Source organism: Tachypleus tridentatus, chromosome 9, assembly GCF_004210375.1.
Source record: "Tachypleus tridentatus isolate NWPU-2018 chromosome 9, ASM421037v1, whole genome shotgun sequence".
NCBI lineage: Eukaryota > Metazoa > Arthropoda > Merostomata > Xiphosura > Limulidae > Tachypleus > Tachypleus tridentatus.
The window spans coordinates 43,194,119-43,246,640 of record NC_134833.1 but is presented as its reverse complement, the minus strand read 5'-3'; the positions used below and the strand labels follow the sequence as shown (position 1 = coordinate 43,246,640).

The window sequence follows — 52,522 nt, the reverse complement described above, 5'->3', positions numbered from 1 at the left end:
TTTTAAAGCTTTATAACTTGATTTGTTGCGCTAAAATTCAGTTTTAAAGGACTTGATTAAATAACTGTGTTTACCCGTTGCTATTGTAGAAAGTTATATCCTTACCTTTCTGTAGGTAATGTTATTTTAAACATCAAATTAACTACTTCTTTATTAGATCATTAACATTTAGTGCAAAAGAAAGGTCAACACATACAATCACCAAATTGTGTAAACACTTCATGCTATACCTGTGTAAACATGTAAGGAAATATCAACGTTATCCACCTTACAAGTTATGTTTTGTTCTTCAAATTTATTCAAAAGGCTAATTCCACTGACAGCTCAATACCCTTATATTTTTAGAAATAATATAAACCGAAACATACATGAATTATAAGTTACTGGTATGTCAAAATTAAATTAACTTTCACTGGGTCAGTTATACCCTCCTACTGACCTGTGTTAATTAGTCATAAAAATGTCAGTGATCTCCACTTCAGAATCAACCTGTTGTATTGTAATGCAGTGTTTAAATATAATAAAAACAAAAACTAATATACTTCGTTTGATATATATAACAACACAGATTACTGACTGTAATCGTAAAAATTAGATTATTCTCGCGTATTTACCGTGAAAATCTGTCAGAGAATGTGTTGCATACAAGAAAAGTCATATTTATCTTTTTACATGTAAGCATTTCATGAAGTGTGTTGATATAAGTTTACGTGAAAACAGTACTGATAACTTGATGTTATTTCAGACTATGCTAACATTCTCCTATAGAACTTTAAGAACACTGCCTATTGAAACACCGTCCATTATTATAAAACATTTGCAATATATAAGCAATAACTATAAAGTTGATAAGATTAAAATAAGATTTAATGTTTTACTTATAATGTGAAACTCTAATTGTTATAATTGTAAAAATCAATCTGTATAAATTAGATTAGATGATTAATTTTGAGATTTTGATTGTTAATATAAAGTTGATGTCAGGTTGGTCTAAATCACCCCATGATGGTTCACTAGCAAATAGTTCAAACTATCTGCACACTTATTCTACCATTGCACCTTTGAACCCTCCGGTGGGTCATTCTCGTTCTAAGATGTCACACACCATAGCAACAAGCCCCTGGCAACACATCCTCTGGTGTGTAGCACTCAAACTGCAGGTCTTTTGCATATTGCGTAAGAAGTATATAAATTCTAGCTGTATATGCATTATGTAATATTCATGTAATCCTCAGATGTAGGCATAATTTGTTAATCATGTAACAGTTATGTAACACTTAGGTGACATGTCTTTATTTCTGTTCACACGGTGGCCCCTAATAAGGCACATCCTTTGGACAGTGGACAATCTTCTAACTACTGACTGTGATTAAAAGATATCTGGTAAAGTAATTTCAGTTAGGTGTTGGCCTCGTTTAATGTTTGTATTTTCTTATAGCAAAGCAACATTGGGATATCTGCTGAGTCTACTGAGGGGAATCAAACCCATGATTTTAGCGTTGTAAATCCGTAGACTTATCTCTGTACCAGGGGGGAACGCTTCTTTTTTAGGGGTGGGAAATTTGTTGTTTTTTTGTGGGGAGGCTGAGATTAAGCGGAATGGAGCTAATTCCCTGTGATATGATCTTCAGAACAGAACTTTCGGACTCTGTCAAACATACTCACAATGATTCCTTGTATAACAGTATGCAAACAGTTCAACCTGTCATGCAGATACCCCTCTGTTTGCGTGGCTTTCCTATATAGTTCATTAATAAGGTGCTCATCTAATCCAGGAAAAAGTAGTCCATAACAGAAGAGTTTTATTTTCTTCTGTTTTCATGACGAATTTTGTGTTCGGGCCAATGGAATTAGGTTTTGAAGGAAGAAGTCTTGAACGCTTTTTATCCATTTAACCAAATTACAAAAAATTATTTTGAGTAGCACTTCCATATCTCATATATCAAGAATGTGGTTTCAAAAAATTCCTCACAAATGTGACTGGTGAGTGTGGTAGGCCACTTCGTTATTAAAATTATCTGTTTTGGAAAATAAAAGTATATAGACTTGATGCAATAGGTAAGAAGAAAGGTGAGTGAAATCGCTTATTATTGGGCCGAATGAAACAACGACTTTGTGTATTTTAGATACTCCCTGTGGCTGTAAAGCTATTTTGTTTTGTTAACTAATGTTTGTTAATTCTTGGTATTATATCTCTTGATAATGTTGCTAATTACTCGTTCTATATATATGTAAAAACGGCTCGTTTGGGTTGAGAAAATTTTTACGAGAAAAAGTTTTCACTCATTTACGTAAAAAAAAATTCTCAACCAAAACGAGCCGTTTTTACATTTATATTTTTTTATACCAGTGTATTTTCTCGACATCACTGATAACTGCTCGTTCCGTTTGGCTTGATGGGCCATTATTTAGTTCCTTGTAATATCCTGTCTTTATTGCAATTTATACTTTTAATACACCCTCTTCTCTTTACTATCACTGTGTAGTTTCATTTGTCTGCTGGTACAATATATACTGGGATGTCTTTTCAAAAGGTCTGAATGGTAGCTAGCTCTTGTTCGCAGAGATTCTCTGTTGTCTGACAGTCGAAAAAAAAAATCAGGAATATGAGAGCATGAACTTCTGTTACTGGATATTATTAAACTGCCTTTTCCATCAAACCATTATGTCGATTATCTGGGTATTACTAAGGAGTAGGGACAAAAATAAGACCGAGTGGTTATATTCATGTCTTCAACGATCGTTGAAGTATATGAGAAATTAAGTCTGTTTGACATTTGGTTTGTGTAACACTGAGAAACATTGATAGAAAGTGTACTGAGTATGGTGTAGTAGTAGATGTGACCAATTTATGTCAATTATGCTTTAACGTTTGATACTAACAGTCAGTACACAATGTTAAATGATCAAAGAGTGATTCTGTTATTTTGGAAACTTTCCAAGTATGCAATAATGTAGACAACGTTGACTTTTAGAATCATGTGAACAGAGAAATCTCTGATCCTGTAAGTATTTAGCCAATATCCTCTACAAAATGTAAGAAATTTCTCCGTTTCTATCATTACAGCTGATTTTCAAACTAAAAAATTAAAATATTAGATTATTATGTTGTTTGTTATTGATTCTGAAAAACAGTGGAGCACTGAGTTTTATAAACTGTTTATAAAACAAATTATCCTAGAATAAAGAACAAGAGCATTCTAACCAAACCTTTTACAATAGAAAATGAAATTAGTTTCCAAGTAAATAATACAATTATATAGAAACTTAATATATAGACGTATATAAAACCATACGAGACTGTTTCCATAGTTTCTCATATCAAAGAATGGATAGATAGTTTATTTAATTTGTTTTATACCGTAATGTGGTCTAGTATTGAGCATTTTAATAGTAAGAGCAGAGCAGCTTTTAATTTGATATAATTATTTTTAAACTGAAAGATGTGAATTTCATCCCGAGAGTATACCTTTGTATCATTTTGAGAGATGAGTAGCTGTAGTTAATTTGTCATAAATGCATCAATGTTCATTGTATGTTCACAACTGTTAATAATGAGCATATTTTCTTCTCTATCTTAGCTCACCCAGTGGCACAGCTATACGTCTGCAAACTCACAGCGCTAGAAATCGGGTTTCGATAACCGTGGTTAGCAGAGTAGAGATAGTCTAATTCAAGTCCTTGAATTTTCTTCTGTTTTACTGTTATCTCTTTAAAAATACGTTCAGAGTTATTTTATACAAAATACTGATAGCAATATATATTTACCATTTTCTTTTCCGTAATGAACTTAACCCTACTAGGTTTGGATCGAGAGGTAATTTTAAAATTCAAGAATTTTACATTCATTAGAACCAGCATGATATATATCTATGTATTATATCCCAATTTAGTATTGTATAAAGCTAAATGATAAACATATATTTATAATACAATTAAATACTCTTCAGGGCTTGTGCAATAAATATTTGAGTAAAAAAGGAAATAAAAATAATATTGGTGCATTTTAAAATCTTAGTGTGTCAAACAAATACTAAAAAATCAATTAATTTTATCACATAGTCGTAAAAACAACACAAACAAAAGTTTTATACTACAAAAAATTGACCATTTTAATAAGTGAATGTCTATTTAAGACATTTGATATTTAATATCAAAAACATTTGAAGAAATATTGCAGTGTTATAACAAAATATCAATCCTTACGTAATTTTCGAACAATCCATGCTATAGATCCAGTACTTGAGAAAAGTACAATAAATACAAATTAAGCACTCTACCTGGATTTAAATACTAGCGTCAATAAAGTAGCATTTTCATTCAAGGCTTACAATAAAACAGAGAATTTTGATTTTTAAGATATAAATTTCACATTCCAAAGACATTATACTATAAAGTTTACCTATCACAACTCGTTGTATTTGCTAGAATTTGCTGTAATTTGGAATATTTCATAGAAAGGACTATAATACTAGCATACAAACCTATTAATAGAAGTTTTTTCTTTCAACACATTACAGAAAATATTATTTATATTTTGTGGCAAGTACAATGTATTGTAACTAAAATATATAATATTAACAACTTTGGTACTTTATATACAATCTTTTATAACAATGTTATGAAAATTGGGTTTATAAACTACTATAATAGCTACAACTTCCCTTTTCCTTGCCTTACATAATCTAACACAAACCTTAAGCATTCCACCTTTCAAAGTTATTATTTTCTTCAAATTTAGTATAAGTTATGCTGAGTTCAATTGTTTCCCACGTTGTGCCGTTGGTTCATTATAAGTCACATAATTAATAAGGTCAATATAAAATATAAATAACCTTTATCATCCAAGATAGGTTAACCTGAAGATGATCTAAGAAGGTCGAAACGTTGTTCTCTGCTTTATTAGTATTAATACCCATACTAGTCGTCCTGAGATACATTATTCACTATGTATTTTAGTTATCTATAGTACTAGCTAGATTAATTTATAACATTAAATTTATTCAATAGTATTAACTATATTGTACGGATGTGAGAGACATGGCACAAGCAGTTAAAAATGTGGCAATTCTACTTCGGTGTTAAGGTCACGCAGACTCATTCTCTTATCTTGTTCCTGGGTGAAAAGCTGATAACGCCGTTTCGTTTACAGCAAGATAACCCAAGTGATCTTCAATTGTAAAGTAGCCATAGAAGTTTTTTTTATTTTGTTGTTTGCCTGTTACTTATAATTAAGACTTTTTATTACTAATTGTAATTATTACTGTATAAATATTCTAATGGAGGTAATTGTATATTTCTAGAATTATAAGATCTAAAACCCAAGTGAATTTTCAACTAAGAAAATAACTCAAACGTATAGAAGAAACTAACACACAGTACTTCAACATTAAACAATACATAGATATCGGTTACCATCATCCTTTTTGTGCATATTTCTCACCAAGAAGTACGCGCAGGTTGTACTATTTAATTGGTAAGTTCAAATATCGAGTTGAATAAGCAGAAGCATCTAGCATGCCTAAAATTTAATTCTATGGACACTGAAATAGATAAAACCTGACAATGAACGATGATTATGGACAAATTCCAAATTCAGCATTTTTACCGAAAGAGGTATAGAAAACATTATTCGGCAGTAAAATTTATTCGCTCAAAATTATCCCTAGATAACAATACCAGTCGTTTATTTTTACATTTGTCAATTTTGAAATGTAGCTTTGATTAATACACTTGTTATAGAAAATTTTAGAATCATATAGTCTCATTGGCCAGCAAAAATAAGCATCGAAGATTGTATAAAGGTTAAATGCCTTTATGTAATTCATTTGCGATATTATAGTTGTGTTATCTCGTGGAGTTAAAGTGAAGTTAATTCATATTGTGCATGTTTTTAATTATATCAGCTTTTGTCAAGTTGAAATTTCTGGAAATTACATTTTGTAAAATAATATTTCTATTCTCTGCTGGACAATGCAAGAAAAATATACATTCTATCCATTATTTGTAAGTTAAATTGATATAAATGGACAGTTAAATTAATAAGTACTGGTAACCTTAAAACATAGCTGAAAAAACACTGTGATTATTTTTCTACGGAGACAGTAAATGATAGTAAAGGTATAAAAATGTCTGCTTGTATACTCAGATCGACCAAGGTTTATAATTTATTTTTATTCGTTTTTCAATGTGCTTCTCCTTCTGTTTTAATTTTAAAATTTGCTATATAGACTAACTTCTTATCTAATGAAGAATGTATTTGAATGTACACTCAGCTAGAAATCGTGTACACGTTTATGTTATAAATTACCTCGACATCGCTTCACCATATTGTAGAGTAGAAGCAATTTTCGAGGCTCGGCATGGCCAGATGGTTAAGGCACTCGACTCGGAATCTCAAAATCGTAGGTTCGAATCCCGTCAACCCAAACATATTCCCCTTTTAGCTGTGGGAGCGTTATAAAGTTACAGTCAATCTCATTATTCGTTGGTAAAACAGTAGCCCAAGAGTTGGCGGTGGGTAGTGATGACTAGTTGCCTTCCCTCTATCCTTACACTGCAAAATTAGGGGCGGCTAGCGAAGGCCATAGTGTAACTTTGCAAAAAATTCAAAATCAAACAAGCAATTGTCGTGTGACGTTTTGTAATGGCCTTCTACAGTTAGGAATTTATAATAAGCTTGCTGCTGCCATCTGTAGTCAATTTGCATAGTTTAATTTTTCTCACTGTGAAAGATTTAGCCTTGTACAGTGGAGCGTCGTCAAGCCGCGGTATTTGGGGGGTCAACCTACTTAACCGCGGCTTAAGTGGTTCACGGCTAAAACCTTTGTGATTGAAAACCCGAATTCGCCAACAGCTCCGCCGAGGAGCCTCATCCGGGCCATTGCGTGATCATTATATCGGATTATCGAATTAAAAATAATACTTTAATTATTTATCACGTTTTTCACGGATTTACCGCGGATTAACTTTAATGTATGGAGAGGTGTGATTCGGTAACAATGGCGATCTCCATAAAGCTGACATAGAGAGCGGATAAGGTAGATTAACGGTCGATTTCTATTGTAATATATTTATTTTTTCCCAAATTAAAGCAAATCCTTTTTAAATATCCCCTTGAAGTTATAAAGCCAGGATTAACTTCGTAAGCCGCGTTTTTACACGTTCTTAAATTAGCAGTGAGCCGCGATAATCCTCGTTCACATCGCTCACAAGACTTGCTACAGCGGCTTAAGCGATTTCGCGGTTTATTGGTCTGCAACTTAATGGCGCTCCACTGCATTTTTTATTTAACTAATGTGTGAATACAGTTGTCATTGCGAGCACAATATTTATACTAATAGTTTGTAGTCAATATGCCAGATTTCGAAGTATAAGTAATAGTAATTATGTTCTTTAAGGGTGGCTTCTGTTGTTGAACTTTATCATGTTATTTTTGTAAATTACTAATTTGCGTTGCTCAGAATTCATTTCCATGAAACTTTTGTGGAAGATAGGAATTTGTAACTATCAAATTTTTTAAGAATTTTTTTTTATCTTTGTTCCCACGATGAATAATGCAATTCGATTACGATGCTTGTGACAACTAAAAACTTTCCTCCTTTAGCACATTAATTCCAGATTTCAAGGTTAATGCTTAAATGTCAATAAAAGTAATTTCTTTTTTCTCTGGCGGTACTGAAGATATCACTACTCCATTCAGATAGCCTTAGCCTAATTTTAAAAAACAAAGTAAATATATCTTTATCGTCACACACCAATTTTCAATCTCCCAGAATACCTGAAGCTATTGTTTTTGAAGTATAACAAAAAAAAGGTTAGGTCTAACTTCCAAACTCGAAATTTCTAGAGGATATTACATCAGTATTTCCTGATACAGGTGTTTGATGTCACGCCTTTTTTTTTTTTAATTTCTTCAGAAATGTCCCACAGTTTCATGTCTTTTCTTGCCTAGATTTTGTATTACCTGATATATCCGTTTCTAAATTATAATATGCGAAAGATTTGTTTCTTTAGAAGATTGAATTTCTTTACACAGTTTGTTAGAAGAACCTGCCATTTCCTCATACACCCGATTTTGAGATACCTTGAATTTCTACTCACAATATATCAGAAATACCTTACATTTTCAGCAATTCGGGATCTGTTGGGTACCTGAAGGATGACACTTCAGCTAATTGTAGATCAAAGAATGCCGCCTGAGGGCTACATAGCTGTTATATAATATGTAAATTATGCCGACATATGAAAGTAACTGTTATATAATAGACATCAAAGAGAGCGACTGTCTTAAGCAAGGATGGCGTCATAGTTCCATTTCGTGAAACTAAAGAGCTCGTCGCTATGTCTCCATGACACTTTATGAAGGAACTTGTCTGCTGCCAGAAAGTGTGTTTCTAAGATATGACAAACGATATCGTAATTCAAGTGTTACTCAACAGAAAACATGTTGCTAGAAGTCACAGTTCCACAAATTTCTACCAAAGAACGCGGCTGTCCAAGTTGAGAGAGTGATATCATGTTTTAATACCAATAGGCCTTTTACTAAAGATGAGTGGTATTGCAAAGTTTCTATACGTGGAAGGTGTTATTAAGGTTCTATAGGTGGATGATATTATTAGCCACATTGTCTAAGGACATGAAGATGGGCATTGTTACTACAGAATAATAGCCTTAATAAATGTAATGTTAAGGCGTGCGACTTATAATCTGAGGGTCGCGGGTTCGCATCCCGGTCGCGCCAAACATGCTCGCCCTCCCAGCCGTGGGGGCGTTATAATGTGACGGTCAATCCCACTATTAGTTGGTAAAAGAGTAGCCCAAGAGTTGGCGGTGGGTGATGATGACTATCTGCCTTCCCTCTAGTCTTACACTGCTAAATTAGGGACGGCTAGCACAGATAGCCCTCGAGTAGCTTTGTGCGAAATTCCAAAAAACAAACAAACAAACAAATGTAATGTTTGTAGTTTTCAGGTTGAAATGGCCCAACATAGCCAGGTGGTTAGGGCAGTCGACTCGCAATCTAAGGGTAGCGTGTTTGAATCTCCATCTCGCCAAACATGTTCGCCCTTCCAGCTGTGTAGGTGTTATAAACTTATGGTCTATCCAATTACTAGGTGGTAAAAGGGTAGCCCTAGAGTTGGTGGTGGGTGGTGATGTCTAGTTGCCTTCTCTCTAGTCTTTTACTGTTCAGTTGAAGATAGCTAGCGCAGGTAGCTCTCGTGTAGTTTTGCGTAAAATTAGAAACAAACCAAACTAAAGGTACATGCTGTTACTAAGGTTCTATAAGCAGATGATTTTACCAGGTGAATTGTGTGTGTTTTACAAACACGCATGTCATTTCTAGATGTTGACAGTGTTACTATACTGCCATAGGACTTTATACAAGTTTCACTTTGTTTCAGTTTAAGTTCACAGTTTTCATATATATATTTAATTGCATAAGTCTTACAAAGGCAGATGCTGTTCTAGGCGGATTGTGTTATTAAGGTTTTATAGCTGGATGACAAATTTTTGTACTGAAGTTAGTGCTGCTGGGAAAATGGTCTTATTATTTGTATCGTGTATATCTTACATGGACAGATCGTGTTTGTCTAGGCAAACAGTGTTACTACAGTTCCACAGGACTGCAGACCCAGCATGGCCAGGTGGTTAAGGTAATCGACTCGTAATTCGGAGGTGTCCCGGGTTCGAATCCCCATTACATCACACATGCTCGCTCTTTCAGTCGTGAGGGCGTTATAATGTTTGGTCAATCCCCCTATTCGTTGGTAAAAGAGTAGCCCAAGAGTTGGCGGTGGGTGGTGATGACTAGCTCCCTTTCCTCTAGTCTTACACTGCTAAATTAGGGACGGCTAGCGCAGATAGCTTTCGAGTAGCTTTGCACGAAATTAAAAACAAAGCAATCCACAGAACTGCACGCAGATTTCAATTTGCCTTAGCTTATGATTCTAGCTTTCGTTTATGTATTTAATTGTATTACATATGTGTTAAAAAAAAGGTGGATGATGTTAGAAAGGTTCTATAGATGGTTGGTGTTTCTATAAAAGGAAAGTGCATATTGTAATGGATTTACTATTGTGTATAAAATTTACTATCTATGTTTGTTTCAGTTTAATATGTGTATATATACATTCAGAAATGCATGTAACTTACATTGTTAAATGTGGATTGCGAAAGTTCCGCCTGTCCTCTAAATTTGTAGAAGATTCTCGAGCGTAAGAATCAACAATATATATGTGTGCGTAAATGTCAATATTGTTGGGCAAACTGAACTTTCGAGAATCTCGTCTAATGAGTATAAAAGGTAGCCATTTTTATACGTGGGGAGACAGTACAATATTGTTGGTTCACTAGAGTCAGCGTACTATAAATCTTGGAATCTGTAATTGTGATAAATGCTTATTAACCTAAAAATTACAGATAATTGACCAGGGACGTTTATAGATTTTGAACATTACAAACCGTTTATCTCCAAATAATTAGTTTCAGACATTAGTATTTCTACGAGGATATTAGATATTTTCGTCGAAGAAAAGTCAGCTTGTAAAAGCTAGACAATGGGCTAGCTGTGCACTGCCCGCTACTGGTATCGAAACCCGATTTCTAGAGTTGTAAATCCGCAGACATACCACTGTGCCCCAATAAAAGGAAAGTGAAGTTAAGTAATCCATCTGTACTTAGGAGAAACATGCAGTTACAAAACACATAGAATAATGTATAGACAACTTTCATAAATAATTCTTATTAATGACTGATGTATGTAGAAAAGAGCCTCCGGCTGAAACAGCGGTAAGTCTTCAGATTTCCAACGCTAAAATCAGGAACTCGATTCCCCTCGCTGGACACATAGCCTGATGTGGCTTTGCTATAAGTAAAATACGCACACACATATAGAAAAGATAAAAATAGAATATACTCAAACTAGAATGCTCTTGTCCAAAATCGTAGTAATATATATACATATATATATCATCACCAGTAAATGTTTACTGATTTTATTGAACACTTGGAATTTATTCACTCATTGAAAAAGTTAGTTTATTTTATTTGGGTGTCTGTATGATATAATTTCGAATGACCAACGTTTTATTAAATCAGATTATTTTAGCCATTCAAATTTCGAAATAAACACCCTCTCTCCATAAAAAGAATGGTTGTACCAATATTCCATGTTCTTTATTATAAAAACACGTAAGTGAAAGTAAAGGAGAACAAGTCAACCATCTTATACCCGTCATACTCAGAGACGAAAGCCTTTCCCCTAATATCAGGAGTGTCATCAAATTTTCATTATTAAAAACTGTTATGATGTGAGATAAATTAAATGCATGAGTTGTAATTATTGTAAAACTTTATATTATTTCAAAATAATTTGATGGAAAAAATGAATACCATGATATTATTTATTTTTCTAACTTTAAAACCGGCTGTTTATTTGCAAATAATAATTATTATTATTTTATAATTATCTTTTCTCTCACTCACAACAACTGACGAAACGGCAAGGTAGCCATCTTATTCCTGTAGCGAGTCAAAAGACTTTGGCGGGTACTGGAGAAAACTTCATTAGTAATTCTAAGAATCCAAGTGTTTTCTGGAACATAATAGATGTTAAACAGTTAGGGCAGTTCCAGCACTTATTGTTATTGCAGCAGTTCACGCATTAAAAATATGCATATATATGATTTTACGAAGAAGGAAGAAGAAATAAAAATTACTTCATTATTTATTATTATTATTACAACAAAAAATTAAAAACAATATTTTATTAGCAAATAAACTATATTAAAATCAAAACCAGTCTTGGACTTCCAAAGATCTTCAACAAAGATATTTTATTTCATTTGATATCTAATTATAACAAATGTTGCTATTTACCGTCATTATATAGAATGAGGAGTTGTCTATTGTTCAAATAAAAGATATATTTCCATTACTGCTGAAATCTCAATATTAATGCTATTCGTTTGCAAAGTTTGGAATCAACTGAATAGCAACTTGTAAGAGAATTAATTCATTCACAGAAACTAAATTCAGCTGGTTTATTGAATCATGATTTGTTTTTAATTTATTTTAGACAAAATATTGTCCCGTTGTTTACGACACAATGCATAGGTAAATTAGAATGTAGAATTATACACGTACTTTCCCTAAAAGTATTTTAATGTAGAGAAACGTTCGTGCAAATTCTATATAAATATGATCTTATCGGTATTTTTTAAGATTTAAAATTTAAGGTCAATAGCTAATGTTAAAATATAACATGTTTATGGCAATATTACTTCACTATTTAAAATAGTTATCTTTCCCAGCACATCAGATGGCATACCAGGAAGAGAATACTAAAAAGACTAGTATACTGAAATGTAAATAAAGTGTTTTTACTTTTTATATTTGTAAAGGGATGCACATATATCGGCAAAGTGGTTAAACTCTATACAAGAATACAGATTCTGCAAATGTACTGCAGAGAATATCTTCAAATATATGGACATCAAAGTTAAGAAGTAAAACAGTATATTTCTGTATAAGTCTTAACTCACTGATTGGCTCCTTTTACATGATAATTATAATAGATTTAAGGAAAGAAAAACTTGAGATATAATGTTCCTCCAAATCAACGGGTCCAACTGTGATATCCCATAATTCTTAAAATTCCAAAAATAGCATATATAAAGGGAGAAAGAGCCATCTCATACCAATTTGTACAAGTAAATGTGTCACCCCTTGAAATGGGATTACTTCCATCAGAAAATGGACACAGACGCAGAATAAATGTGACAAAAGTTTCTAATTGTTGCGGTTGTATTCGTTATTTAAGTATAAAGATTAGCACTTGTTTACGTTAATTTTACTTCAGATACGTCGAAACTGAATAACAATTAAAAATAGCAAATAGCGGTATATTCTAACTAGTTCTAGAAGGGTGTAATCAACAGGTAGTTTAGAAAGATGTATTCGTAAACCTATTGCTTTCATGCAAAATGTTGCACAATTACAGTTAAAATATTCTACATAAAAGGATACCTGTGTAATTTCAAGAAGAGTGATAGTCTTTGTACTAAATTCCTGCTGGAAGCTGTTAAGTTCTGGATTTGTAAATCACTTATTAATATTATTTTAATTGGAACTTAATACTGCTCTCTTAAATGAAAAATTAAAATAAAATAAAACAGATGGTAGTCAAGAGAATTTTGTGAGTTTTAGTTTTGTGTTTATTGTTAGTACAAAGCTACAAAATGGGCTCTGTCCTCCATGAGTAGTAGTACACAAATTTTAGCGTTATAAGTCCTCAAGTTTACTATGGAATTGACTTTTGAGAAAATGTAAATGTTTTAGAATTCTCTTTCGAAGCGAATAATTGTGTGTCTCAGGTTTTCATCAATTGAGATAAATGTGATGAAAGTGAAAAAGGTTCAAAAATGTGCTCTATTTTATTATAAATTTAACTTTTAGCTAAAACAAGAACTAAGCATACATTTTTTTAGATATTAAAAACAAATGCGCTTACTAGATTGCTAAGCCATTTCCCAAATAAGGTTGAAGAAAAATAACCCCTGGCCCGGCATGGCCAGATGGGTTAAGGCGTTCGACTCGTAATCTGAGGGTCTAGGGTTCGAATCCCGTTCGAACCAAACATGCTCGCCTTTCAGCCGTGAGAGCGTTATAATGTTACGGTCAATCTCACTATTCTTTGGTAAAAGAGTAGCCCAAGAGTTGGCAGTGGGTAGTGATGACTAGCTGCCTTACATCTAATCTTACACTAATGAATTAAGGACGACTAGCGCAGATAGCTCTCGAATAGCTTTGCGCAAAAATAAAAAACCAAAAAAACAAAGAACCCCTATCTAACAGATAACAACTTAATTTAAAATATTTATTAATTTTACCAACTGAATTTAAATCATAACTAAATTACTTTGAGTGTGAATTGAAAAAAATTATACGCCTTATACAAAATACGTATTCTGTACAACAATAGTACAAAATAACGTAGGTAATAAAACAGGTCATTAACATACATCGTGACAAGAGCCTATGGCAGTAATATCCATTAGTGATATGGAACAAAAAAGTCTCACGGGATGGGGAGCGTCTCATTATAAGCCAATCATTATAAAGTAGTCCTGCATTATAAAAAAAAAAAGTAGCTCTGAACTGTTTCTTTAATGAGCGTATTTGACAGTATAATTTTTCAGTGTTTGAAATCAACAAAGTGAAATTCCTTGAAATATCTATTTTGGAAATATAAAAATCAAAGTGCTTATTTTATGTTGAATAGCTTCATATAATGTACTATAGATGGCAGCACAATGCAACTGATGACATGCACTGGAAGCCATTTTTTTCAGTGTCGAATGGACAAACTTAGTTTAGAACCTTGAAATTAACGACATACATTACATAAACCTTGGTGTCATTGTTTATTTGATTACCCAAATAAATATAGTCCTAATGAAGGTGGTATTGACTTTAGGATAATATAACAACTTAACCTTCCTTCCTTCCTTACGTCGCGGGTTCGAATTCCCGTCATACCAAACATGCTCGCCCTTTCAGCCGTGGGGGCGTTATAATGTTAACCCCATTATTCGTTCTTAAAAGAGTAGCCAAAGAGTTGGCGGTGGGTTGTGATGATTAGCTGTCTTTCCTCTAGTCGTGCTAAATTAGGGACGGCTAGCGCAGATAGCCCTCGTAAAGCTTTGCGTGAAATTCAAAACAAACCAAACCAAACCAATCCTTCCTTAAAGGTGCATAGTTTAACCTCTTTTTTAGGAGGGATTATTCGAAGGAGTTTATTATTTGCATACATCACATGTAAATTTCATCTATATTTTCAGCATAGTAAACACTAATGTGTTTGAAGAGCAATGGATCTATTTTGGAAATGAATAAAGAGAAATATAACAATTTTCTTAATTATTATGATCTAGTCGTTCTCACCTAACTTATGATAAATTATCAAAGTAGAATTTTACTTAATAGCCTAACACATAAGGGCCACTGATCCCTTTGGTCTTACAGATAAAACTTCTACTTTACCTGTCAATTAATTTCATTTAATTTCAGCCATATCAGTTAAGTGATTAGTGTTATTGTTAAAACAATTCTTACCAGGCAAGCTCGATTTTTAGTAATTAACACTTCTAACACATCATTAACATACGGGGGCTGTTCAAAAAATACGCGGACTGTTTGAATTGCGCGGCTCCAGTTGGTTCCAGGGGAATCCGCTTGGTGTCGCTAGGTTAGCACAGATCAGCTGATTACGACGCCGTTTCTCGATTGCAGATATTTTCATTTGTGTATTAGCTACGCGGTTTTAAGTGAAGTGCGATTTTTTCGTTTGGCGGATTTCAGAATGAATGACCTGAAGGAGCAACGACTTGCTGTGAAATTTTGTGTTAAACTTAGAAAATCTGCGACTGAAACTTTTGCTATGCTTAACACGGCTTACGGTGATGTTGCTATGAAGCATACGGCATGTTTCAAATGGCATGAACGTTTTAAGGATGGTCGACAGTCCATTGAAGATGATGAGCGTCCTGGACGTCCTTCCACGTCAACTGACGACCCACACGTCGACAAAATCGACGTCTGACTGTCAGGGGGCTTGCTGAAGAGTGTGGAATATCAGTTGGATCTTGTTACGATATTTTGACCGAAAAATTGAAGATGCACCGCGTTGCTGCGAAATTCGGCTTTCAGAACTCGTGAGTTTTTGGCCAAACACTCGATCACTGTTCTTTCCCACCTCCCCTACTCACCTGACCTTGCTCCTTGCGATTTTTTCTTGTTCCCCAAACTTAAAAGACCCTTGAAAGGAAGAAGATTTGAGACGATTCCCGAGATTAAGGCAAATGCGACGAAGGAGCTGGAGGACATTAGAAAACAAGCGTACCAGGACTGTTTCAACAAGTGGAAACACCGTTGGGATAAGTGTGTGCGTTGGGGAGGAGAGTACTTTGAAGGGGTCCCAGACCTGTAACTTCTAAATAAAGTACATTTTGTTTTATGACGTCAGTCCGCGTATTTTTTGAACAGACCTCGTAAGTATTCTTTTCTCCTTCGCGTGTCTCATGAACACATAATGTTGAAGTCTTATGAATTAAGTTATCAAAGCACGAAAATGGGTTCAATCCACATGGATTTGTAATGTTGACCTACCACCCATACACCTAGTTTCGCCAATCAAATTTTCATTATTTCATAATCTTCTCATACAACTACTTTTCAAGTTTGGTGATTAGCATACTTTTGTATATCAGTTAATGATGATTACAACATCTCCAAATGCTAAAGTAGGTACTCCGCAATATTTACAGGTGTAAACTGTCTACACATCGAATCCACAGGAAATATAACTACTCTTCTAAACTTTAATATAAGTGGTCGGCTGCTGCTTCACTATTGCATGATCTATCATCATTATATGACAAGTCTGAATTTACAGACTCAAAAAGCTTACACTTTGCTGTTTAAGTTTCAATTAACCAAACTGTAAAATGAGAATGATAAGAATGAGTTTAACTACATCTTTACTCAAAACAATCTAGCAAACAGTGGACTCTTAAAGTTTGTTCCTTTATAAATATATATTTATTTTTGTAGACTAAACGGTGATAAGTACTTTCCGGCTAAATTATCACTGAATGTCTGAGATAATGTAAGAACATTTGATAGGTTTTTTGACCTTCTAAAACTCTATATCCTCGGCTTCAATTAATTGCACGAGACGTTCAATAGCCTCTACATCAATGAATTATAAAGAAAACGTACGATTGATACCCAGTTATCAGTAAAAGATGAACAAGTTGATAATGAGAACAGATGTCTTATAATATCATCTCAGTTGATGATACAAAGTTCATATTCAGCTGCTTGTAATAAAACAAATAAGAAATAACCAGTAGAGAAAAAGTCTATTTGTTCTAATTATTAGACCTGATGCTAACTTCCCAGTTATTATGGCTGAAAATAACTGCATTACCAGTAACTAGGACAGTCAGTTTACTGCAAATCCAATTACCAAAAATAGGTAATGTTCTATACACCTTGTGCTCCTACTACATTGTACTATATGTGAATGTTAGTTGTAGTTTAAAGCTTATTAAAGCAAATGTGTATTTGATAAGTGATTACAGATAATCAGAAAGTAATGTCTGTTTACTTTATCCACGATTTCTTTTATTTTACTTTTATATTTCAACTTGGAACGATCTGTCTCTCTGGTTAGGACCTGAGACATCTCTTCTGTTTAATGCACGTGGAAAGCATGATTGACATTTACTTGTTTGCTTGAAATGAAATAGTACCCATTGCTTTTGAGTGGTTTTGATTTAATCAAATGAATTATTATCTAACTTTAAATGTTTCGTTTTAATGCCTGGCATGGCCAAGCGCGTAAGGCGTGTGACTCATAATCCGAGTGTCGCGGGTTCGCGCCCGCGTCGCGCTAAACATGCTCGCCCTCCCAGCCGTGGGGGTGTATAATGTGACGGTCAATCCCACTATTCGTTGGTAAAAGAGTAGCTCAAGAGTTGGCGGTGGGTGGTGATGACTAGTTGCCTTTCCCTCTAGTCTTACACTGCTAAATTAGGGACGGCTAGCACAGATAGCCCTCGTGTACCTTTGTGCGAAATTCCAAAACAAACAAACAATTCGTTTCAATATTCTTTCTGAACAACGTAATCATAACATACAAATATAATGTTAATTACATTTTGTTTTGATGTTATGACACAACTTTTGTATTGACTATAGATTTAATTGGGAAATCAAATGCGATTTTAAACATTCATTTAACTTTTTTCAGTGAAGATTGTTTATGAAACCTTCAAAATTAAAAGCTTTGATCGCTACTTGTAAATTAATCGGCTTAGTATCACTTTGAATGTACAATATATCCTGTTCTACGCCTCCATCCCCCCAGCATAATCAGACTCTGTTTCTATAACAACAAGATAATTCCAGTAGAACTCAAGTGTACACGTGCCAGTTGTACTTTCTGGTCAATAAGACTATTTATCAAAACCAGTGTGGTAAAGGATCTCACTAGATAGCTGTATTTGTGTTCTTCTATAAGAAACTGTTGCACACTATTGCTTGTATCCATCAGATCAATACAATATAGTGGTTAGTAAAAACTATATGATCAGACTGTTGCATTACATCCATCTATACATTTTCCCAAAGTCAGGTCATTGCTTGAATAGTCGTAATATTTAACCATACAGTGCTTACAGGGCTTGTGCCCTATGGCTCGAAGTTTCACTCCTGACTTTCTAATGGAGCCATACATCTTGTGGATTTTCTTGACAGATTATTGTACTCATGATAGAAAAATCGAAAGCATTTTAATTGACCTTAATACAAGCCTAATTATAATGAGCTGTAGGTGCGTCGTCAATGGCTTAGCATTCAAAGAAGCCCACCATAGCAGTAGAAGTTTTGATTTTTATTATTGTGTACAAATCTACACAATGGACTGTCTGTGTTATTCCTATCTCAAGTACGAAACAAGACTTTAGTTACAAGCCCACAGCGGTGGAGAGAGGAGGGTGTAAGGTAAAACGGCTCAATTTTAAAGGAATTCTGTAAGCATAACAACTTTATAAAGAAGATGGCTCTTGAAAATCTAATGGCAACAGTCAAATGTACAGCTAAATGTTGCATACATTGTAAACAATTTTCAATTTTTTGTGAACTGAGTTTTCATTATGATCATTTTGTAATTTCAATTATTTTTTCTTTTGAATTTTCATGTGTAATTTGTTAAAATATATTTTATATCTATTTAGTTTCGCTTGTGGATTGTTTGTTTGTTTTTTTAACTTCGTGCAAAGCTGCACGAGAGCTATCTACGCTAGCTGTCCCTAATTTAGTAGTGTAAGACTAGAGGGAAGGCAGCTAGTCATCACTACCCACCGCAAACTCTTGGGCTACTCTTTTACCAACGAGTAGTGGGATTGACCATCACATTATAACGTCCCCACGGGGATTCAAACCTGGGAACTTCGGATTACGAGTCGAGTGTCATAACCACTGAGCGATACTGGGCCTCGCTTGTGGAGTTTCAAGCCAATGTCATAACTTTATTGCATAATTATATAAATATATTTGTGTGATAATTTTGAATTATCAGTAAATTTATACAGTGATCTAACTTTACTAATTTAGATTATTTTATTGTAACCTGTTCTTTCCAGTTGTTGTTTTCCTATAGGTGTCATGACATCGTGTATATGATCTGAGGAGGAAGGATTACTGTACCTGAGAACTTGTTAACTTGATTTTAATGCTCAGGTTTGATAGACCCTGAGTTAATGAAGGGTGGCCACAATAATATAAGTATACCAATTGTACAACTCATATATGTTCAAATAGTTTTTCTAAATTTCCACACATGTTTCACATGTAAATAGTGTCTTCTTCCCAAATCAGAAGCACAAAGGATACAAACATGTAGTAATTCTCTAGATTATATGAACATTACATAATACAACAGGTGTATCCCATTGACACTAGACCTCGTGTCTCCGTAATCTTTCTAGGATGAATTGCAATAAAGTAAAGGGTGATACAAAAGGTTGTAACATTAATATGAATTGGGGTTCATTCCAAGGTTATATATTTATTTCAAAGAGTCCTTGTCATGCGTAATATAATGACAGTGGAATGTCAGACTACAGTCATGGTCTGCCTTTAAAGTTTGCTCTTTCTCTTTTTTTATCATTTTCCTGTCCAGATACTTCAGGAGCATCCCACACAACTTTATAGGCCAGATACAGTCTTATTGTGAACAGAAAGCTGGTCATGTAGATAAGTAGTGAGTATGAATAAAAGAATGTATCATTTGTATCAAATGAATTGTTTTACGTCTTTGTTTGAAACATTACTATGGATGCTATTTCCTGAACCTGTACTTTTAGGTACCTCTTAGACGTCAGTGTGTCTAAATATCAGAACAGTGGTATGGAGTATGAATACGAAGACAGAATCGATAGTTGCATCATTAAACATTCTTAGTAAGAAAAACAAATGAATATTTTCGTCTTGGTGTTATTATCAGGCTCTTGCCCAAAAATGTCGTTTGCTATTTCACAGAGCAACTACTGCATAATCATAATATTTGTTTGTTTAGAATTTCGCGCAAAGCTATACGAGGTCTATCAGCCCTAGCCGGACCTAATTTAGCAAGTTAAGACTAGAAGAAAGGCAGTTAGTCATCACCACCCACCGCCAAATCTTGAACTACTCTTTTACCAACGAATAGTGGGAATGGCCAAAACATTATAACGCCCAAAGACTGAAAGGACGAGCATGCTTGGTGTGACGGGGATTCAAACCCGCGACCCTCGGATTACGAGTCAAGTGCCCTCAACCCCCTGGCCATGCTGGGCCTAATTATAATGAAAACAGATTTAAAACTTTCTTTAAAAACAATTTTAAACAAAATAATAAATATTACATCAATATTTCACGAAGATCTTTACAATTTCTAGAAATATGTTTAAAAAATTAGATACATTTTATATAGCAGTCTTGGCATAGTTATATTTTGAAATTATTAACAGTAATATGTAAATATTCCTTGCTCGAAATATGTTTATCATTTGGCATATTCGTATAATTTAAAATTGATTAACTAAAATTCATATGTGAATATTGACAATATACTTGGCGTATCATGTAGTATCAGATGATAAAAACAAAGGAATGATAATTTTGTGTAATATAATATAGTAGTTTAATCTGATATCATACTTTGTAATCCACTAAGTCATTCTTGACAAGACTTTTGAAATTAGTGGAACGGACTTCCACGACAAACATACACCACTAATTAGAGATAATAGTCAAGCATTTCATCTCTACCCAGTCAGATTATAATACTGAAGGTATCTCTGTGATAAGGGAAAACAAACTTTCAGACAACTGAATGACCTAATAGAAAGGAAAAAAAATCATAAATGTTATCTAACACATATATGGTTAGAAACCTTTATATACTGGTTTGTGAGAAACATCTTTAGTCAGATTTAATGTTTCATTACCCCTCCAGTTTGCAATACTGCTCTTAAACATTGGCGCTTAGCATCCTGCTGTGAGTTTATCAAAATAACATGATATTTCATCATGAACTAACTTTCATTAAATAATATTATCAGAAACTTGTCATCTTTTAAAGCAATACAATAACCTCAAGTGAGTTTATACGATTTACATCATGAAGAAAGAGTGCTCCCCTTCTATCTTTCTGATATCGACCAGTTTGAGATCTGAAACAGTTAATAAAATACCAACACACGTGTCATTTTATTTGTTTATTGAATATCCAGAATTAAGCATAGATCTGGGAGACATTTTTTATTAATAAGCATGGCAGAGAAAAGTTAAATCAGAAAAACAGAAATAAAGAAAATTTCAAATAAATACTACGAGTAAAACATAAGAAGGCATTATTAAAAAACACATTGATATTAGAAGGCATTATTAAAACACATTGATATTAGAAGGCATTATTAAAAAACACATTGATATTAGAAGGCATTATTAAAAAACACATTGATATTAGAAGGCATTATTAAAATACATTGATATTAGAAGGCATTATTAAAACACATTGATATTAGAAGGCATTATTAAAAACACATTGATATTAGAAGGCATTATTAAAACACATTGATATTAGAAGGCATTATTAAAAACACATTGATATTAGAAGGCATTATTAAAACACATTGATATTACTGTGAATTTCTGAACGAGAACTTTATTCCAAAATTCCCATTTCAATCCTTCCATCACAGAATAACCAATACATTCTTTCCTTATTTTCAAGATTCGTTATTTGCATGCTTGTAAGGCACACTGATATAGAAGTTTCTCCTCGTAACTGTACCTAATAAACGTCACTATAGCTGTAATCTATTTATAAAGTAACAAATATTAGGAACACACTTTCTTCGTATATGGATTCTATTGCAAAACTCTTCAGTTCATTTAACTGTAGACAATCAAATGTTGCATGTTTACTTGTAAAAGAATAATTGATGTATTTCAACATCAAAAATAATTACCTCGATCAATATTAACAAATAAAATAATATTTCGCGACTGATCAAAACTGTATATAAATCCACCATTAATTGGCTTAATTAAGTAGTTTGTGTTTATGTGAAAGTTCCGAAATGAAAAAGAAAAAAGAAAAGATCCACAATTTTCCCTGCTTTTTGTCCATTTTTAATCAAATGGTTGTTCTTCCATGAGTGTGGTCGCCCTTTCACTTGTGTTTGTGATATACATTTTTCCTACTGAGCACCAGTGATATACTTGAATAAAAAGCCTTCAGTAGCGAAATAAAAAAAAGACATAATGGCATACAATTACTCTTGAGCAGTGTATAGATTATATCCATAATGGAACACATAACAATATAAACATAGAAATAAATGAGAGTTAAAGCATGGCAGCAAATGGCTACGAGTAAGTGGGACGTTGTTTATAGGTAAAGTTTCAATTTAGTTAATGTAAGCACACGACTGATGCTGAGGTAAGAATAAAGCGCGTTTAACCCTATTTAAACAGGAAGCCTCGCGAAACATTCGAACAAGCATAGCTTTAACTAACAAAAAATGTAAATATTGAATATGATATTGCTTGATTTCTTACATGTTGTGATGACTTCTTTCTATGATCAGATTGATAAGTAAAAGGATAATGAATCATTTTACAGATGAGTAACACCGCATAGTAATGGGTGGTGTCTTTCTCTTGTGATGTGTGACTTTGTTTCTTCCCGTGAACAATTACCATTCGTGTCATAGACAGGGAGACCGCACTCCATTTTCAACTATAGTTATATATGTTGACTCTAATTATTATCTCTATAATACCTTAGTAAGTGATCTCAAGTGTTATTGGCTTTATGTTAAAGGCTGTTAAGTTTGCTTTGTTAACCCTATGCACAAGTAAGTCATTGCTTTCTTGTTTGTGTTTAATATTAAAACTTTTTCATTGGTTGGCTACTGTAATATGATAATTATTTTGTTAGCTTTCATATAGTGCATATGGAAATATTAAAGTCCTCACCGCAACGAAAGTGTTCAGTATATATGGACATATTCTGATGCATATTGTTAAAGCTTTGTGCCCTAGTGACAGACTTGTTCTTTTTTTGAATATCAGTGTTAATAGACTCTGATGTTCGATGCATTTAAACAGGTCACTAAAAACTGTTCTTGATAATGATGCTCTTCTAAGTAATCACTCAGTATCATTTACAATTTTAAAGTTCTAAAACGTTTTGCTTTTCTTCGTTGCAAATGGCCAGTCGATGCAGTAACGCAAATACAAACATTGCTAATCTATATAGTAGTAGTAATAATCATTTTCTGTCTTATAAAACTATAGATATTTGTGTCTGTGAAAGACGTTCACTAGAGTTGACACTCTTGGTGTGACTGAATAAACCAATTCGAGAAAAGCATGTTCTCTGGCGTCTGTTACATGTATAACTTGAGTATTCTGAAGTTTATCGCTTAGCTTTTGAATTTTTCCGAAATGTTCTCTCCCCTTCTGTCTCTTCATTCATTCATTCCTCTTTCTTTCAGAGGCTCAGCTTTACTGAATGCTACCAATTACTCCTGTTCTCAGCAGTTTTTCTTACATGTCTGTATCAATGTTCATAAACTTTATGTCTGTCTTGCAGGCATTTTTGAAACAAAGGTTGAGGAGTTCTTTTGATCTTTTTCATGTAGTCAGCTCACAATATAAAATATCTTTGGAAATACGTACATCGTTTATTATTCGTAAGTAGCCAAGTCTCTTGGGTCTGTGCTGACTGAGAAGCAGATACATGCCGCACATGATGTTCAACATATGAAAGAAGAAGCTCAAATGAAAAATACTTAATCATCTTTTTTGAGAAGAGTACACTGTCCATGTTTTACTTCCATGGTTTACAGTGATGAACGCATAAGATTGATATACCATGATCATCATACTTGTTATCAGTTTCTTTTATAAATGCTATCTCCCATGCTGTTTCTACATTGCAAAAAGCTTGGTCACTTGTTAAGGAGGTTCTGGGTTGCCCATACGTAAAGAGTTTCCTCTCGACCTGGCTGATTTACTCCAAAGGAAAGGAAAAATCCAACACTTTTAGAGCCAAGCAAGTTGCAGGAATTAGTGGACCAACTTGGGGAAATTCGCTTGTATGCCTAATAAGGATCTGCTCCTTAATCAATGTTAAAGAGCTTGGTTTTCCCTGTCATGCCGTAGTACATTAGTACGTGTACCTAAACAACATTTCCTATACTGATGGTAATAGCCAACCGATGTATTAATGGAAACATAAACATGGCCAGTCAGTATGGTAGTGGAACTAAAAACACGGGCAGTTAGTTTGGTAATAGAACTTGTTACGTATTATAATTTATTCCGGGCAAGTCTCCGATTTATTATGTTATGTGCCTTACCTATTATGATTTCCAATAACAGAAATTCTGATTTGAAGTTAGAAGTTAATTGAATGTCGATATGTATCAAATTTATTATATTTGTTAACACGATTGATACACACAATTTTCTTTCTTAACACAAATGTACTTTAATATATAAACAACAATACAATTTATAATAACGTTTATTACAAATAATGGTTTATATACAAAAGTTTTACAATCATACAAACAATACTGAGTCGTCTATTTGTTCTAGAACTGAATATTTTACTGGCGGTTAACGAGGAGCGAATTATTGTTCATATTGTTACACTTCAATTAATGGCTAGCCTCATGCTGTTTACAAGCTGACTTTTCTCCGAAGACGATATCTAATGTCATCGTAAAATACTAACATCCGATATTAATTCACTGAGGTTAAACGGATCGTAATAATAGAAATCTATAAACTTTCCCGGGTAGTTATCTGTAGTTTTCCAATTAAAAAGCGTTTGTAACAATCTGTCCCTCTGTGTGTAGCGATGGTTACCTTTTCTACTCATTAGGCGATGTTCTCAAAAGTTCAGTTGGCCCAACAATACTTGCATTTGCGTACATATATAGACGTTGTTGATTCGTATACTTGAGAATCTTCTACAAATTGAGAGAACAGGCGAGTTTTTCGCAAGACACATTTAAGAATATACATTACATGTATTTCTAAATATATATTAGACTGACATAAACACATATATTAAGATAAATGTTTAATAGTAAATACATTACAAACTACAAACATGTTCATTCCGTTTGGTAATAGAACGACAAACATATATGGTCAAATGGATAATAGAACTACAAGCACGGCCAGTCAACTTTGTAATAGAACAACAAACATGGACAGTCAGTGTGGTAATGGAACTGCAAATATAGTCAGTCAGCTTGGTAACTGAAATACAAATGCGGCCTATTAGTGTGATAGTGGAACTACAAAAGTTTGAAATACCTAAATGACCTTAAGAAATGCTTTTAAAACAATGCTTTATACCAACGCTACAATATTCTCTACTAAATGTGACAAAATGTGTTTACATTTCCCTTCTGCAAAGGAGCGTATATAAGAATTATTTGCACTGTGTGATTGTGCGTATGTAAGGATAGAAAAGCAATAAATAGGTAGCATATATATATATGTATATATAATAAAACACTGGAAAATCAAACTGTTACGTTTCTCTCCTCGTGACGTCAAAGGTCACTTTCAGAATGTAATTTTCATGAGAATCTATAATTATAAAAAAATTCATAGAACGCTTTCCAACTACATATAAATAACCTAAATTAAATGCATATGCTTTCGAAATGTACAACTATGTAATACACTCCATGTATGAATTAAATATATTAACAATGCTCAAAAGTGAATAAAATTAAAGTTTATCCAGTATGTTATCCTTATTATAATAGAAATTCTCTTAATATTACAGAAATGTAATCTGTTATCCTATAATTTTTACCTCCTTAAATCTTTATCATAATTCTTACTAGCTTTGCATAACCAATTGCTTCTGACCTCTTACTTTTATTTATTTAAAGTATACGGTATAAATACATGTACTATTGAAGAAAGTAGGACTTATCTTGACTTTCTGGGAATTTCATTTGCTAGTCGTCAAACTCTTATATTTGGCACAATAATAATTCGCAATATAAAACAAAAAGTATTTACTGGTAGTTAAGCACAAAGCTACACAATGACTATCTGTTCGCTGCCCACCATGGGTATCGAAATCCAGTTTCAAGAGTCGTAAATCCGCAGAGATACCGCTGTGCTCTAGAGGAATGAACATAGTAGTATGAATAGATGTGTAAAAACTACGTCAAAAGATCTTCCACGTAACAACGCCGTACCGCTACAACACAAATCATCAATCATATTGGACTGGCATTACTCAAAATAACAGCTCTTTACTGACCCAAAGATCTTATTACCCTGTGTAAACTACCATGATTTCGTGTTCCAAGTATATTGATTCAATAAATTTCCCTTAAGACTACTTCTTGAAGTTGTCTTCCAGCAGCTTTACTTCTGTTATTGTGAGATACGTACAACAAATCTATTTTACATGTTTCTATACATAATCTACTCCATGTTTCAACAGTTCCTTTTTTTATATGAAATGTCTTCTCTCACGTGGTTAACGTCAGACTTCGCCCTAATATTCCCACTTGTAAAATGAATTTATAAATACTCTTCCTGCCAAATTGGGATGATGTGTTTAAAACAAGACATTGAGTGTCTTGATGTATCTGATCATAAAAATATCACGCAAGAATTTATAGAAAACTAGTAATAAAATTTCAATATAATATTATTTCAACTTTCTTGTGTCCTTCAATCGTGCAGGTATAATTTAAGTTAGTCAACAAATCCACTTCCCTCGTCGAAGGTTACAGAAATCGCCATTTGGAATTAGAATAATATGGATATTTCGTCAGACGTTATTGACTCCATCTAACATAAATGCAGTGATGCGTCACAAGTAGTATACTGAACCACCAAAATTAGCAAAGAACTCACGTTGGACGATAGCTTAAATCATTGGATCAGATTAAATCTTTAATTGTACAAAAAGTGAACAGTGATTGTAAATGTTTCGTTTGAAGAGGGGCTGGAGTGATATTGTCACATTGAAGGATACAAAGTTTGAGTAACGTATTAATACCTTTCTAGTTCCCCATGAACGCACAGGGATAAGCGTAAGCATTAGTGAGCACTGTACACTATTGAGTTTAAAACACGCATATCAGCACAAGGCAATGGTGCAAAGTTTGGAAAATCTGAAGCTTTCTTCATGTACCACTAACTCCGTCTGGTAACGTGTAAAATGGTACAAAAAATTAAATGTGTATCTTGACTGATAACCCACTCTGTTCAAGTACCACGACATTCATGTTCTACATATTTCGTTCCCACAAAAGAACTTGCAATGAGATTGAATAATTCCGGTATTTAGAATATGAGAGGAAACTAGAGAATGTTGACATTGTAGTGACAAGAGCTATGCAAGTGTTTTGTTTTTTTTAAACGAATATCATTTGCTAATGAAAACAATGTATGTAACTAAAAGAATAAGATGTTTTAGCAAACAGTTAAAGAGTATAAGTTGTATTAACCACAAATATTTGATTTGTACCCACAACTTTGGAGCTGTAGCGCCATTACGGCATAAATGAAAGGTGTGCTCCAATTTAAACCTGAAATAACTCAAACATGTAAAAATATGCGAGTGTGTTTCAAGAATGTGTTAATGATATGCAACAGGAAATTACAAAAAGAAAGAATTGATGTTGTACCCGAACACAGTAACTGACAAATATCATTAAGATTTATAGATTTATTTGTATAACATTTGCATTTAAGACATTAGTACTCTTTTCATAAACAGCATCATGAAGTGCAAAGTCGAAGTAAGATTACCCTCGAAGCTTTTACAGCACAGTCCGTCATGGACTACTAGTATAAAATAAAATTACTCTCAAACTATTTCCAAGCTCAGTCTATAATGGAAGGTTAAATCATAATCCAGCATATGATGGTAGGTTCTCTAGATAACACAGAGCCCAGAGCAGCAAGAGGAAGAAGCTACAAATGATAAGGAACGCAAGAAGTATGAAGTTCTGAAAGAATGGTCCCTGCAAACTGTAATAAAAGAGACAATTTGTAAAGATACGTATAGGTGTGAAATTTGGTATTATTTTAATTTATATGTTATTTTAAATGTTATTCAATTGTTACATGAAGTAAATTTTAAAATGTTTACAAATTTAGAAGATCTACATGACTTATAATAATAATTTTTGTTTTCTTGCTCACTCTTTTATCATGAAACGTGTTCCGTCATTGTTTGTAAACTTATCCCAAAAATAAAGAACACACTGCTGGTAGACGAGAACAATTACACTTAGGGATAAGAAAATAAAACAGGCTAGCGTTATGAAGGCTTTATTTACTTGTTTGTTTTCAGTGCATAATGGGCTACCTGCGCTATTCTACCTTGTCCTGAATTCTACCTCTATAAGCCTGTAAATCTTCTGTTGACGCACTAGTGGGCGATTAGGAAGAAAAATATGTATTTGCTCAGGGATGAATCATAGGTGACGTAGTGTAAAAAAATCAGCAAATATATATCAGCAAAGAACACAAATATCAGGAATAGAAGTGTATTTTCATAGAGCAGCTAATATAGATCTGGAAGAAAGAAAAATAACAGAATATTTAAACAGGTAAAGACAAGGATAATGAGTATAAACATATGGGAAGCAGGGAAATGTAAGTGGATAAAAGAACGTAGAAAATACACATGAGAGAAGTAGGAAGAAAGAAAATAACAGAATATTTAAACAGGTAAAGACAAGGATAATGAGTATAAACATATGGGAAGCAGGGAAATATAAGTGGATAAAAGAACGTAGAAAATACACATGAGAGAAGTAGGAAGAAAGAAAAATAACAGAATATTTAAACAGGTAAAGACAAGGATAATGAGTATAAACATATGGGAAGCAGGGAAATGTAAGTGGATAAAAGAACGTAGAAAATACACATGAGAAAAGTAGGAAGAAAGAAAAATAACAGAATATTTAAACAGGTAAAGACAAGGATAATGAGTATAAACATATGGGAAGCAGGGAAATATAAGTGGATAAAAGAACGTAGAAAATACACATGAGAGAAGTAGGAAGAAAGGACACATATATATGATGTAAAGACCTGGGAAGCTAAACGCATTTATAAACATGAATATGGTAGAAACGTTTAAGTAAAAATTAAGACGTAAGAAATATGTACATAACATTAAGTTAAGTTATGCTACAAGTGTAATAAAAGTATTGACTAAAACTCTTTAAATTACAGAAAACAGAAACTCTAATAACATATTAAGCAAAATATACCTTGAAATAGGAACTTCTTTACATAATCTCAGCCAAACCATGATAATAAACACACCACATAGTTCTCTAGAAAGAGAAAACAACTTCACCATCAGGACGGATTATTCTGTGTGAAAATATATGCATGTATGCAGTGTATTTTTACATATTATATAGCATTAAGTGTTCAAATATCTTTTGTTTTTGAAAGGAAGCGATGATAAATAAGTTCTGTAAAATGTTTATTCTGAAGTGTGTTTTTTTAGAATTCAGTTAAAATTTATATGTGTATTCAAATATTATAATAAAAACACATTACTTTATACTCATAAGTTTACTTGTTTACATTTTGAGATATTATTACAGTCATTTTTCATTTTATTTCCACATACAAGTAATGCAGTAGTCTTATATAATAAAAACGTACTGTTTGAAGGGATAAACGTTCTACAGAATATTTGTTAAAATTCTTATACATCTAAACTTAAATGAAAAGCATGAACTGTACCAGCCACCTGATAGGTCATCAATTTCTTTCTTTCTACGAGTGAAATTAAAATTTTAGATAATAAAACATTAAGTAGTTATCATAGCCATAAAGTTGTGATCTGTCGTTCATATTAAAATCGTATAAACAGTTTTACTAATTCTACGTATTAGTAAATTTTGTTAGGCTCAACAAAGAGAGACGGGAATGTTTAAGTATGAAAAATGTATTAAATAAGTAACATAAAACAGTTACATTTTGTAATGTACAAAACTTTATACTGAGTAAATTATTTTTCCCATAGAAAGTGTACTGCTCTATTGAACTAGGGTTTTAAAGTTAAAGATCTCAGAGACGACTGTTTGATGGAAATGCCATCCCCAATACTTATACCATGTTTTCTCCATATTGTCTTCATGAATTTATCATTTAATACTTTTTATTACGAAAGTTTTCTCAACGGTTACTCAAACTGGAAAATTTAATGTTTTTTAAACGACTCATTTACCGCAGCTACTCCATAATAGCTTTATCGAACAAAATCTGTAGTAAATTAAAAGAAACTTTAACTCAAAGTATTCATATTTTCCATAAAGTAAATTATTTTTTTAATTTTACTTTCGTTAATAACACAATGTAACACAAATTTTGTTCCTGGATAGTATGTGTTATTTCTTAATTGCTTATATTGTAAAAGTACAGAAACTGGCCATTATTCCCTTCAAACTTTGCTTTTGTGATCTGGATAATGAAATTTAGAAATTAACCTATTTTCTATGTAAAAACTAGCAAATTTGCACATTTTCATTTACATAAGGTCTGAATAAAACAACATATGAATCAAGGTTTACATGTATTTATGCTAAAGTTATACAAAAATGAACAAAAAAGTTTAGAAGTGAGTAGTTTTTTTTTTAGATTTGCGACTGTAATGTAAATTACTTTCACATATCAGGTCAAAAAAGCAAAGTTTGAAGAGAAAAATAGGTCTTTTCCATGTACTATAGGCATAAGCAATTGGGAAATAACATTTTCTCTCCAGGAACAAGTAAAAGTAAAAATTTTGTTAGTGGTTAAAAAAAATTATATATGCTTGTATTACCAGGATTATTTTACACTACCTGAAGTACTTATCCGTTGGACAGGTGAAATAAAACCTCGTTTGTAATAAATCATAGAAAATTGTGCTTTTTTTTTCTTAACATGTTAAATATATAAAAGTGCAATACAAACACATACATATATCAATACTAAAAAGAAAGGCAAACTGTTTTCAATAATTCTATTAATATGAAATTAAATGAGGGTCACCCTCCCTCTCACGACTTTACTCATGTCATTCTGTATGTCAAAGTTTGGTGGTAATTGGTCAAATTACGTAGAAATGTATAAGGAACAAACACACACTCATATTGATGTTTATTTATAAATATTATTTGTATATATGGTTGTACCACGAGAGATACTACTGGATTACAGCCGAACGATCGCTAATTCGTGGTTTGTTTATTTCTTTTGTTGTTATGCACAAAGCTACACAAAAAGCTACTTTTGCTCTGCTCCTTGGATATCGAAACTCGGTTTCTAGTAAGGGCGCTGTCACTCAAGCACGTGTATGAAGCTGATGAGGTAACGTGTTTTAATATTTATAATTATTAAGCTATAATCAATACCAGGTTGAGTTTTGTTACTATCTACGTTCGTCACTTGCTTTGAACAGAAATTAATATTAATTAAGACTTCAGGTTTGACCCAATGAAAAGATGAAAGTTATAAGACAATGAATAATCTAAAAGCAGTGTTTCTAGCTGTATTTTTTATTTATATCAAACCTACTAGGACAATCTGCCACTGGTATAATTATGAGCTACTGATCAAAGGGTTTGCTTGTTTCTTTGGTTTTTTTTTCTATTTCACGCAAAGCTACACGAGGGCTATCTGCGCTAGCTGTCCCTAATTTAGCAAAGACTACAGAGAAGACAACTACTCATCACCACCTACCACCAACTCTTGGACTACTTTTTTACCAACGAAGTAGAGCAGCTCACGCCCAAGATGAAATATATGGGAAGTAATTCATTTCTAGCGATATAATTTGTTTAGAGTTTAAGTAAAGCAAAAACAATGCAAAAAAACATAATTAATACGTGAAGCAACTACAAGACGTGCCTGCCTTTTTCGTAATTCACTGGATTGATTCCGTAGAACTGGGGATCCATTACTCTGGCAAACTGAACAAGTAGGTAAAGAAAAAACCCAAACGAAGTTATAAAATGTAGAAAACAAGCTAACCTCCACATGAAGTTACCTGTATTCAAGAAAAGAAAAAAGACATTTAATATGCAAGCAGAGAATGGTCATATATTATCTATTTTTCTAGATAAGTAGTACAACATTTTTTCTCAATCTAAAGAAACAGACACCATATACCAACTTCCCTATTATGCATTAAGTTTTCTCATAACAATAACTTAGGACTTAAAACAAGTAAAAAATAAAAATGCCTTAATTTATATGTACTAGCAATTCGATATATTAAATTATATATAACACATTGCTCATAGAAAGATAAAAAGCTTTTTATTTTCAGTTAGTCAATTTAGCTACAAGTTTTGTCTCTTCAAATTTCTCTTTTCTTATAACTAGAGAGAAAGATGAAGAAACACCTCTTTTGAACTTCTAGTAAAAACATCCTAACAAAACAAACAACACTTCAGAATGTATAGTATATCTTTTACTAGAAATTAGCTTAAGAACGAATTTTGAATAAAAAGAAGAACCAATAATACATTTTCAAGATGGTAAGTGTTATCAAATGCATATTGAGCAACTTATCATTGTAACGGATTTACCATTATGTATTTTTTTATATTTGATGTTTATTTTAGTTAAATACATATTTATACGTGTAGTCTTTACTGTTAAATGTGTATTGTGAAAATCCCGCCTATTCTCTAAAATTGTTGAAAATTCTCGAGCGTAAGAATCAATAAAATATATATCTATGTAAATACAAGTATCGTTGGGCCAACTGAACTTTCTATAACCTCGCCTTAACCCTATAACCCTAAGCGTCAACACGGATTTAATCAACGCCATTTTGAAACTACTATTCATATTACATTTAAAATTTATTTAAACCACTTTAACATGAATGTATTTTAATGACATTGTTATTACCATCAAGTACTTTATGACCTTATTTTTATAATATCTGAGTTTTATTCCTGTATTTTAAAAAGAAACATTTTAAGACTGCAGGTTTTGTCAGGTGACCAACTAAACTTTATGAGCTATTATACATGATACTGCGAGAATATAATAAAAACTGTTGGAATCAAAGGCAAATTAAAGTTCCACCTGCCTTTCACCTCTCTGGAAAATTTCCAAGAATTTTTCGATGGGAAGATTACATTTTGTACAATTTAATATTTTTTAAGCTTAAGGTCAGCAACGCCCATTAGCAAAGTGTTGCTAGATGACGGTTTAAACCTCAATGACATGCGTACAGCCAATAAAAGAGGAGATTTCACACTATTCAGTTATATCCTGAAGAAACCTCTACCAATGCACGGATTTATAACATGAGATAAACGTAAGCTTAGTCCATTGTTTTCTTAAAGTTTACCTAGTGCTTGAGAAGTGCTTCTCGCCTTATATGCATTAGTTTGTTAAGCAGTTAGACTGCATTTAGATTTTGAGTCTGTATTTTAATTAATTATGTATTATTTATGTTTATCAATGTATATTTGAAAATGTTACTTCTTTTTTATACTTAACTTGATGTAGTTTGACTTGTGAAATAATATGGCATTATTCGCGTTTGCAAGCTTTTGTAAAAGAGTTTGTGGACGACCTTGCCCTGTAATAACTATTAATAACAGTGAATTCATGCTAGAAGGAATTAGATTGGCATACATGCATCAATAATAAAAGACAAATAATTGAAAAGAGAAATTAACAATAAATTATAAGTGAAAAAAAGATAAAATGTGAAATTGTGCATATAAGAAAAATGCATCTATTCTAGTGAATTTCTACAAAGAATTGAATGGTACATATGTATTTTCATTGGTTTGCACTTTATGTTGATGATAACAAATAAAGTTAAATATAGTAGAGAACATGGAAAATAAAAAATTACTTTTAAAATATTTAATATAATTTATACATCACCACACGCGGAGATAGTAATACTGGTTTTCTACAGTCATTATACTATAAATATTGGAAGCTATAATTGTTATAAAATCTTAATAATTCGAAAACAAACTACAGATATTTGACCAGAAACAGTTAAATATTTCGAGCATTATAAACCGTTCAACTTCAGATAATTAAATTCCGACGTTAGTATTTCTCCGAGGACATTTGATGTCTTCCTTCTTGAAAAGTGAGCTTATAAACCACGTTAGGCTAGCCAAGAGTAAGACTATCTAGCTATTCCAGTCAAGACAAGTGTACCCGTGTATCAACATAGAATTAATTTGCTCTCCGTGAACCGTCGATAAAATATTCAGTTCCAGACCAAATAGAAGACTCAGTATTTTTGTAAGTTTGTAAAACTCTTGTGTTGTTTGTTTGTTTATGAATTTCGTTCAAAGCTACACGAGGGCCATCTGCACTAGCCATCTATAATTTAACAGCGTAAGAATAGAGGGAAGGCAGATAGTAATCGCCAGCACCAGCAACTCTCGAGCTACTCTTTTACCAACTATCCGTTGTAATAACCGTTATTAAAAATCGTATTGCTGTTTGTATATTAAAGTACAATTCTGTTATAAATAAAATTGTGTGTATGAATCTTGTTCGTCAATATCATAAAATTGTTACATTACTTCTAAATTTGAATTAAAAAATAAACTCGTTTTCGGGCTATTTGAAATTGTAATACGTAACACAATAAATCGGAAACTCGTTCTAAATAAATTATAATACGTAATAAACAGTAACTGTCTAATTATTATCATGTTTTATTTAGGATGCACAATCTCATTGGATGTAGTTCACAACGCTTGAGAACGAGAATCTTCCACTCAAGCATATAGGTCCGAAAAGTCAACACAAGAACACACACAAATACTTTACGTTTTCAGCACAGGTCCAAGTAAATCAACACAAAAACAAACACAATTATTTCACCTTATCAGCACAAGCCCCAAGAAATCAATATAAGAACATGTACAATTATCTTACCTTATCAGAAAATGAAGAAATAAACTAAATAATCTGCACAATTTAAAGAAACCAACTCAAGAGCACACAATTAAATATATTACCTTATCAGCACAGATCTGAAGAAATTAAAGAAAACACTCTCACTTATTACTTTATTAGCTCGGATCCGAAGAATTCGATACACACACACAAATATCTTACTTTACCAGCACAAGTCAGAAAAAATAACACATCAATACTCACAAATGTGTTATCTTATTAGCACAGGTTCAAAGATATTAACACAGTTTCGAAGAAATAAACACAATCATCATCACCGTTAAATAAAAATAAGAAACCACTATAAGTCATAGGAACAGCTTGCTTCCTGATACAGGAGTGCTACAGAAGTATGTTCTTTTTTGTGATTTTAATATGTTTGCTTGATGTGTTGTTTTTCTTGTTATAGAAGAAATCAATAGAATGGTTAAAAGGTTATTATGTATTACAATTTCAAATAGCCTGAAACTGAGCTAAATGATAATTTGGACTTAAAAGTTAAATAAATGTTAATATGTATTCAATTTATATTTTCCAGTAAGATTGATACACACAGTTTTCTCTTTTAATACAAATATATTTAAATATACAAACAATAACACAATTTACGATAACAGTTTTCACAAATAATGATCTATACACAATAGTTTTACAAACCTACAAGTAATATTGAGTCCTCTATCTGGTGTGAAACTTCCTTGATATCTTATCGAGGGTTCAAGATGAGCAAATTAAACCTTACTTAACAGGGAGCTAGTTAGCTCTGCGTTCGTCGTTCTTCGCTGATCACATGTCGAGTTTTTCACCACTGAAGTTATATAATGTCTTCGTAAAAATACTTAAGCCCTATGAGAATCCATTATATAATGTTCGAAATTTATAAACTTTCCCGTCAAATATCCGAAACTCCCCATTAATAAGCATTAATCACAGTTGTAGCTTCTGAGTTTTATAACATACTAGCTGCAGCCAACCAATTATATATACTGTCCTTTGGCGCGTCACTTTGGTTATATTTACTGGCGTGAGACGAGTTTCTAGAAAGTTCAATTTAGACAATAATATATATGCTACACTACTTTTTACGTATACACATATGTTGTTTATTCTTACACTAGAAAATCTTCTACATTTTTAGTGAATAGGCGGGAATTTCGCAATACGCATTTAACAGTATACGTTACGTACATTTCTAAATATAAATTTAACTTAAACAAACATCGATATTAAAATAGATGTATGATAGTAAATTCGTCACAAGTTAATCAAGTGTATCATCCTGCAATAGATTTGTGTGTGTATGTCACTTGTCGTTTTTCATACGTTCTTTTTTCTGTGTGTTTTGCATATTTCCATCCTCCAGTTTGTTTGCCATATGTTGCTTCACTTTTGCGAGGACGTTTTCTTTATTCGTTTTTAGGTAGTCAGTTCTGATAGCACTAATAATATGAAGACTATAGTGAGGTACTCCTGGGTAAAACATTTGATTCTAAGGTAAAGTACTGTAAAGAACTAAATAAAACAAATAATTTGTTAAGTCTCAGAAACCTGAGCCGTCGATTACACAGATCTGTTGTCCAATTTTTTATGGCACTTCAAAACAAATTACTCAGTGAAATTCTTTTTAACTTTAGAAGAACTTTATAAAGAATATGTATTTTCTGCAGAGTATGTATTTTATATGTAATATTTATATGAATTTGCGCTTTCTAAATTTTGAAAATATTTCATCAATATATTTTTAACAATCAATCAAAATACTTACCTCTGTCGCAGCTTTCGAACGCTGATATTTTATAACTTCCAAAATCTTTTAAACCTTTCTTCTAAAGTTTCTGTTTCCCAAAATTGTAACTCTTATCTATGTTTTAATTTGTAAAACCCTGCACACAGTTCTACTCCATTTAAAACTACTGATATACACTGTACAATGAAAATCACTTTTTATCATACTAAGATTATAGGTTGGTTTGTTTGTTTGTTTGAATTTCGCGCAAAGCTACTCAAGGGCTATCTGCGCTAACCGTCCCTAATTTAGCAGTGTAAGACTAGAGGGAAGGCAACTAGTCATCACTTTTGTTATGGTTTTCTAATCATGTACGCTATTTAATCACTTTCATTTTTACTTTATGTTGATTTATTTAAATAATAAAATGTAAGGTGTTTTTGTATAAGACATTTTTAATGACGTAATAAATATACACCCATATCTCTTATTTAAATTTTAATGAACTTTAATAAAGCATCCTAATAGTGTGAGGAAGATTGTTTATTTGTTTTTGAATTCCCCGCAGAGCTACTCGAGGGCTATCTGCGCTTGCCGTCCCTAATTTAGCAGTGTAAGACTAGAAGAAAAGCAGCTACTCATCACCACCCACCGCCACCTCTTGGGCTACTCTTTTACCAACGAATAGTGAGATTGACCGAAGCATTATTACGTCCCCACGGCTGAAAGGGCGAGCGTGTTTGGTGCGACGTGGCTTCGAACCCGCGACCCTCAGATTTCAAGTAGAGCGTCCTAACCACCTAGCCATGCTGAATAGAATGAAGTTTGAAACAACTCAGGGAAGTTCATTTTGTTTCACGAAACCCATACTTCAACCTCACAATTGTGAGGTAATTGTGACACAAATTGTTCACAAATATCCTTTATTCTAACAAGATATCACCAAGTTACGTTTATATCACTGAGTTCATATTTCCATATAAAACTTTGATAAACTAGAAATACTTTAAACAGTTAGGAAAAGGCAAAATAAAAAAGTGTTGTCTTCACTTGACAAAATACAAACGGATTGTGTCAGTACTAAACTGTTACATCATACCAAAGAATGAGAACAGTATCCAACAGTCTTAAATTACTAAAATGAGTTATTATTCTTATTAGAGTTATACTCAAAACTAATACCCACTTCACTATAACTTGTATGGACTTCTGTTCTTGAGCTTAACCCATATTCCAGAACAATAATGATAAAGACATGGCTAAGTAAGTGTAAACTGTCCGAATTATACACCATGACATGTAACTTCAGTAACAGAAGAAGGGGTTGAAAGGGCAGGGACTCATTGACGACATTTTCAAGTGTTGTAAGGCGGTGCTTTTTTCTTTCAGGAAGAGAGTGGTGTTAAAGGTGATTGTAAAAAAGTTGGGTTGTATCTGGTACACATAATTAAGCCATAAGAGACAAACAGATGTTCCTCTTTTATTCCTAATTATATGGTTTTATAAGATGTTGTTGTTTTGTTTTGAATTAAGCACAAAGCTACTCAATGGGCTATCTGTGCTCTGCCCACCACGGGTATCGAAACCCAGTTTTTAGCGTTGCAAGCCCGCAGACATGCCGCTAAGCCACTGAGGGGCATAGTTTTATAAATACTTTTAAAATATGAAACAAAGAAAATGAATTATTGTGCATTAACACTCAATAACATATCACAACTATTATTATTTTCTTATTGAAAATACCTACAAGTTTCTGTACGTCATTCATATCAAAGATGAAGTTTTTTTTAATAGTTTTTTGTTGTTAATAAAGATTCCAGAAATATTTTATATTTAATTATCTAAACTGTTCGAAGAGCATATAGTAAATACTATTTGCATAACACATTTAAAGGTTTCTAGTTTCTATCGTACGGAGGCGCGGTTTCAAATTAAGGCATTGTTCAAAGTTTTAGAAGGTTTGATGAGGTTGTAGAGATAATGGAACTTCGGTATAAAGACTTTAGAAATCAAAATCTGCTACTTGTCAATGAAATGTGGGATGTTTTTTGTCCATGTTATCAGAGCTTTTGTATGCTGAAACAATCCAAACTGGATATTTGTTAAGATCACGGTTAAAGAGAAAATAGGTTGGCAACAATAAACGCATTTTCACAGATGTGTTTTGTGTATTTTCGGCAGTACGTAGAGCTGACGAATTCTACCTTTTGTGCATTTTAACCAGTTTCTGAGTTCTTGGGTTATGTGACCTTCTTAAAAAGTGTGTCCATTTGTTTTATGTATGGATTGTTGAGTTTTTCACCTATTTTTAAGTATTTATTGACGTTACTTGAACCTTCATTCATTAGTGAAATGTGCAATGTTTTATCCATTGACACTATATTTTGGCCTTTGTTTCTCAATGATTAGGTTAAGATTATTACGTAGCTTTATTAATTTGAGATTTTCGTTTTTGAATTAGTTTTGTTTTATTTTTTCACGTTTCTAAGTGTGTGTTTTGTTGCTGTTTTTCAGTTTAGTGGAGAACTATTCAAGAACCTCTTTTATGTAATTCATTTGAGGTTTAGGGGGAAATACACTTATGGAACTTTAGAACGAGTGTTTGTATTTGTCTCAGGTGTCTGAACCTGTTTATGCAAATCGATTTATTGATCACTGGCAGTATTTTGGTTCTCATGAATACGGTTCACTCTCAAAATTAGTTTTCTGCTTTGTTCTTGAAAACTTATATGTGTGTCATTTGTAGGTAGTTTAGGTTGTGTAATGGCAAAATTTAGACATTTTTAAGGCATGCAATATGATATTCATTCAAGGATGCGTCAAATAAGCTGATGGCATTAGGTTTGTAAAATTTGATGAAGAATTTGACGTTTCGCTATTTTCGTTTCACATTTTATAATTTCTTGTTTATTTGTTGTTGTTTTTAGTTTCAAGTTCTGTTTGTAAACATTTTTGTTAATAATTTGTTAAACAAATTTTTGCGAGATCAGTTTGTTGTGTCATCTTAAGTTATTTTATTTATTTGAGGTCAATAAATTTCAGGAGTACGGTGCATTTAAGAGGTTTGTGTTTTGACCTGCGTTAATTATGTTTTAAACTTTAGGTTTAGGTCTGTTGTTTTGAGTATTTGTAGCAGTCTCAATTTTAAAAACGTTGACGTGAGATGGTTTCTTCAACAGACCTATTCCTTCCAGCTTGTTTTACGTAATCTGTGTAGTATATGAGGATGGTGAATTCTCAGCGCTTGTTTTAACAGTCTAGTTGCACCAAAATGCATTGGTACAGCATCCAACAACTTCACCCGTATGTTTTTATATATAATAGCATGAATTCTCGCAATATTTACTACATGCCTGAAGTGCAACAGTCGAACAGATATATTGTGGAAGCAGATGGTGTACACGTGAAATGTATCACCTTTCCAAACAGATCTTTCTCAGTAATTTTGTTTACTGTTGGCTTGGACACGCTTACGGTTTTGCTACTGACCTTTGTGTTTATGGTTTCTCACTTGTTACTAGACACCACACTTTTTCTAACCGTAGCAGGGGTGCAGCTTTTTGCAGAATTTATTCTGTATAGTCCTGATGTCCTAACATAATCCATACACCCTTACTAACGTCAAAAAGTACAGAAAAAACCTAAATCTTACATATGAACACATCTTTATGGCCTGAATGTACGGATGTTTTTGTATTGGAAAATGCTGTTAAATACCGTTCCCAAAAGCAATGAATTTTTGGTGGTACTACACTCTCTATGAAATATCAAACAATATCAAAATGTATTTCTGATATATTCTATTCTACCAGAACTTTATATTCGTTGTAGGTTTTACTTTCTTCACGATTTCGTATTCATAATTGTTTTACTATAATGTATTGAACCTTCTCAATACATATTTAATTATTACACATATCTATGTTATCATTTTACCCCTTATTTTTTCTTTTTTATTACTCTTTTATACATTTTAACATAATAATCTCAGTAAGCATAAGTAAATTTTCCGACTTTCTAACACACATATATATTCATTTGTATGCACATATATATTAGCTTAAATTTTAAGGACACCAATTTCATGTTATTTTTTGCCATAAATGTTGTATTGTCTTTTAAATAAATGTCATTGTTTCAAATATACAAGATTTATGATATTTAGCTTCATAAATGTTAACTCAGTTTATGTACACGAGTTCTGACTCGTGAATTGTTTGTTTGTTTGTTTTGGAATTTCGCACAAAGCTACTCGAGGGCTATCTGTGCTAGCCGTCCCTAATTTAGCAGTGTAAGACTGGAGGGAAGGCAGCTAGTCATCACCACCCACCGCCAACTCTTGGACTACTCTGTGTACCAACGAAAAGTGGGATTGACCGTCACATTATAACGCCCCCACGGCTGGGAGGGCGAGCATGTTTTGGCGCGACTCGGGCGGACTCGTGAAAGGGTCATAATGTCATTCTTCGTTATTGCAAATCAAACATCAGAGAAACGAAATTGGCAAAATCACTTCTTATTTCACAAATAAATCCAAAGTTATGTTCATGTTGTCCACACAAAAATTAAGTAATAATGTTAAAACTAGATGTAATAACACAATACTTATGCAAAACAGCTACCTTGTTCAAAACAATATTAGGATAAAACATTCAGTAAATGAGTGCAAAGTTCAAAGACAGTATAATTTTAGATATAAGCGTTATTTCTGTATCAACTGTTATAATATGACGCTTAATCTCACTATTTGTTGGTAGAAGAATAGCCCAAGAGTTGGCGGTGGGTGGTGATGATTAGCTGCTTTCCTCTAGTCTTACACTGCTGAATTCGGAACGGCTAGCGCAGATAATCCTCGTTTAGCTTTGCGCGAAATTCCAAGACAAACAAACAAATTAACATGTAATTAATAAACCATTAATTCGACATTAATTATTAATAAGCATATCATTTCATTAATTATGTTTGACATCACACTTCCATCCTCATGGCTAAAAGGGCGGACATGTTTGGTGCGACCGGGATTCGAACCCGCGACCCTCAGATTACGAGTCGAAAGCCTTAATCCACCTGGCCATGTCTGGCCCTGGAATTACTGCAACTTTATCACGCATACATCTCAGTATTCATGCCAAATTATTTACCACAGCTTTAGTGTTCATATGTATTTTAAATTAATACACGTAATTAAATATAAAAAAAAAAGGTTTCGTGCATAGTGCAAGATTCCCCGGCGTCAATATTTAGTGCTAAAATCCGGGTTTCGGTTTCCTGGTGTGGACGGAATGCAGTTAGCCTACTGTGTAGCCTTGCTTTGAAGCAATAACAACATAACCTTAGATACGCACTTAAGCATTGCATGTGAACCAAAGTATTACTTCAATACATGACGTCATCATCCAGTGGCAATCCGGTAACTCGACGCCAATGTCGGTGGCTCTTCGCATGAATAGAACAAACGTGGGGTTTTCAGACATCGTCTATTTAATGAGCACAACACCAGCGAGAAAACGATATTACGAAAGTAAAGCAACCACAGAGAGGCATCATAAAAAATGACTAAGTCTGACAAAATTCACTATCCAGTCGCAGACATCACCAGCAATGGTTTCTAGTATAATTCGCTATCCAGATGACAAATAGACATTACCAGAAGTAGCCGCTCCTGATAAAATTCATTGTCAAGATAACAGACAGACATAATCAGAAATGGACATTGCTAGTATGATTCACTATCCAGACCACACGTCGTGCTGTTAGTCTTAAAATATTCGTTTACACGTACAATCGAGTATAAAAGATGTACTAGTGAAAACAGTAAAATTACTTTCACCTTCATAATAGAGCAGCCAGCTAGAGTCACAGGACAGTCTAAAACACTTAACGTCGCTTAATAATGTGTTTAGATTCAAACCCTTCGCATATAAACGCTGCATAATTCAGGTAGACACGTACAAATGCCTAACATAAAATAACTGGGCATTTGCAGTGAAGAAACACACTAAAAAAAGTCATGATAATACATCAATGTAGCTTTCCGAGAAAAAGGTTTAAAGTGCTTATATTCAAATCTTTCACATAAAAACATTGTACAATTCATCGTAGGCCCAATATCTACAGAGAAAACAAAGGAAATTTTCACTTAAGAAAACAACAATTTCGATGAGTATACAATATTTCTGTTTTACTTTCTCTCACTGACAATGTCAACGTTTTATATTCAAATAGGGCTGGAATTCTCTACAATAAGTGTCTGTGATTTGTTGGCGATAAATTCGAGCAATAAAGAAACAACACCCAATCCACTTGTTTTAAAATAATATATTCAAAACAAGTCAAATATATGTACAAAATGCTTTACACTGTAGAATATCTGAAACTTCAAATAATTCTCCTTCTTGTTAAAAGTCCACGCAGACTCATTCAATTGCCTTGTGATCTAATTGACAAGATAAATTATTTGTGTCTACTTTGTTTCTTACTGTATACTCAGCAGATAGCCCAATGTGCCTTTGCTATAAGAAAACACACATACTCTGGCTGTATAATCTTCGATATAGCAACTTGCATTAGTCTGTGGGCTTCTGTAGTTGTATCTTGAACTTTAAATAATTGTCTCATATTCTTTAAGATCCACAGCTACTTTAAAACACCTTTTGAAAAGAAAATTATTTTCCTTACCTCTGTTAAACTGTGAAACGCATTTTAAAATATCACCCATTAAGACTAATCAGGCACACACCACCTAACTTGGCTTTTGTTTTTTTCTGACTGAACTTCACTTTTATTAACTCTTTACTTGACTTGAGCTCGCTTGGTCACCTATATTTACTTGTTTTTTTACTGAGGTTTGGAACTTTATATAAATTACGTGAACGACGTGATAAGAATACACACTTAAAGTAACGATAAAAATAACGAAAATTCAAGTAAACCTGGCAGCAATGAAATTACTAAGGCCTCGTGCAACACTTCAACTGCATACACAATTTACAACTCGAACAGAGTTATATTGCGAAATTTGTCATAACTGGCGTTTTTAAAACAATCAACTTTCAATACTCCTGTCATGAAAAATTACAATAATTAAACGCTAGCGAAAGCACGCGGGTTTACTCTGGTTATTAGGTTAATAATGAAAGTATTCTAAACCCACTTTAAAGTAACAGTATAACCTATGTATTATTTTAAATCATCAACATGACACGAAAGACATTGTTGGAGCTCACTCTTACCAAAATGCACTGGCTTCTCTATGTACATCAAAAGATGTTATATTAAAAAACACTTATTTTCTAGGTGGTTTTTGTTTGCTATCGTCATTAAAAAGATGCATGCACGTGCATTAATAAAATGAGAAACAAAACCCAAGTGCACACCTTCAGTGTCCATTTCGTGCTGATGGTAAATTTTAGATTTCTAGTTTCTTTACTCTTGGAGCTATGACAATTACATATACTTTTATATGTGGTATTTGACTAGCTTGCCTCATAAAAAGATGTGCACACGCATGAATGTACTTACGTAGCTAATAATAGATGCATTCTCAAAATCTACTTAATACGTATGTAAAATTTAAGGTTTGTAGATTCTTCTCTCTTTGAGCTATAGCGACCACACACAGAAAGCCACACGGACCCATAGGCATGTCCTTTTATTATTACAGTTGACTTCGTTTGGATTATTAAGTTGATTATGTGTTTATTCTAAACCCGTTTTAACATAAAAGTATAACCTATATACTTTTGTTGCTAAGCAGTATGGCATGAAAACCAATGTTGGAATGCATCATTACTAAAATGTATTGGCTTTTCTATATATTAGAATTTGATATATAAGGAGCCAATAATTTTCTGTGTGAGTTTTCGCTATCGTTTCTCATTAAGAAGATGCACGGACGCACATTGATAAGATTAGTAATACATAGGTGCAGACGCTCAGGGTTCACTTAGTACGGATGCAAAATTTCAGGTTTGTAGATGTTTTTCTCTTGAAACTATGGTGATTACACATACAGAGACATGCACGTACGCAAGCACATACACACACACATAATCCTGCAGTCTGTGCTTCTGTGATTTCTATTTGTAATATAAGGAACCACATCTCTTTATGCGGTTTATCGGAAACTCGCCTCATAAAAATGATGAACGCACATGGATAAGTAATAATACCCAAGTACACACCCTCAGACTCCATTTGATATGGGTGCAAAATTCAGTTTTCTATGTTTCTTCTCTTGAAGCTTTGATGGTCACATATTCTTTTCTATGTGGTTTTCGCTAGCTTGGCTCACAAAAAGATGCGCACCCACACTCACATGCACACATGAGGATAAATAATAATATTGAAGTGCCCACCCTTTTGGTCCATCTAGTATGTGTGCAAAATTTTAAGTTTCTAGGTTCTTTTCTCTTGGAGCCTTTTATAATATATATATATATATAGAGAGAGAGAGAGAGTGAGAGAGAGAGAGCGTAATATATAAATTACTATTAACTTCTGTGTGTAATGTGAAGTATTTTTGTATGGTAAATACGAGAAGTTGAAAGATGCTTCAATAGATAATATCTTTACAAATATAACTTGTTATCATAGTACGACCAAGAGATATTTCACCTTCTTGATTCTCAAACAGTGTGAATACAATCGCTGCTGAAAGATTATTACACTACGGATACACTATATAGTACAACAAGAGATGGATAAGCTGGTGCAGTTTATATTAAAATAACAACAAGCAGAAGATCGAATAAAGTCGCTAAGTATTTGCAGCACATACTTTTGAACATAAAAATAGATCTGTACTTATACATACATAAATAGAATTTATACTCTATAGTACAAAAGTAATGTTTGAGAATAAAACAGGAATATAAAGAAACGCGCTACCTACCAGTCAGGAAGGGGTGGATCGCTAACAGCAGGCTCAAAACGGAAGGCACAACATACACCACCTATCAAACAAAAGCACGTGAAAAATCGATAAGTATACTGGATTGTATTCACTAAAATCATGCAATACCCTAATGAAAATAAGCTAATATATGCACGTTTAGATGATTGGTTTAATGTTGAAACTGCCATCATTCTGTTTTGTTTTGATTTTCAAAACACTTATTTATTTATGTCGGCGTAAAATACTTATAGGGTAAGTGTTAAATATATTTCCCAAGTTTTGTTCCTAAGTGGAATTATAAACGGAACTGTAGATATGAATTTAGCAAATTTAGTTGTTTTTTTAACTAACAAGATAAATGAAGCATTAAACCTTTATGTGTGACTTCTAGATTTGATTTGATTTCTAAATGAAATACATGGCGTCAACAAGACAGACCTATGCAAAGTTTCATGTTTTCTAAAATTCAGGTTGAATGTATTCATTAAGGATTATAACAACAATTTGTTAGATATTTTGACCAATATTTGAATTTAACATATATATTCACGGAATGAAAACAAAATATATATTATTTATTTATTTCAATACTGATATACAAATATTGTTAAGAAAAAAAACTAGTTCGCATTCTACTAACGCTAAACTGCGGCCCACAGTGATTATATTATTCGGTCTGTATTTGTTCACTGTTGGTTGTTATGCAATATATTAATACCATGCAGGCCTCACAAAGCTTGATAAATAACGACAGCTATAGAGAAATCCCTAGCATGTGACACTGCATTTTAGTAGAACCTCAAGTACAGAATAAGAATTTTACAAAGGAATTAAATATCAGAATTGAAGTAAGAGTGTACTTTAGGTAATTTGAAGGTGAGTGTCCTGTATTTATAATGGTAGAAAATTACAGATAAACACGCAGTTGATAACCCGCTCTTCATGGCTAAAACACAGGCTGCGTTGTGTGTCCGATGTATATTATCAGGGCAATGAAAGAGCTAAACCACCTAATGTATTACACAATTGTGCTTCAGAGTTAGTTTAAAAGAATCCCTGTGAAATGAGCTGTATACGTCCGCTTGGCGGGCTCTGAAAATGTTCATAAAGTTGATGTCAATGTATTTCATTGTTTTCAGAAGCATTTTATTTTTCTGGAAAGAATAGCTTTTCTTTCAAAATCAGGTTTCATCAGATGAAGCATATAAGATAGAAAGTTAATACAAACAGGTCAAAAAACGGCCTTATATGATCATATACAACGGCAATGAAAGAAAACAAAGAATGATCATACCAGTTAGTACATGGCATAAGCAGACAAAACCTCCAATTTTGTTATTAATTTATAAAATAAATAAACATATAAAAGATAATCAAACACTCCAGAGATCACGCCTTCTTGCCGACGTTTTTCTTTTAATACTTCGTCAGAGTAACTAGTGCAATATTTGAATTATTAACGCAGACTTATCTTGAGTTTAGTTGAGTAGATATTCTATAATGTTTAACACCACTGGTTATCTCTTCCATAACGCACTTTCTTAGAATGATACAGGGTATTCGGAAAGCCACTGTGCAGTTTTGTAACAGCATTTATTCAGTCTATTTCAAGCCAGCAACTGATAGCGGTGTTTAGAAACAAAATAAGAAGGATCCAAGCCTGTATTGATCCCAACGGGGGTCACTTTCAACATTGTTTATAATTGTCATTCATATTTACCTCCTGTATTCTACATTGAAACATGTCTGTTAATAAATATAGAAGTGCAGAGTGACTTTTTGAACACCCTGTAGAATATAACTAAACTCCTTGAATCAAGTGTTTTAAAGAAATACAGTAGTAATTTCCCTTCGACAAATCACGTGATCTTGTTCATTTCTATTGCAATTCTACAATTGTAGTACTGAAACTTGTGTTTTGACTAGACTTTTTTTTTACTAGTAATTTTAAAAAATGAATATAAGCAATACCATGAACTGTCTTAAGACAATCTTCGACTAATTTTCCTTAAACAGACAAAACTAGCTACAATGTGACAATTCCATAAATAATTATGTTTGTTTGTTTGTTTGTTTTTTGGGATTTCGCACAAAGCTACTCGAGGGCTATCTGTGCTAGCCGTCCCTAATTTAGCAGTGTAAGACTAGAGGGAAGGCAGCTAGTCATCACCACCCACCGCCAACTCTTGGGCTACTCTTTTACCAACGAATAGTGGGATTGACCGTCACATTATACACCCCCACGGCTGAGAGGGATAAATAATTATACTGAATAATTTCTCATTTTAATTAATTAGTATTTTATTCTGATAATATGAACTCTTGACGTGAACTCACCATCCACAGGAGAGGATCAGGGTCATTTACCTTCAAATAAGTAAAAAAAAATAACGGATTAATATTTTAAAAAATCAATCAGTAAATGAAGTTCACATTTATTCTACATCTTTAAACACAAGCACATGCATCAACGATGTTTAAAAATCGGAAAGTTATAAATGAACACAAATACCCAATGTATCAGTCTATCTACCTATATAACTTGTTTATTGAAAATTCAAGGAAAAATTAAAGATAATAAAAACTCAACGTTAGTACTTAAGAAGCTACATAAACTAAATCATTGAAATCATGTGGTATAGAAAGAGATTGACAATGTTGAACGTCTTTTTGCAAGAAATTTATAATTTCTATTGTAAATTACATCAAGTTTACATTCATGAAGCATTTAATAAATAGCATCATATCATGGTGCACTCTCACACTGATGATATACGTACAGGATATCAACACAAATGAATGAATCATGCATGAGCTCATGCCTCTTTGTATGAAAAAAAGCACATGAAGAAGTAGAAAAAAATGTTGTTTTTTAAATGTAAAATGTAAAAATGGATATTGGATGCGCCCTCTTGTGATGTTGCACATAGGAAGTTTTATTAGACCATGCCCATTCTCACCTTGTTTCCTCACTTTTCGGTGCACCACTTCCTACATCTTAAGTTGTTTTGCTAAATATATTTTCCTTCCCACTTGTTCAGTTTTAGTCTTATCTATTAAACACTATATTGACATTCTTGTCCTTGAGTCCATTTTAACCTGGGTTTTCAAGGTTTACCACAAACAAACCAAGCCTATGTATAAAGAGGACACAGCAGCAACTAACATTATGTTAGTGAGTTGCCAATGATAACCCCACCATTAGGTAAAGGAAAATCTTTGCAAGTGTATTGTTTTTGTCAAGCGGTTTCATTCAATGCTGATATATCAAATAATTTGTATATACCGATTTTCGTCTTTAACAGTCAAAAAATTAAAATATTTTTCTTCTACAGAAAGCTACAGCATTCATTAAGTACGTATTGTAAAGTGTATACAGTTTTATACTGACTAACTAGAGATCTCACTTGTCGCTGGATTAAAACACAACTCAAGAGTAATGAATTTTATTGACAAATAGATAACGTTATACTTATACTAATATATATACACATTTTGAGTTGTTACGTAAAAACATTTAATGCATAAGAGGAAATTTTGACATTTCTAAGTCAAATTACTATTATTCAAAAAAATCTAATTAATACTTAAATAGTAAATACTTGAAAATGGTGCCAAGGAAAATAAGAATAAAATCTATACCTGGGCACATGTGGCAAAGAAGAAAAACAATGACATGAAGAGGTTGACACATCTCCAGATCATTAATCCACAACTGAAAGGAGTTCTCTGTTTTGATGATGCTTTGCTGAAAGAAATAATGGATCTAAAAATACAAAGTGATTTAAAATACATATTGTACTAAATATATATATACTTGCAAATGTGAAAACAGTATATAAAAATTAAAAACCATTAAGTAAGTTGCATTAATTTGAACAAGGCAGTTTCTCTATATGTAATCATGTGACTTTGAAGAACTATATCAATAAATTCTGTTGTGTGTTTTCTTGGGTAGGTGTCTACCAGCCTTATACAATAGGTTAATGTGAGTTTTTTACCCATTCTTCCTGTTTTCGCTAAAATTATGACAAGTTCTTTGGGATCGTTGATGGACTACAATCTTCAAGTCTCGCTGTAAATTTTCAATTGGATTTAAGCCAGAACCTTAACCGAGTCATTCCAGGACTTTTACTTTCTTCTTTTGAAACCACTCCAATGTGGTTTTGGCCTCAACTTCAAGCCATTGTCCTAATGAAATGTAACTTTTAACCCAGTTTTTGTTTCTTGGCTGCCTCAGGAAGGTATTTCTCTAGGATTCGTCTGTACTCTCCACCATTCGTCTTCCACTAAGTGATAAGCTTCCCAATTCTTGCTGAAGAGAAGTGACCCATAACATCACCTGGCTTGACATTTGGGATGGTATTGACTGACTGATGTGTTGGGCTTGTGCCAAATGTAACATTCTGAATTTAGACCAAAAGGATCTTTGTCTTGTCTGACCACAAAACTATCTGCCACATGTTTACAGTATCAGTTACATGCTTTGTCGCAAAATGCGTACGAGATTTAAGATGACTCTTTTTTAGTAAAGACTTCTTTCTTGCAATCTGCCCATACAGTACAACTTTGTGTAGAGACCGGGATATTGTCGATGTATGAACACTGACTTGTGTTTCAAACACGAAACTTTTCAAATCTTTCCAAATCACTACTGGAATGACAGTGGCATCCCTAACCACTTTCCTGCTTGCCTGGTTGCTTAGTTTCAAAGGTCGACCTGATATAGGTAGAGACCGAGTGATATAAAGTAGATTTCACTTTTTAATGATGAATTTTACCATACTGAAAGGAATAATCAGCGATTTTACAATTTTGAAATTTTCTTGTAACCTTCGTCTGGTCTGTGTTCCTCTATCACTTCAACCCTGACTTGTTTGGAAAACTCCTTTGTCTTAATGATTGATTTGTCGTATCACTTTGTGAGTTGTGGCTTGAACAGATGTAATTACTCTGAAGTCAAGTTAAATCACTTTGATTACACACAGAAATAGATCATTACACTAATCTGATGACCTTTCAAACTAATATTTTCTACATTAATTGATTTGGGGTTGCCGTAGCAAAAGGGTTAAATACTTATGCAATTGAAAATATCCTAATTTTTTTTGAAGAGTTAACTTATTTACATAATATCAGTGTTTTTCTTTCCCAGTTTGAAGTAGATTGTGTAGGTTCTAAATATAAAGACACATTCGAAAATTTCGTGATTGCACGTTAAGTCGGCAACAAAATGCAGTAACTTTGCAAGTGGGGGGTGAATATTTTTTGCAACTCATTGTATTACTTGAAAAGCAACTCAAAACATTAAGTTTATAATAACGTTGTTATTTTACACACACACACCTTAAAAAGAATAATTTTTATCAACTACCTTTTGCTATCCACTTGTGTGGAATAAACTTGTTTCTGTTACTTTTATCTAAATTTAAATTTTACATATATTTCATAATTTAGTATTTTTTTAAGGCAAAGATTGTGACATTCAAAACCCTAAATACAGTAATATGTATACTACGAAGAAATGCTTAAACTATTGAAAGTACAAAATGCAAAAGGAAAACATCAAGTTATCAGTAAGAAAACAGAAATTTGTGAGAAAATGAGTATGATATGATCTAAGCTACATTTGATGTGCATACAACATTGGTGAAGTTTAATTTCTGATTACATGAATCACAAAGCAAGGAAAGCTTGATTAACTCTTTTGTTAGTCGTAGCTTACTTCTTCGAGGGTGAATTAATCTCTGAGACTATATTGTGAACAAATACAGAACTTTTATTTGAGTACGGAAAAAAACATATATATAAAAAACTAGAACAGCGGAAAAAGCACCGACTAATATAAATTTCAACAAGCCAACGGAAAGAAAGAGAAAACCTAAACCTACGCGTTTATTGGATCAATATTAGTTATTAATAGCAATGTAGTCTACAGCTATTAATCTAGAAATGTTGTTATATTAAAGGCAAATAACCAGACAAGGATAATATTATAAGTATCCCACGATGGTTCATGAGATGTCATAATCACATTTTTTGAGCAAGCCAGTCGTAATAAGTAACGGCTATTTGTATGATAACCACCATGATTTTGTCCCAGAGCTATATTAGTACATAGAAATTTGTCCCTTGTAAGTAGATATGTAACTATTAAACATGCGTTTAATTTGTCCCTTCTAAGTAGGTATGTAACTACTAAACATGCGTTTACCTAAGTAGACTTTAGACTATTGTTTGTTTTGTTATTGTTGTTTTACATTTCCGTAGTTGTTTATTGTATGTTATTATCCGGTAGGGATGATCTCAACAAATAACACTGCTCTTTAAATTCCTCTATAATTGTCATCCATGCCCTGCACCTGACCTTCTCTTTTAAAAACGCGTGACTCATAAGTAACTGACAAAAATGAAGATGTTGAAGCTAGTATTCACACAATATTCACGTTCACTCTGAACATAACATTTTATTTAAATTTTATATTACTAGAAGAATGTGTCTAAAATTCGACAACGTATATAGTATATTCGCGCTCTTATCTAACCACAAGAAAAATCGAGACATGTTCTTTTTTAAGATTTCTCTCTGACAGACTTCTCAGAATTCATTAAAACACTGAATGTATTGAATAACATTTTTGAAAATTGCACAAAAGCACCTAGTCAGTTTTTCTGGCTAAGTAGGCGCAAATTTACACAATGTTCTGCTTATCGGGATATCAAAACCTGATTTTTTAGAGTAGTAAGTCCAAAGACATATCACCGTGCGACTGTGGGCTAACCTATTCAAACCACAGAAACAAAGCATGTTT

At 32.9% G+C, this 52,522-nt stretch overlaps 1 protein-coding gene across 12 annotated transcripts; it reads right to left on the bottom strand.

Moving 5' to 3' along the window:
- Window positions 1-24,664: 24,664 nt before the first annotated feature.
- LOC143225151 (transmembrane protein 220-like) lies at window positions 24,665-49,480 on the bottom strand. Of its 12 annotated transcripts, none has more exons than XM_076454060.1 (7): window positions 49,353-49,480; window positions 48,048-48,077; window positions 45,708-45,768; window positions 32,041-32,179; window positions 29,406-29,471; window positions 26,179-26,283; window positions 24,665-25,398 (listed from the first exon to the last, which is right to left on the bottom strand). In XM_076454060.1, exons 1-6 carry the CDS (start codon window positions 49,413-49,415, stop codon window positions 26,208-26,210), a joined length of 435 nt encoding a protein of 144 aa, XP_076310175.1. In that variant the 5' UTR covers window positions 49,416-49,480; the 3' UTR covers window positions 24,665-25,398; window positions 26,179-26,207. The 12 variants fall into 12 exon arrangements, 11 of the variants coding, with proteins under 11 accessions (XP_076310175.1, XP_076310179.1, XP_076310183.1 ...); XM_076454061.1 differs by lacking the exons at window positions 24,665-25,398; window positions 26,179-26,283 and adding exons at window positions 27,833-28,152; window positions 28,464-28,555; XR_013013646.1 differs by lacking the exons at window positions 24,665-25,398; window positions 26,179-26,283 and adding exons at window positions 28,113-28,152; window positions 28,464-28,555 and having other exon boundaries at window positions 32,045-32,179.
- Between the last annotated feature and the right edge of the window lie 3,042 nt (window positions 49,481-52,522).

Bases quoted from the DNA above. Each gene is read 5' to 3' on its own strand.
- LOC143225151 (XM_076454057.1), bottom strand. From the start codon at position 49,415: ATGATCTGGAGATGTGTCAACCTCTTCATGTCATTGTTTTTCTTCTTT. The intron at 48,078-49,352 runs GTATAGATTTTA...ACTTATTTGAAG, and splicing joins TCTTTGCCACATGTGCCCAG to GTAAATGACCCTGATCCTCT. The intron at 32,180-45,707 runs GTAGGTAGCGCG...TCTTGAATACAG, and splicing joins GATCCACCCCTTCCTGACTG to GTAACTTCATGTGGAGGTTA.